Here is a 71,940-nt window from a genome sequence, read left to right on the forward strand (position 1 = left end):
CACTGAAAATTATATTCAAATCTTTCTTGGGAATTCCCATACATATGGGACTTATAAACCAAATCACAAAGTCCCAAAAAACCAGAATATAAGAGGAATAAATTATTGCAAAAAAAATTCTAAAGTCAAGTGAATAACAGATTAAGTGTTACTGTTGGTTCTTATGGAAGATTTTAAACTCATGGACGTATTCAGAGGGTTTTGGTTTTGTTTCGATCAGCATCTCTCCAATTTGGACAAAAATCTTCAATATAAATTATTTACTTACTTCTCTGACCATACAGATCAGCTGTGATCAATGGTCTTTCTAAGTTTACGCCTAAAATTAACTATATCATAAGGTGGCCTACCATGTGCTACACTGTCTTTATCAACAGCCTCTTTCCAAGAATTCATTGATCAGTTTAGCTTTTAAGTATTATTCAACTCCAATTCTTAATTCTACAAAAATTAGAAAGTGCAAATCTAATTCACTTACCTAATTCTATAAATTTGGCACATGACGTTTTATTTTTAATACAGACCTGCCTTTAAAAACGTAAATTTAGACAACAAGAAAACAAATCATTTGGCTATTTATCAATCAGGGTTTTATATTATTTACTGCTTCATACTTTATTTACAGCACGAGTCAAGAAGAAGAGTCAATTATTGAGATCAGTATGTTATGTTCGTGGATAAAACATTTATATTAATCAACATGTTTACAACAAAAAATAATTATTTTTATCCAGAAATTTCTCCGAAGAACCTCCCAAGCTCCAATAATAAAATATGGTTTAAGTTTCAGATAGTTTTAGGAAGAATCGAGTTGGAGCGCATTTTATGAGCTCTTTAGAGGCTGTTCCTTTATTAAGCAAATTTCAACCAAATCAGTGATTGGAGTTGGTTTAAGGTGATATTGGTATATTGGTGATATTAAAGTACCAATTGGCTGCCATTAATAATTTGCCGATCGAGATGGAGTTGCGAATTTCGAAGCAAGGATCCTTGAAGACCAAGGGTCACAATTGATCTGTAATGGCAGCAGAATAAGTAAGCAAGAGCCATCTAGTAAGTAAGACTATTCTGTTTAGTGATATTGAGATACCATAAAAGTCTGTTCTGCTCATCGTATGTTACGGTTTATTGCTTAACCAAAGCTCAAAATTGACTCAAATCTAATCAAATTTTGTATCAATTTCTCAAAATTAGTCATATAATGTGTTATAACACTTGATTTTGAGAAAATATCCTAAAAGACACTTGACAAGACAATAATTTCGCCAAAAAAGTAAATATTGCAAAATACATCAGCAGTTGACTGCACTCATAAAGACAAATCAATAACAATAAACATTTTCCATCTAAAAACCTCTAATAAAAGAAACTTAAGTATTCTCACATGACATTTTTCCTCAAAAAGATCTCAATTATTATGATATGAATCCATCTATCCATTCATTATTTTATTGTTTTGTGTTTCTCTCAATTAAAAGCAATTGAGTTTAATAAATTGTTCACAAACAGCTCACGTCACTCTCTTTCTCTTTTTCCAATCATCAAAAAGCAATAAGAAGAAAATGAAAAATTTAGATGCAGCAAAACAATGAAAAGTTCATGGAAAATTCTTGAATATAATTTAAAAAAAAGTAATTTTCAAGGAATAATGAGGAAATGCGTACAAATCAATAAGCCATCGACCCTTAAAACAATCAAACATTTGTTGTTGTAGTCATTAATTAATCAGTACGTAACAGTTTAGTTTCCTTACTGTGCTGTATTCATTCACAAATATTGATCGAAAGAACTAGAACTGGAATCAATCAGATTATATTAAACGACAAGTGCTCAAAGGTTTCCAGCAACCGAATCATCAAATTGACTATCACTGCTGCTTTTCAATTAACATCCATTATAAGCTAAATAGGAGCACTAAATTAATTGTCTTTAATTGATTCAGTGTGTTTGCCACGTGATCTGTCTTATCACGCGACAATGGATAGAACTGTCTAAGCCAGTGGTGTGCAACATATGTGTCGCGTCACACTAGTGTGTCGTCGACATTTTTTTTAGAAATTACATGAATCGTATGCCATTTGCGGGTTTGGTTAGAGGCAGTCAGTGTGCTTTTTCATAAATAGGGTTACCCATCACTGCTCTAAGCTGAGACAAGAGAGCAAAAAATATTCGCACGACAATTATCCATATTTTTTGCGCGATATCGATACGTCATGTTTAATTTGTAATCATTTGTCATTGTTGCTCTTATCTAATAATTACATATATCATACAGACATACAAACAGGTGTAGCTTAATAGAATTTTCTCTCGTGCTTTTGTTTCTCAATGAATCTGATCTATTCAGCTTTTGAATGTATGTACAATTATCTAATGACAATGCTCATAATTCTTTAATAATAAAGTAAAGGAACTAATGAATGTGGAGAAAATGTGAACAAGCGCACGTAATTGTGCGTTTTGTAGTCAGAATTACTCATTTCAGAGAAATTTTGTTTTGACTTCTTTTAGCGATAAGCGTAAATATTGTTCTCCTTTTCTTGGCATTGAGTGTTGGGAAGTCATTTAGATAAAAATACTATGTATTTAAATCTGACATTTACCTGCCTGAATGGGCTGTTTTTGACTAGTTGAATGGCTTCTTTTAATAACGACTAATGTCTACGTGAGGTGAAGACAATGGCATTGTTGATGTTGAAGTCCTCGTCCTTAGACTAGAGCAATGTTGTCTAAACCGTGTGCCGCTTGCTTTCATGATGCAGAACTACCACTACGGTACCTAAATACGGCAACTTTGCCTATTAGAGAATCAGGATCACTGAATTAAAAGATAAAATTCCTCTTAAAATAACCTTATATAAATCAAAATATTATTCATGATTCAGCAACAAGCAGATCAACAATTCTTATTCTGTTCCATTGTATTTTGTTCTATTTATAACACTGCAAATTATTCGAATAAATATGTACAACTATTTATGTTTACACTATTTTTCCGCGTCAATGAATATAAACTTGAGATAAACACCTTATGCTTCTGGAAATTGGCGGAATGATCTCTATAATCTTAGAAGTGAGAGCCTTGCTGCAACCCTCAAAAGAGGAAGTCTTATAAGGACAGTTTCAATCACGTACAACTTTAATTTGAACAATGTAGTCAATTCTGATTCATTCATTAAAATGTTATTTACTTACTTCACTGGATGTACGGATCAATTGTTATCCATGACCTCTCTTAGTTGCAGTCTGAAGCTGTATCTATCGTTGGTTACCTCCTGCTAATTATAAATACCAAGATCCTTGTTTCTTATCAAACATTAAAGCACACTACACACGGTGTGAAAAATGTCGTAAAATAGTGTCCCCAAGCCGGTGTGACTCTAGTTTCAAATCAGATTCGGCAAGATCAATTCTCACGCTAGAAGCACACAGGCCTTGGAAAACTGAAAGGGGATTCATGTAGTGAGTTAATCCGATGTAAAGCTTAATTATATGTATGGTCAAACTACCCTCGATAGAATATGATTCCGAATATCGTAGGAAGTGTGTTCGAGTCTCATTCGAGATCCGTCATTCGTCCCATGTGATTTTTGTGTTAGATCAAAAGGCTCTGCTCACTTCTTCATGCCCTGTAGCTTTCAGGTTAAGGATTTTCAGTTCAATCAACCTACTACCCTCAAAACAACATGAAACATAATGACAATACAAATTAGAAGTCAACATTCTTCAAGTCGTGCCTTCAAAATAACATATCTTGTGATAACCACTTGAAACTGTCGAAAACGTGGATTTATTTTTCATCGAATGTCGTCAAACGGGGTGTTTAGTTAATAAATTTATTTATTTTCACATGGTAAGTTGATAGCAACAGCAGGCCCAATGCTTTTGATGTGCAAAAAGAAAAAATAATTTTCTGTCATAGTTTCGTGAACTGATATTTTACTATCAATATTTGCAATAATGTTTTTCCAGTACGTATTGAGTACAAAGATAAATTGACGTAAAAATCAATGTGATAAATACAGCATCAATTGTTATGGTATATCAAGTGAACAAAATATTGATACAAATTGTTCTCACATCAAGAGAAATGCTACAGATTTATAAATAGCTTTTTATGTAAATAGCCTACATGAACAGCTGTATCTAAAGTACTACATCGAAAAGATTAAGAGGCTTAGTGGATTATAAATCATGTAAGTTGTGATTCAGTCCATCAGTTGCTGTATCATTAAGACTCTTAGCAAAATTAAGATTTTTGCATGAATCCACAAAAGCTTTCGAAAGCTCACAATTTAAAATTCAAATAATTTTCAACCGTTAAATCTAAAAAGCTTCTCAAAAGCTCCAATTTCATGCTCCTTTTGCCTCATATGAAAAATGGATAACGTTAATAACATGAAACAGGAAATTGCTAATTTAAAAGTCAAATGGATATCAACTTGTTGCAATAACTATTTTATTTTTGAAAATTGTTGGTTATTGTTTTGAATAATACAGCATTCTTGAACTTAGTTTTGTGATAAATTATTGCAGTACAAGTAAACTATCAAGGTGATTGTTTTAAAATGAATGATTTTCATGCATTAATACAACTGTGGGGTATAATTTTGTTTTAAAATCGTTTAATTGTTATGAGATTATTTGAGGTGGTTTTGTGTTTTGATTTTTGAGGTTAGTGAATGAATAAAAGGAGGAAATAAATTAGTATTGATCGTATAGATGACAATATAATTGTATAAGGGTCGTTAGCCTATCACGTCAATTAAATATCGAGTCCCCTCCTCAAATGTAGCACGACATACGTGAATGACCTGAAAAAATGTGAATTTATAGATTTTTATTCCATTTAATCAAGGACAGTACCGAAATAGCCATCGGGTAAGGTCATTTTCTTGAACTTTAAATGATCTTGTTGGTACTGGACCTCCTTAACGTCCCATAATATCCAAACAATCCCAAATTAGTTTCGTTATTTAGTTATGATTCACATTAAATTATCCATAATTGAGCTATTAATATTCTAAAAGTTATAAGATCAATTTAAAGCTATTATGAAATCTGCCGACGTAATCAATATTCAATCTCAGTCTCCTCCATCCATCCGTAACGGAAATGTGAAAATTTGATTTTGTGCCAGCCTAATTTTCAAGACGCGTCGCATGCTTGTACGTAACTACATTAAGGACACAAATAATATTGTTAAAGTTAAATAGCCATTACGGCGTCCGTCTGGTGCATCACAACTTACACATACTGCTTAAAATTTATTCCATAATATATCATTAAGGTGATTTTAATTCATTTCCCTTTCGTTATTTTTTTGACACAAATACTATCTTTATTACCTTTGTAGTACCTACCTTATAGTATAGAAATGCTCACAATAATGCAACAACACTATTTTTCATTTTAATCATGAATGTGAGCAATGTGTATGACAACAACAATAAGAAATGGTAATATTGACATTGCGCAATGAAGCGCATTTTTTTTTGTGTGCATGAAATGCAGGAATGCACTGGAATTATGTAAATACTGTTCCCTATTATGTGAAGAGCATGCATTTGAGAGATTGCACTGATGTAATATATGGACCAGTCGAGCATGCTTACTCTCTTCCTGTTTTGTCCTTGACATCTTGTTCCTTTACATGCTATCGATTTCAATAAATGCATTTACTCGGTACATATCATGTTATAGTGCCTGGTAATCACTATGAGGCCATCAGAGTCACTCTTACTTATCCGGAATGTATAGTCTTTTACAAGATTACTAGACGGTGATCGAGTACTTCTCTGATTGTTCTTACTTACTTCGCTGGTCGTACAGATCAAGTGTGATCCATGGCTTCCCTGTGTCGGCTCCTAAAGCTGGCTACCGCTTGCCAATTACCAATTCCATGATCTCGGGTTTTAGCTACCAATTATGTACCACCAGAAGAGTCCAAGGGTTGATGTTGAGTTTCTTACTTTTTTTTCGACCATTTTTCATGTGATTTTATCTCACATCTCAGCATAGCTCGAGTGAGACTCGAACCCACGTCCTACGATATTTGGTAGCATGCACCTACCACTGAGCTATCAGGTGTTGTTACGAAGCGTGGCACAAAGCATACTTAAACCTCTTTTCTACATATATCCAGTTCTTATTGCACAGTTCTTATCGTTGTGTTTGATCACAGCACAAATCCAGCACGGGGGACGGAAATTTATTGATCTGTCCCACTTTGTACAACGTAATAAGTGTATAGCTCCCATAAAAGTTCCAGAAAATTCCAAATTGCCATTAAAATTCATTTCTAATTAAAAAAATTTATCAAATTTTCCGCCTGATCACCCAGTCAAGCCTACATCATAAATTTTAACAGCTCATTGTTCACATAAAAAGTGCACTAAGAAATATATATTTTCAGTACGTATAATAAACGTACAGAGCATGGAAAATCAACTCGCTAGGTTTTTCCATTCAATTGTTTCTCTGCTTCGTTCTCAGTTTTGAGTGAATCGTGCAATCAGACGGACTCATTTCCATTCTAAACAAAAATATTTTTTTGTGTGTGCATTAATTGCTTAGTGAGCTTTCATTTATTTTAGTATACAACTTTAAAGGATATTTGTTAAGAAGAGCTACTTATTGAGGTAAATTTTGGAAATCCTTGAAAAATTAACAAAATTTTTGAAGATGTTCCTTAAGTATTTGATAATATTAAAATTATATATGTGAAAATTTTAAATATTCATACTACGTGATCATACTAATTGGGACACAAAAGTGTTTTATGTGAGTTATGCCTCAAATCGTACAACGGCACGCAATGTCTCATTTGTTGATGTTAAAAATTTTTTTCAAACATTCTTCTTGCCTAGTTCTTTTCCTCTTCGCCCCTTTTATAACGTGACAAATTCTTTCTGTTTTAGTTATGGCAAAATTTCAGTACCTAGCACTGACCGGTTATCAACATCATTCTTGTGCTCATTGTTGTACTTTTTGGCTCTGAATTAATTAATGTTAATGAGACCAACCTAAAAAAGTATAAATTTTCTTCTCACCTGAAAGTGATTGAAATGCCTCTTTTTTTCAAGTTGCGTGTCCTTGCGAGCCAAAAAAATCCAGTGGGAACAAAAACTTTCAGTACTGTTTTATTGATTTTTTTCTTGCTAGTTCTCCAAAAATTATACGATGTGATTCAAGGTCTGTGCAGAGATAATAGAAATGATTTCGTAAAAGGGTTGGACGAATTGCTGCATAACTACCTGTGTGCTCATGTTGTAATCAAATAACTCATATCCTAATCTAACATCAGAGTAGAATAAGAAGATCCAATTAAAATCCATAATTGCCTCGATTGCCAGAGGATAAATCCTCTTCTAGCATCTCACTGCATTGCAGATAAAAAATCTTTTTTTTGTGACATAAGACATCGATTTTTTATTATTTATTTCAATGCTTCCTCAATTTAAAATTCTTGTCATTCAAATCTGAAATCACAATCTGAATGTCTTATGATCCCACATTTCATACTTGATTCGCTCAATTAAGCTTTAGAAACAAAAAGCCAAATAAATCTTTAAAGATCCCATTAAAAAACGGAAATGGGAAACAATTGCATCAATATCGTACCCAAAAAAAATTATAATTTATGAGATTAAAGACGAAGAATTGATTCATTTAGCGGTTGACTGAACTTGACTTGATATGCATGAAGTACATATTCTTAAGATTCTAAATGAATTTTTTAAATCAGAATCGATCAAATAGTCGTAATTTATTTTTTGTTAATAATATTTAGCATTGAATATGATTTTGTGTTATGCTGTATAATGCGAGGTGAAAATTGTTGTTCGTTTCTTCGATTTTTCACGCATTTTATCGAAAATGAAAATCATCTAGAATGTCAAATCGATCTGGGTAATTCCTTAGATAGACTTCTTGTTTGATGGATGTTTCTAGAAGTTTTTGATTAGATTTTGGAACTATTGGAACTTTTTGGGACTGTACCTTTGAGTTATCAACTAGCTTCTCTTAATTGCACGATGTATTGACTAGTATTGGCATTCTTAGTTTGAAGATTTGATCAACCATGATCATTTACATCCATTAAACGGGTTACTTCATATCATACTCGAATAGCACATCGTGTTCGCTAAGGAAACAATATGTCGCAGTATTAACGACAAGACCCAAAGTTTCCCTGAAGGCATCTTGATGGCTTATTTCCATATTAACGGTTCGTTGCATTGTGGTGACCGGACTAAGTTTATTTGAGGGTTTGCTCCAGTTTACTCAAGAATACAATCGGAATTTCAATCAAAATTGAAGTGAATAAGACTAAAGATCAGATTGGCCTTTTAGTTTGATAACAGAAAATCACTTTCCCAACAACTTGTTCTGAACAGGGATCGAACCCTTATCCTACGTTTTCCGATCGTATGCTCTTACCACTAAACTATCAAGGTAGTTTGAATTACTTGGCAGAATACCAACCCGAACTATTATTCTGATTTTAAGGTTTCTAGACTGTGTAGATCTTGGAAACTTGGAAATTCCAACACATACAAACTAATATTAGACATTAGACTAACCTAAATTAGCTTAGAATTATTTTGATAATTGCATGAATCTTATTACCTTACACGTTTACAGTTTGGACCCTTTTTTGACGATAACAAACCTTACACACAATTCAATCACTTACAAGATGAACCATCATTTTTGGTCGGACAATTCTACCTTCCACTCACCAAGTGAGTGTATTACGGGTATTTAATGTTTAACTTTAGCAATTTAAGTAGTTAATAGTCATAGGAGGCACAACCTATTAGACAATCAAGGAACAAAATCCAGCATGTTCTGTAAATACAAAAAAAGCTTACATTATTTTATTATTTTTTGGAAATTGGACTTTCTTTACTGGATCTTTACTGGATCTTCTAAATTGCATTCTAAATTGACATTCGAACTTATGTATTTGCTTAGTAAAGCTTATTGGCTTGATTGGAAGATGCTTAGTTGCCCTAAAACTACTTAATGCTAGCCTTTATTCAAAAATATGACATTTTTATAGCACTTTCATAGGTAGATTCTTCCATAAAACAGGACAAACTTGATATTGAATCAAAAAACTATCCTAAAAACTTGCCCATGGACACATACGCACATGTGAATGTGTGAATGAATATAAATACATCAAGAAACATAAATAAATTACAAAATAAATCCTTTTCATCAATCATTCATTATCTCCTTCACTCAACAACCAAGACAGCGAATTATAAGTTAAAAGGAACTATTAAGAACTGTAATAGAAAGCACAAAGTAGCATGACGGCAAAAAATGTGGGTCACTGTTAAATTAAGGGATAATCAACCCCGAAAAAAAAGCCTGTATATCGAGCAATTATAATCAACATATACACGTCAAAATTCATCGGAACTGTGCTAATCAAACAATGATTTTTTTTTTTTCGTTCTACAATAAATTAATATGGATAGATAAGGCATATGCGTAGGAATATATTCAAATGTAGACCTCCAAATCAATATAATACAAATTAATAATTTCTATATGGACTTATTTTACCCAAAAATATATCGAAAAATATTCACTTACTTTTTGTGTCACTGATTGCTGTGAAGGAGATTCATAATTTATTAGGAAAAATTTACAAAGCACATGTCAATGTATGATTCAATAGCCTAACAAGGACGGAAAATCAATAAGGCAAGATCTTACCTTCTTGCGTGTAATAAAGTGAAGTACTTCAATCAATTTTATATTTAAACAGCACTAAGGAGTACACGCTAAAAAGGATTAAACATCAACAATGGAAAAACGTTTTGGAAGAATTAAATCAGTTTTTATTTTTATGAAGCATATAATTAAGAAATGGAGAATTAGAATTAAGAGACCATTGACACCCTTTGCGATTGTATAAACATGAATTTAATTACAATAATTTTTCTTTTATTTTAATTGTAGACAAAATGCGACCAGTAAGTGCAATGTCTAGGAATGAAAGTGAAATGATGAATAAAAGCAAGAGAGTCTTGGCATCGGGAAATGTTGGCGATTCTGTTGAAAAGCTGAGACATTTATGTTTAGCTAGAGGTGTGTTTAAATAGTTTATTGAATTGTCATAACATGCAGGAAAGAGACTTGATGGTTCGGTATCTGAATATTGTCATTAATCATGACGGATCTTGGCTTAGAGACTCGATAAGATGTTAGCAATGGAATTCAAACTGGTAACCCTATTTTGATGGATTTAGCAAATCAAGTGTTCGGAATTTTGCTATTCCCAATAGGAAAGCCCGTAGTGGGACTCGAACCCACGTTCTACGACTTTCAGTTGAATGCTTCTACCACTGAGCTACCGAGGGTTCTTAGGGAGCTTGACATAAAGCTCGCCTTAACCTTCTTACTCTATCCAGTTCGCATTTCACAACTCTTATCGGTATTTTGGACCACAGCACAAACCCAACATCAAAGTCAAAGTCATCAAAGTACAAATTAGAATCGTGCATGCTTACATAGACATGCCATCTAAACATTTCCGAATTTAATTCCATACGCAAATTTCGCTCGCAACTCTAAAGGCCAAGAAGTTGTCAAATTTGCAAATTAGACCGTTAGCCAACCCATCGCACATTTAGATCCCATCAAGTTCACAACAAAAATTAAGCCTTCAACCTCGCTCTAATGTCTTTTTTATTTAAAACTACTTTTAGGTGCGACTGGCATTATGGGATTGGGCAGATGTTTCCGTAGAATTGATGATAATGGCGATAAGACCTTGAGTTTGGAAGAATTTACTAAAGGCTTGAGCGACACTGGCTTACAAGTGACAAATGAAGAAGCAGAAGAAGTTTTTAACAAGTTCGATACTGATGGTTCGGGTAATATTAACATGACGGAGTTTTTGATTGGAATTAGAGTAAGACATGAATAATTTACTAAAAGCCTTCAATTAATTGATTGATTTCGAACGATATTTTAGCCTCATATGTCGGAATCGCGCAAACGTATTGTTAAAGAGGCATTTAAAAAATTGGATAAAACTGGCGATGGGGTCATCACAAATGATGATTTAAAGTAATTGCGGTGTAATTAACTTCCAATATGGATATACTATAGTTTAATGTTTTTAGGAACGTATACTCGGTAAAGTCTCATCCAAAATACATCAGTGGGGAAGAGACAGAAGAAACAATTTTACAAAAGTTCCTTGCTAATTTTGAAGAGGGTGGTGAAGTTGATGGTAATTATGCCTTAATTATACCTGAATGTGGCTGTCTCAAAAACGACCGTTTCAAAAAAAATATTCAAATTTTTTTTAACGTTACTTTTACATTTCTTTTTAACGTAAATCTTTATTTTAAAAATTGATTTCGAATTTTTCGACAATCTAATGTCGAATTTGAGATGGTCACACTCTGAATTATACTAAGTTGACTCTAATTATAACCATACTTTCAGGTGTCGTAACTGAAGAGGAATTTGAAAATTATTATTCAGCAGTTTCAGCTTCTGTTGATAATGATGCATATTTCGATCTGATGATACGACAAGCATACAAACTTTAAACGTCTTTCTTAAATAACTTTTTAAAATATTACTTTTATCTTGTCTGTGCCATCATGCGTGTTAAAATATGTTTGTGCCATCATGCATGCATGTGAGGATATTATGTGGAGCCGAAAAAAATTAAACGCAAAAATATTAACAGTTTTAATTCTTTGATGTCTAAATTGTTGTCGGTTCATAAAAGGATTAAATAAAAATTTGAATTTTAAAAGTTATGTTTAACGGTTTTTTAAAATTTGAAATGTTCAGCAGAAATCTGTTAAAAGTCCGATTTGAATTAGGGTGCGACTTCACGTGGTAGCAGTTTTGGTTTCCAACAGATTCTTTGATTATTAGCATTTTACAGATCCTTTGATTAACACAATCTAGAGCTTGATATAGTATAACGGTTGTTCATATTTTGAATTCAGTATTTACCAGCTTTTGATGCAAAAATTCAGTCAAAAATGGGTAAAATGATGCAAACTATTCAAATTCAAAGTGACAGTTATATTTTAAACTTGAATTTTTTATATCTTAATTCACTTTAAATCATTTATTTCCTCAAAAACAACAGTTAAAATAAATTCAATTAATGCTACCATTGACAGACAGATGGCGCATAAATCAATTCAGTAAAAAAATCGCAATTGTTTTATTTATTTTGCAATTCCATCTTAAATAATTAAATAAAGCAATAAAATCAGCTTAAATATACAAGAAAACGATTCTAAAGTGTCATAAAACTAATAGTGTAAGTAACAAATATGAAATATAACAGTGAAAATGCTATTTAAAGCGAAAAATGTTAAAAAGAAAATTTTTAATGAAAAAATTTAACTAAATATAGAATAAAAAAGATTTTGATTAATAAATTATGCAAAAAAGTATTGAACGTGGATAGAATGCTATTGACAGTGACTGTATTGAACACAAAACAAAAAACGACCACGCCAAATTCTTAGAAAAAGATCCAGTGAACATCTGTCGTTATGCAAATTGGACATTCCTATAAGATTAGATTCCAAAGAAACACTTTAAAAATGTTTTAGTTTTTCAATGTTCAAGGTCGTCGCACATATGTGAATACTTTAAAAAGAAAACTCTCGCACTGACTATTGGTCATGTTTCTAAAAATAATTTCTTCATTATTGGATGCTTGAAAAACTCATTTTCTGTCTTTCGTAAGGTCAATTGATGATTCGTAAGGAATAATGATTGATTATTAAGTTTTCACATTTTTTATGATGTTTTAATTAAGTTCAGTAAAATTAAATTGATTACTTTTGTTTATTAAACTGGACGTAATCTGTAAAAAGTTTACAAAATAAGCTTATTGAAGGCAGATCATAGAGATCAAGTGGTAGGCATAAAGCCATGAAATATACGAGTTTGGAATTTTACGAAATCTCAAACAAACAATGATGAGTTTTACTAGTTGAAGTGCTCATTGGAACTAAGTTGATGGTGAAATGTCTAAGGATTGATTTAATCTAATCCAAAGTTTTAATCCTTGGATTTAATAAAATCTCAAAGCTTCCTCTAATCAGCAAAGTCATTGATCCAAAAATTGACATGATAGTCATTAAACTCGTCACAGCAAACAGATGCATCAAACTATATTTAATTCAATTTAGTGTCTCTGACGTCACGCATACATATACGTCACATGTTTATGTGATACATTAGTTCAAAAATTTTCTTTTAAACATTCTTATGAGTCATCAGCATGCATGCCACTGTACATATTAATATGACCGGCAAGAAAAACTTTCATTTGTTATTTTATCGTTCAACCTTTAGGATATACATCAAAACAATCTCGTCCAAATAAATTTTTAATATATTTCATAACAATATGAGCAAGCAAGATCCACCATCTTATGGTAAGCTGATTTATTAATTGAATTAAAATAAACAAGTTATTGTCACGTTTTGATTTCAGGTTTCGTTCCACCACCACAAGCTCCACCAAGCTATTTTCAAGCAGTTAATGGAGTAAATGCAGCAGCACCACTTACACCACAACAGCCTATTTTAACAGCACAACATATTGTGACGACAATCGTCCCATTAGGTAATTTCTCAATTAAGCCACTTGTTGAAATTAAATATTAATACTTTTTATAAATTTTGTAGGTCCACATTCTACTCATACGGTATGTCCATCATGCGGATCTGAAATTAATACAAAAACGACAACGCAGCCGGGATTAATGGCTTATATTTCTGGATTTATAATTGCTTTGTGTGGGTGAGTAATGCTGTGGTATATGTCATGTCATGAACTATGGCGTGTCATGTGAATCTAGTTATGGAAACAAAAGTGATTTTCGTGCCACAACTGTTCATACCATAAATGAATCAGACATAATCAAATTTCAATTTCATAATAATTTCATCTCATTTCAGATGCTGGTTAGGTTGCTGTCTAATTCCATGTTGTATTGACGAATGCATGGATGTTCATCACAAGTGTCCTGCATGTGGAACATATCTCGGTCGTCATAGACGTTAAATGCAAAGAATCTCAGTTTTTCGATGTCTTTTGATAATAAAATGCAGATTTTCTGTATGTCTGATGTCTAAATTTACCCCAGCTAATGTCCACTTTTTTTTAAAAAAAATTACAATTTTGTCTTTTTTGACTTGAATCTAATTATTTACACAACTGACGAAATGAAATACAGTGCGCATAATTTGTTACTTTTTTTATAATAACCGCATTTGATAAACAAAAGAATTCAGAATGTGCCTATTACTTGATCAAAAATATTAACTTTTTCCTCGAATGATATTATTTTTTTTCTACATGAATGTAATGTACATAATCACAATATTGTTCGAAATAATAATTAAGTTATATTAATAAAGTATCGATAATCAAATTAAATTGATTTTTTAGTGTTTTAAGCATTTGTTTCAGAATGGACGTCAGCATGTTGAAAATAACGGCATTTTGAACGATTAATCTGTAACGGAATTCTAAATTTTGAATTTTCGCATCACTTTGGAATTTTAAATAAGGTAAGTCCGTTATGGAAATAAAAATATTTTAATGTTTTTAATAGGCGTGGAAAGATTGAACACAGGAACTGATGTTAAACTAGTAAAACATGATACTACCTTGACTATACACTTTAGATTTCTCTCAGTAGGCCTTGAAATTAAACTCACCACATAACGGTCAAAAGTATTTCAAACTTTTTCGTACAAAAATTGTAAACATTGGAAATTCAAAACAGCAAAGTCAGCTTAAAGCCTCAATTTTAATTGATTTATCAGCTAAAATAAGTTAGCTATCAGGATATAAGTAGTGTCAAAATTTAATTTATAAGATACAAAAGTCAGTTGTGCAATTATTTGAATAAGTACGAAAGATGAGCAGCACAAAACAGTGCCCGAAGAGCTATTTACATTTCATATAAGAACGATTTTTTTATCCTTAATATTTTTAAGAAATAAAATAGGAAATAGTAGTGTTAAAGGACTCAAAAGTGGTGCTTTCAAAAGATAAAGTGACAGTGAATAAGGAACATATGAATGTAATAGTGAAAATTAAAGAAAATAATATTAAATATTGCATTTAAGTAAGTTCCATGACTACAACAACAACAATAAGAAATTTTTTTCGCAAATAAATTACAAAAATATCTTAAAATAAACTTATTTAGACATTTGTGTATCGATTAGTGTAAATAAATCAAGAGTTTAAATTAGATTACAATGAGTTACACAGCATAAGTCAGTGCCTCGAATGAAAATTAATTGACATTAAGTAAACTTCCCCAAAAAAATATAATAAAAATTTTTATTTCATGTCTTGACATTCCCATACACAAAAAAAATGTTATAACATTATCTAAATTCCTTTTTCATCAATGATATGATAAGGTCAAAGATATTAGTTCCCCCAGCACAATGGTGCACTGATTAAATTTCTGTATTTTTCTATTTATAAAAGGAGTTTCGTTACATGGCTCAATAAATTCTTTCAATTTACTTTATTGCTTCCTTTCGTTCTAATTTCTCACCTTCTTTACATCCAATTCTTACACAGTACAACATATCGAGCATAGAATCCATCCTTAAGGTCTTTATTTTGTGCATTATACTTAAGCATTAATTTAACATACATGACTACAAGACAGACACATTTGGGGTTGACTTTCTATTAGTTAACAACTTAATGGGTCATCGACTTACGTAGTGTAAAAAATATAGTGCATATATACACATTTATGGTCGATTGATGAAGAAACTATTTCTTTTTGCATGCCATCAACAAAAAAAATGTAATGTATACAACTCATTTATACATTACTGAGTAAGTACTTAAAGTACAACCAGTAAAAATCAAGGCACCGCAATTATAGACGTGCGAGACTCATGTTACTACTTTTGCCTTTTTCATTAATATTAGTGAAGGTTGAGTAGCTTCTGAAAATTATTACAATAAAAGAAAGAAAAGAATCAAGTGCTAACTTCTTAGATAAACGACTTATATGTTTAATTATCAAAGCAAACAATGTGTATTAGTGCGTTGACTATTTGTTGAGGAGTAACAGAGAATTTTGGGTCGCACGACTAACTTTATATTGTGTTATAGTTCTTGAACTTGAATGATAAAATGAATAAATAAGAAGAAAAAGACGGAAAAGATTTAAACAATGAAGAAGCTAGTGAAATAATTGACGTTACTCAAAGTAATACATGAGACTGTGGCGCTTTTTTTGTGATAGTTCATTGAGTTGTGTTCCTAATATGCTCAATTTTTCGAATATTATATATGAGCCTTTTTATCTGTGATTTATGAACTCTTTTAGCCTGATAATCGCATAGTTAATGATGTTGATTTATGACTACTGAACGGTTTCTGTATGAAGATTGTTATGGAAGTACTTCAATTATGCATTATTGGCAGTTTGAGCTGTTTGTTTAATCTCAAGTATATTGGTATACTCTATCTTATTTATACTTTGATTCTAAGTGCTCTTGTTCTATATGTGCATTGATTTGGGGTCACTTGAGGATTATACTAGGATTATAGGTCAATCGTCCTCTTCTGACATTGAATATTCTTGAGAGGAATTTTAAAAGGGTCACAGAACATTATGAGATATTTTTGCGACAAAGAAACGCAAGGAGATGATAAGATGTCAAATTAGCACCAAAGATTGTAAAGTATATTTTGCACAATCTTCAAAAAATCACTGAAAATCCTCTACAAAATCGGAAATTCCAATTCATCAAAAAGTTCACACGACCATTAAGTCAATAAGTCAAAGCAAATACAGCCGCACCTTCATATTTCAAAAAACAGCGCTAAGAATTCTCTTTTGAATGAATCTGAAAGTAACACAATACACAACAAAAAACAATAAAATAATCTCCAAAATATTCCGACAAATGTCATTATTGTATTAAAATGCCGTAATACTCATAGCAAATAAACAACCACAGATATACACAATATCTTTTCGTGTAGATGAAATAGATAAAGAATCTTATCAGTCGTACTTACAATTTCATACCATAAACGTGCATTTTTTGTGTTTTCTCGACTAATTAGAATTACGACGCGAGCATTAGTCATCAAAAAAAAAAAATTGTGTTGTGGAACTGATTGCATTTTATTAATTATTCATACGAACTATCAAAGTAAAATAGGACTGGTTATTAATAGAAAGGAAAGTCCCAGTTATTTCGTATCCTATTCACGAACAAGAAAACAGTTTATGTATATTTAATAGCTTACCATTCATGCTGTTAATAGGCCATAAGAAAAAAGCCTTTTTTTTGCTATCTAAAAAGGAATCAGATTCCTTCTTTTTTTTTGTGCACAAGAAGCCATCAATTTTGTATTTGGAGCAATAAATTTAAAAGAAAAAAATTGTTTATTGATTTTTTTTTCGCATTGATGGGACTAAATTGATGTTGAAGGGCTCTCAATAATTTTATGTCTATATTCACTTCCAGTTCAGGGATGTAATTAGGAAAAATATTGCCTGAATAGCACAATTCGGTTAATTGATCCGAAATCTGGCACTAAGTTGATAAAGTGCCGGGTTTAGACCAAATCGACCATCCGAGCCGACTTCGAGCTTCAAGTCAGAGTCACACAATCCTGAGATCGGATTTTAGATCAATTAACAGATTTGTGCTATTCTAGCTGAGCATGCATTCAATAATTTTTAATCCTTTTCCGCAATCTCATCATTTGTAAGTCCATTAATGACAGCTACACTGTGCGATTTATTTTAAAAACAAATTTAATTACGGCTAAGTCTCTCACGTTTTCAAGGGTTTAAGAAATTTAAACTTGATCGTTTTTAAACGATGTTCTTTGTTGGAAAACATGCATGAGAACCGATGAGGAAGAAGAATTTTCGCAAATAGAGGTTTTCAACATTTTAATCCATCATAATTGAGAAAAAATTTTCCTCCATTTATTGTGCAGATTGACAGTTTCTTTTAATTCTTCCTGAATGAGAATCATTTTGATGGATGTAAAGGGATTGATTTTGAAGGCCAAAGATTCAAGTACTTGGAAAAACAAGATTCCAAATTGTACAATAAAGTCTTCTGGGAATCAGATGATTGATTTTTAACTCAAGAAGGCTCAGTGCTTCGCAACAATGTTTCGTGAAACATTACTGTGTCGTGAAACTAAATCGGATGTGTTGTGACATGAACTCATTTGTGACGTGACACGAACTCGGGTGTATCGTGACACGAACTCAAATGTATCGTGACATGAAGTGATATGTTTCGTGACACGAACTCAGATGTGCCGTGACATGAACTTAGATGTGTTGTTGCACGAACTCAAATGTGTCGTGACACGAACTCGGATGTGTCGTCACATTGAAGATACAACTTTCAAATGCTTGCTCAACTTTGTCCCAATAAGACAGAAATTTTAATACATTTTAATGATTCCATTTAATCCAATTGGATTCAAGTTTAGGATCAATCATTAATCCATCAAAATTGCCTTCAAATCCATAACATTGACTATATTTCAATGAAATATTTTGTCAGACATAATCTGATAATTTCATATAATTAGCGAGCATTACTAAATCTTCATTATCGCCTCACAAAATTTCCATATAAATTGTAATGACATCAGAATTATTATCGTCATCACAGTTAGCTATCCTAGGATTATCTCGAAAAAATAAATAAACATAGCAAAACGGTAGCAGATAATGATTACACATTTCAAACAAAATAGGTCATGCAACAAAAAACTCGTGAATTTTTATATTCACCTCATTTAAATTTCAATCTTTATTCCTTTGTTACTCGCAAAAAAAATTTACTTAAGCTTCTTTGTCTTCTTGATGATGTATCAAATGATGTTTTCACGTCTCCATGAGACACAAAACAGTTCAAAAGTGATTAAAATCCAATATGTGTGAATAAATCAAATGAATCTAGCACGAGCCAAAAAAAATTTCAATTTTAGAAAATGACATTATCAGTAATTTCCATTTCAATTTTATGAAATGCTGTCAAAAACATCGAATTATGTTCATTTCATTTTAATCAATGATGATAAGGACTGTAAACACAGCATTTTGCGATATTGGAAAAAAATTGAGAACATTAAAGCTCCTGCAATTTATTTTCATGTCTTGTTGTGTATGCGGATAAAGAAGAAAAGTATCATGCTTCGTATTGATGCTGTATATATATTTTTCCGTTTTATATCTTTGCCGGGGTAAATGCAAGGAAAAATCCTGTATAAAAAATGAGCTTTATTCATGCAGACATTAAATTGAAGACTTGCTATTACGCAAAAATGCTTATCATAAAAATGTTTGTTGAATAAATATTTTTGAGGATTTATTACATTTTAATTGCATGGTTTCACGTACTGAAGTGGCTGTTTATTAGGAGGGATGAGAAAGTTTAAGAATTGAGGAATTAAAATTTGTTTAAATCCTAGGATTTAATTTTTAATCTCAGGATTTAAATGCAAGCATCCTTAATATCCTTGAACTCCTAGGTTTCTCAGATAAAAAGCTAATGTCTTTTAAATTGAAACCATAAATCACTTCATAACTTGTGCATCTCCACCATGCCTAACGAGTTAATCTACCAGTAAAATACACATTTTATCCACTAAAGTAATTTACACGTCGTCCTTCTCTCTTTACAGATCAAGAAAACACCAAAAAAAAAACCGAAAGAATAGGAAGGAAATCTTCAACAAATATCATTAAGGACTTTATGGAATCTACGATGAATATTATTTTCTCTTATTAAAGCACTTTTCCGATTCAGCAACATTGATAGAAAGCTTCAACAAAATTCCATCACTCGGAAATTACTTAACAATATATACAATTTAGCACGTGTCGATTTTGTGCTGTTTCACTCTATTCTATTTTTACAATCATCAGGTTTCTTTCTCTATCATCCCTTAAAAAGTATAATAAGTAAAACATTAGATTAGTCGACGAAGTATCGGAAAGAAAAGGAAAATATTGAAGGAAAGCTTTTGGAAATTTTATGACACGAGAAGGAAGAATAAGGAGATAACGTTATGTGGAAGTAAAAAATTTATCGACCGCAAACCCTACACACAAAAACGAAGTGCTTTTTGTTGATCTGAAATAGGTCTGAAGGGATATACAACGAATGAAAAAAAAAGAAACAAGGAGAATTCAATATGTTGCTGTAATTTGAACACCTGTAAAGCATAAAGATTATAGATTTAAAGATATCGACAGAAGAAGTATTTGGAGAAAAGGCTGAGAAAATAAAAATAAAAATATTTTGAATGGCTTTAAAAATGGCACCACATAAACAAAAAGTTATGAGAAAATGGGAAATATTTCCCGGTCGCAATAAGTTCTATTGTGATGGATATTTAATGACTGCACCAAACACGAGTATTTTCTATTTGACTGTTGTACTCATTACCGCGACGAGTACGCTATTCTTTGTATTTGACTGTCCATTTCTTGCGGAGAGAATAACAATTGGAATACCAGTTATCGGCGGTGTTCTCTACGTCTTTACAATGTGCTCTCTTCTACGAACTACGTTCAGTGATCCTGGAATTTTGCCACGAGCTTCACAAGACGAAGCGGCTTACATCGAAAAACAAATAGAAGTTCCAAATTCATTAAATAGTCCAACTTATAGGTAAGTTCTTATTTATTGATTATTTACTGAAAGGTATTGAACTTTATTGTTGATTCATTTCGTGCATAAGTCAGTTAACTCAAAATTTATTGTAATTAGTTTATAATTTTACATGACATGGATTGATTGCTTGCTAGTTTTTCAGAACTGTAAATAGACTAATCGATCTATATAAGGAAGAAGCAGATGGAATTTATATTAGTTCTTCAAATCAATAAGAAGTAGTTGGTGTATTTTTGGGTATTCGTTATTAATGCATACCTAAGTCAGAATTGAGAATTTCCTGTTAAGTCCGGATTTAAAATTTAATCCTCGGATTTAAAAAATTAATTTATTTATTTATCCATGAATTTCCTTAAATAATGAGATTCCAATTTAAATTCCATTTTCCTTCATTTGCCTGATTTTTCTCAACAACTGCAACAATCGTGCATTTTCCATACAACAATTTCCCTACTTCAATTCAATCAATACACAACAATTGTTTAGAAATATCAAGGATAAATCAATTAAAATAAAATGTGAACGCAAATGTCTCCAGAGAATTTAAATTCATTTATAATAAATCACCTGACCTAAAACGGAACGGAATATAGCATAAAAGCTCTTTACCTTGAAAGTTTCGATCGATTCCTTATTCAGATATATTCAAAATTGACCCAATTATTAAAAAAATTCTTTTATTGACATTTTTAGACCACCGCCACGTACGAAAGAAGTCTTCGTGAGAGGACAAGCTGTTAAACTCAAATACTGTTTTACCTGCAAAATATTTCGACCGCCAAGAGCATCTCATTGTTCATTATGTGATAATTGTGTTGATCGGTATGTATTCTACTAAAAATATTCCAAATGACCTCCTATAATTCGTCCATTTCATTCTTATTTTTTGCTTACTGAAACAATTTACACAGCTTTGATCATCATTGGTGAGTAAACAGCATTATAAAAATGATTGATTATTGTCGTAAATGAATACATTTCGGTTCTCTTCTCATTCTCTATTTCAGTCCTTGGGTTGGAAATTGTGTAGGACGAAGGAATTATCGCTTCTTTTATATGTTTATTGTTTCGTTAGCATTTTTGGCGGTATTCATATTTGCATGTGCATTAACTCATCTCGTATTGTTACAAACAGAAACAAAAGATTTCTTAGATGTTATAAGGAGATCACCATTTAGTGTTGTAGTATCAGCTATTTGCTTCTTGTCCGTATGGTCAGTGATTGGACTTGCAGGTTTTCATACGTACTTAACGTCAAGTGATCAGACGACCAATGAAGACATTAAAGGATCATTTTCTAATAAAGGTGGTGAGTATTGTCCATTTTTTATTGGTGTATTGCCAAATTAGGGTTTATTATTTAATGGAACTGATTAACGACCTTTAAATTGGGTCATTTTTGAGTGGCGTCACATAAAACGTGAATTGTGTCATTAAATGTCTCAATATTTATTGGACGTCATTTACAAACAATCACCTGGTCATTAAATTATTTATCCAGACCACTTAAAATCAATTCCATTAAATATTGATTCTAATAAAAAAGAGCAAACAAACATAGACGACCTTGACAAACAATTGATTCCAAATATTGATTTAATGTCCATTTTTTATAGGTTCACAAAATCCTTATTCAAGAGGGAATATTTGTCTGAACTGCTTTTATATTTTATGTGGTCCACTCCAACCATCATTAATTGACAGGTAAGCATCAAATCTTTATTATTGCCCATACCGTTCATAATAAAATTGTAACATTAATTTTAAAAAGACGCGGTATCATGACAGAAGAGTATAGACTGCAAATGCAATCAGCAGATAAGAATGTAATAACATCACAGCCTCCCATAGTTGTTCAACATATTGGAACAACTGTTGATCCAACAAAAGCATATAATCATGTTGATGTAAGTTGATTTGCTGACTAATTATAATTTTGCATATTAATGACTATATTCTCATTCAAATTATTGATTAGTTGGAGGCATCAACAAATATGAATAATTCTCATATGCAAGGTGTATATAGACAACGAAGCTATGATAATCTACAAAACGGTAAGTCCCCGTTTCATCGTAGTTCAATAAAAAGCCTTCATTTGCCACCGAGCTACTCGAGCAATCAGATTGCATTAAACAAAAGATTTAGTTTGAGCGTACAGAAATTCAATAATAACGTAAATAATAATAATAACATAACTAACCCATCAATTAATCGTTCGTATTCGGCATCAACGCCACAACATCAACAACAAGCAATACCGACTAATTTTAAATTCGTGTCGCCGCAATCAAAATATGAAATGAGCGATAATCATTATGATTCAAATTCATTGCCACGTTATCCGTATCATAAAAATCGCGCCATACATAGTATCCATCAACGATATGATGGAACATGTGTGGAATATTATCGAAATATACCAATTCGACATCCAACAACACCACCACCTGCTCCGCCTATTAAATTATCACCTCAATCAGACGAGCAGGTCTTATTACCCACACCAAGTTCTTCGACATCATCCGGCGATAATTGTAATGAATGGGATCCAATGATTGCAAGTGGATCTAAAATACGTAATGGTATCGATCATATGTCACATTATCGTGCATGTAAGAAACAATTACAGCAAGCGACTCAACTACTTCATCCAAATCCACAGCAACAGATGTATATTGACAATTATTTTCTCCAATTAAGTCATCAGAGTCCGTACCGAAAATATATGAATACAGCCCAAACACATCAATTACAATTATCGCCACAAAATGTACATCAAGTTTATCATAATCCAGCAAAACGACATTCGAACGTTTACGAATATCATTACAGTAATTTCGATTTGAACTCGATACATGAAGAAATGAGGAATGACTCATAGCATATACTTCACTTTTAAAGATATAACTTAAATGATAAAGAGTGACAAATTATTTTTATTAATATACATATACTTACGATATATAGAGAATGTAGATGAAAATATTTTGAAATACATGCAAATGATAATACCAAAATATTATGAATAATATCAATGAATTAAGGCATAGGAATTAGATGTTAAGGACATTTTTTTATTTCCTCAAGTTTTACCTAAAAATGAAATGAAAATCAACGATTTATTAGAATCAAAATGATATTTTTTAAATAATATGAGTGCTGCCTTTATTATAGACACGAGATACAAAGAAGTATTATGTTGTGCAATTTAATTAGAATTTACCGTTATGTGATAAAAAAGTTTTTTACTTTCTGATGCGATTTTTAATGTTTTGTCTAAAATAGGAGATTCATCTTTTGAAATTTGAATACAAGTCAGCATGCTGCGATTTATAGACTGAAATTTGTTTTTGTAAGACGAGATGAATCTCGTCGAAATTTGAGTCAGGAAATATGAATCTTATTTTTAATTGCCTGATTTCTAAAGTTTCACTGATGATAATTTGCATAAACTTTCACTAAATTTGTTTATTAGGCTTACTTTGCGCCATTGCTGCATACTTTAATGATGGATTTATGGAAGTTTAAATTGCTCAAGTTCCAGTTAGTTTTAAAATTATCTTTAATACAAAATTCATCTCATTAAAATGATTTGAGGCTTAATATACTCAAGTCTAGCTAGACGTCTAAATTAGCAATCTTGCAACTTTTTAATCTTAGGATTTATTTTAATCTAATCTTAATCTAAGGATTTAAATTAATTTTTAAAATTTGTTTATAATTCAAATTCAATGACTGGACAGTTTTCAAACTTTTGGCAATGAAAATTAATTAAAAATATGAATAGAAATCGCAGCATTTTGTCAACCTTACTGCAAAAGCTACAAAAATTCCCTGAAATAATTAATTTAATTTAGTTTTCTTTGTGATCATTTAGAGCCTTGTTAGTTGTTTAAACATGTAAATGAATTATACTATCGGTGACAACACCAAACAAAATAGTTGTAACTAAAGGAAATTATCATTGGATATAACATAGGGATCACAACAACAACAAAAAAATATATAAAAATTTGTCATTGCTTCATATATGTTTAAGATAACAAGTTATACTTATGAAAAATGAAGGTTATTAGACTAGCCATAAATACACATAAAACATCAATGCTTAATCGTTTAAGAGTTAAAGAAACTTTAAAAATCCTCCCTTCAACTTAAAGTTCCTTTTTTAAAAAATTATTAATTTTTTTTCATTAATTTTCTTATTTATTTGTGCTTTCAATCAAAAACAAATATCGTTTTACCTCCTTTTATCGAGTAATCGATTGATTGAGATACACATGGGATATTTCCATAAAAGTTTTAATTATGTTTGTGGTGAGTTCTGTAGGCGAGATAACAAAAAAAAGTTATTTTTATACAATTTAGATACAAAAATAAGTTATGAGAGTTATTGCGAATGCGTTCAGTATTAGACTTATTGATTCTAATCACATCTCTTATTATTTGATAACATTAATAGTCAAGGGTTGGACATTTGTTGGATCTATTAATTCATTTTGATCAAATCTTAAGCCAGTAATTTTAATCCTAGGATTTAACTTAATCCTACAATTTTTAATCCAAGAATTTGATTCAGCGCTTGAAGTCGACTCGGACTCAAGTCGACCTGACTTCATATAAAGCTTGAGTAGACTTTAAGCTCTGATTTGATTTAATATCAAGATTTAATTTCAAATCGTTAACTTTTACGACACAATGGCCATCAAAACACAAATATCTCCACCTTGACTAGTCCAAATGTTAAGTCATTCTTATTCTTTTTATCTTTTGTTTACCTCATTCCATTTCATTTCAACTCTCATATTCGTTTATTTTATTTTGCACGAAAAAAAAAAAATGCTTTTTAAGCTGAATGCAAATTTTTGCTTGTATTTTATCCAAAACAGGATGTTAGAGCTAAATGTTGAATAGACATGAATTTGACAAATAAAATTTTTATTCTTTACTGTAATAGACATAAGCAACAAAAAAAAGTATTATTCTAAGCAAAACAAACATTTTTGTTAATTTTTCGTTATAATTTCTATTGTATAAATATATTGCATACTTGTTGAATTTTTCGATAGCATGAAATGAGCCAATCATTGAATTAGAGACTAAAATGATTGAATTGAGAAATGCTTCGATTGACATGAAAATTAAATTCAATCAATTTTAGAATCAATAACAAATTTTATTGCTTGACTTGACATACATTTTTGCTAAATTATATTTATTTCTTTAAGGATATTAAGGCACACGATCTAAAATTTATTTCAATTTTTCTTCTGTCTCTTTTAGATAAATCAACATCGTCAGTAGCACATTTAGTCGAAAATGAACTTCCACTTGCATCCGTACTAATACCATCGTCATCAACGATAGACAAACGCATGCGATTATCGCAAAACAATATAACATCATCAACAAATGACATGCAAGATGTGAATGAAATTGTTTCTGAAAATAGCATAACAAATGTTAATGTTTCTATGGAGAAGAAACACATGACTGCAGGAAATTCATATAATAATCTTCCCTATCGTGAAATAACGACCGAGAATGGTGATGAGAAGAAAGCCAATACTAACAATAATAATTCAAATACGACTAATAATAACAATAATAGTACAGATACAACTCAAAATGTTTATAGTAATATACCACCTACATCTCCAAATGTTCCAAACATATTAAAAAATGCTGCATCAGATCATGTCTATAGTAATATTGATGAGACTGTAAATGGTGGAAATGGATATATTAGTACATTAGACTTGGATCTTGATGATCCACTGTTAACGTCTTCATTCATTAAAAAGAAAGAAATACCAAATAATAATAATCCACAATCTGTTTACAATATATCAACTACATCATCTTCTGTTCCAATTGAGACAAATAAAATTATTTTGCCATCAATTTCATCATCATCTTCCACAACAGGAACACAAATAACGTCCATTGAACTTAAAAATGTATTAAATGCAGTCGCACTGCAAAAATCAAATCAATTACCAGAAGTGTTACCTGTTTTTGGTCCGGCGCTGCGTAATGAGACCATGATTGATACAGCACTCGACTTAGACTCACTCGACTCACAAGTTGGACTTATGAATATGAATAAAACAATTGTATGATAGCTAGCTTGACGTTAGGATGTTGAATGTTTATTAGAGTGTGCGGTTTTGGTTTCTAATTCGAGGAACAATCAAGGCATACAATTTTAATATACTTGACTATAGCTTATTTATAGTTTCAAATATCATCACATAATGAAAGCTTATCAAAAAGTAACAAAAAATAAAGTTAATTCCAAAAGTTGAGACATAATCCTAGGATTAAGCATTTAAATCCATCACATCCTGGACTAGTAATCAGAACCAATCACTCTAGTGAAAGTAATAAATGTTACATAAATGAAACAAAAGGATGCTTAAAGTGGACATGATTAACTTATGCGTTCGTCTTCCGTTAAAAATACGCATAAAGAATTAACATTTTTGCTTTAGATTCTCTTATTTTAAATTGTGTATATAGCCGAAATCACGTTAATAAAAATTGTTAGGAAAAAGAGTATTTTTTGTATTTTGTAAAAGAATCAGGAATTAGAGATGAAAGTAATTTCCATTCAGATTTAAAACATACACACAAAAAATTAAAGGCTTTTTCATGTTGACATAAAAAAGAAATTAAATCATGTTGCAATTTATATTAAAAAAATGAAAACTTTTGAATGAATAATAAAAAATTATTGTAAAAATATTAAAACTACATATTTTGTATTAGGTATTATGCTTGCATTTAATTATTTATTTATGTTTCGTGATAAAATTACAATCTACATCATGTATTTTTTGGTCAATTTAGATTCGAATGTGAAAATGAACAAGTGCTGTCAATTAAGTTAGTTTCTTGTAAGTGTCACAGCAATTACTTAGCGATCGTCAAATAATTTAAGTTGGTCTGATGTCCAATCCAGTTCTAGACACTAGACCAGTTTGCTGACATAGGTGAACTAAGTACAAAGCACATTTTATTATGCTGAATGGTGAATTAACTTATGGCAACTTTTCTCCTATTTAAGAATGGCATTCAGACTAACAGTTAATAGCTTAACATCAATGAAATGTTTAGGAATCAAAAATTAAGTTATATTAAATTCAAAATATCTAAAGCTGAGTAAAATAATTAATAATACGATTATGGAAAGAGATTAATGACATCACAATTAAGAGACAATATTACTGAATTCGAGAATTTCAATATTATTTTCCAGTTCCGTTTCTAAACACATTTTATTTAACCAGCATTGAATGACTGGAGATGTTGTAGTTCCAATAAAATTTTCAGCTAAATGCATGGTTCTTGTTGAGACTTCCTCAATTGGTGATTCGCCTTCAACAAAACCAATTTCGGATTTTCTTGACTTCTCAACTTTTATAATAGCTGGATATCCATCTTCGACCTCATCCATTAATGATGAAGCACTTGTATCATTAGAAACTGAATTTATTGAGTATGTTCCATCATTCTTGGCAATATCATTCTTTGGTGACATGCAAACTGCTGTTATTGGATCTGGATATGTAGTACAATTAACACTTTGCTGGACTATCGTTTTCTTTAGTGCCTCATTTTCTGATATTAATTTTTCATAGAAATCACACTGTGGATAAAAGATCTCACAATTTTTCGTATCCTTACAGATACGTGCCTCATTTTCAGCTTCCGTTTTACATGTGTTTATAGTTAGATTGGATATATTCTTTAATATAATATTTCCTGATCCGCAACTGTTCAACGTCAAGTTGCTTATGTTCTTCAATACTTTTTTCTTCGATGAAGTAGTTCCGCCGTTATTTCTCTTTAGCTTTGGTTCGCTCTCTTTGACCTTCACATCCTTTTGTTTGATCGATTTAATATCCTTAACTTCTTTGTGATTATTAGTTTTATCGATATCACTTTGTTTTGTTGTTGGAAGTATAATTTTCAATTTTTGTTGGACTTGTGAGACTAAATCATCCGTTTTTAACTTTAAGTCACTGGATTTTGTAATGAGATCTTGAGATTCCCTAACTGTTAGATTTATTATTGATTCGGATAGCAATTTGTTGTCTAACATCAGATCAGTTGTAATGCATTTGACATCCTTACAATTTTCGTCATCTTCATCGTCATTTTCCAAAAATGGCAAGAAGCTTTCAATATTTTGATATGATCCATAATCACGGAGTAATGTCAATACAGCCTCTTCGTTGGGTACCAAAAAATTCACTTCTGATAAGTCTGTCTTTTGTGAAAATTTCATAAATGCATCCAGTTGTCTCAAAAGCAGCTTCTCGCGAAGATCAATAGCATTTTTCAATTTTGTAAAGGAGTTACGAACTTGTGACTTAATCTAGAAATATTAAAATTGTAATTTAATAAAGATTTAAGTTAGAATAATTAATTTTCTTCTGACCTGTTCTTCCATTTTTTCCAGCTGAAAAACTCCTATACCCTACAAATGTTTGTTTAGATTTGAGGTGTTTTGAGCGCCTTGAGCTGGATATCTTGAAATATAGTCTATACACTTTGTCTTCATTATTATTATTGTAATATTAATACTGTATGTTTCATACATTGTTGCTTGTTGCTGTGGTGTTGTTTATTTATGTTTGCAAGTGACATTTCAAATTTTATAATTTTTGAAATTATTTTGACCGTTGATGAGGAATAGATTGGATTTGGTAATTTTTTCATGGAAATAATTTAAAAGTTCAAAAAAATAACGGTCACATTTTGTTTACGAATCGGAAAAAATAAATGTGCTCTTACAAAAATTGAGAAATTTAATTAAAATAACTAAGTGCGTTTTGTGCAAAAGTGTTATTTAAGATATTTCAATCTAGTTGTATCCATACATTCACTCCCCGCAGCAAAAAACCGTAGATTTTACTGAATAACGAACCCCTCATAAAAAAATTCTTAGAATTTGCATTTGTGAGTAAGAAAAATTTAGTATATTTTGACATTTAGCAAGTGAATTAGTTATAAAACAAGTGTATACAGAATATAAGGTATGTACATTGTATAAAATAGTGAAGTGCTATAAAAATTGTCAAAAATAATCGAAAAATCGGCAATAATTTGCAAAGCCTTTTTTTCCTTATCATCTTAGTCGTCGAGCAAACTTTTTGGGCGATATTTCAACAGAAACGGAAAGAAAAAGTTTTTTTTTGCAGCAAATATACATACAGCAGTTAAGAGAAACAGAAAATGCTAATTGCTGTATGTTTGTTTGTGTCGTGCATGCATATTCTCTGAAAATCTAGCATTTAATTGATTTTAAATCAATAATTAATTCCTGTGCTGTATTATATTCTAAGTAAATTGAGTATCTTGCCTAAAAAATCGTTCAAATACAAAAATAGATATTCCCATACAGTACATTTCACAAAGATCCAGGTAAAAACTAAGGCACAGTTTTATGATACTCTCTGCAAACTTTTTTTTATGAAGGAGCGGAACAGCCCACAATGATAATAATAATAATTTTTTTCTCTTTTTACCGATAAAAGGTAATATTATAAGCACATTTTAGAGATAAGGAGCTCGTTTTTCTCTCTAAACTGAAAGTTTTGCTTCTTTTTCTTCCCCAAGCGACTTCACTTTCCATAAAAAAAATTTTATCAACTTTTTCCCCAAAAAAAAGCAGGAAAAAGAAGTAGAATAGATTAGCAGGGAACAGAAAGAAAAAAAATTATAAAGAAATGAAAAATAGTAATAAATATTTCATGTGATGTGAAGTAAAAGAGTAAACGCGGCCCAATCGAAACGAAATTTCCTTTGCGCAGTGAATGTAAGAATTATTATGTGTACATGTTCATGTACATTCAATTTTCCTCTCATTCCATTCTACATATAGGCTTTGATGAGGAAAAAAGCATTTGCTGGGACTGAAAAAAAGGAAGAAAAAAGTTCCTTTTTTTTGTGTGTATGTTTGTATGTGATTGAATGTGTGTAAATAATATCAATTGAATGAAAATTAAGATATTAGAAAATTTAATTTATTAAATTGACATTCTTGTAATTAATTTCAGTGATTGAATTTGACACAAAAAGCAGGAAGAATAATAGTTTTGTGAAAAAAAGATAATAAAAAGTGAAATTAAAGATGGCATTGTGGAATAAATTGCTGCAATCGCGACCCGAAGTAATGGAACAAATACGTGTTTCCTATGGTAACCATTTCCCTATGGAAGTCCGCCATTATTTGTGTGATTGGCTTGAGACAAGATTGCTGTAAGTAAAAATAAAATGTCCTATGCTACATGCTTCTATTTTTTTATCACTTGTTGCACATTTCGTCAACCGTCTATATAAAAAATCCCACCCAATTCTTATTGGTATTATGAAACTGAATTATTAAATGAGGCATTTAATTACAGTGCTGGACCGATGATTATGGATCATGATCCCCAACTTGAAATTGAATCTGCACGTTTTTTGAATGAATTACTCGTCGAATTAGAACGTAAAGCAACTGAAATGACGTCCGATGACTTAATTACAGCTAAATTGCGCCTAATAGAATCATCGAAAAATTTTCGACAATTATTCTCACATAATCCAAGTCAATTATACTCTCATCTTCGTAATTGTTTAATGTTTGAAAAGAATATGCTGTGTTATCCTGAAGAATGTGGTGTGACACAAAACAGCGAGTTTACACAAATCTTCCAAGCATTGGAGGAATTGATCTCACGTGTACGTGCAAATGAAATTGAGAATCGTAATTTGAAGAAAAAGTATGAGATTTTCTGTTGCGAAGTACATGAAGTGACAAAAAGTAACGCCCAATATGACATAATTGATAATCAAAATCCAGAACATCGTGACCGAACAGCACAAATGAGACGTGAACAGCAGGAGAGATTACAACTCTCATTGAATCAATTGACTGGCATGAGATTGAATTTAGTTGACAAATTCAAGGCCACCATAGAGTTGACAGAAACTGTCCAACAGAAAGTTATTGACAAGTACTTAAATCAGTGGCGTATGAATCAAGGATTAGCCGGTAATGGAGGTATTTATTGCATTATTATTGTTAATTCTTCAGAATTTTCATGTAAATAATTATTTCTCTCTGTTTTATCCAAACTCTTGTTGATCATTCATAATTTAGCACCTCCATCGAATGCCAACAATTTGGACATAATACAAGGCTGGTGTGAACATTTAGCAGACGTCTTATGGAATACTCGTGAACAAATCAAAATGGTGTCAAAATATCGTAAACAGTTGAATGTCGACGAGCAAAATTTGCCAGACTTTTTACCCGAACTATTCTCAAAAGTAACTGGATTACTTGAACATTTAATAACTCGCTCGTTCATTATCGAGAAGCAACCACCACAAGTCATGAAAACTAACACCAGGTATGTTATTCTTTATTTGTTATTTTTAAGTTTTAATCGGATAACATCCCTAAAAGCATTAAAGCATAAGGTGTAGGAATATCTGGTGCTATTTTAATCTCAATTTTAAAATTACGTCACAAGCTAAATAAATAATTTTCGAGTTTTAGAAAATTTCTCTTTTAAATTCAATTAATTTCAATATTATTTTAATTAAATAATGAATTCTAAAGTTGGCTGCTTTCCTAGAATTCATTTAATCTTTCTGTATTTATTGATGTGTAACTGTAATTTTAAGTATGAGGAAAACATAATTAACACTTCTATTGATTAATAAAGCACTAATTAAAATATTCCAATGAATTTTAAACGACAGATTTGCATCAACAGTACGTTTATTAATCGGAAATACATTGAACATAAAAATGAACAGTCCATTAGTGAAGGTAACAATTGTATCAGAACAGCAAGCTCAAAATACACAGCAGACAAATAAATGCTCAGAACATACGTGCGGTGAAATTCTTAATAGCACTGGAAATATGGAATATAATGAAACAACAAAGCAATTGTCAGTCAGTTTTCGTAACATGCAATTGAAAAAGATTAAGCGTGCTGAAAAGAAAGGAACCGAAAGTGTGATGGATGAAAAGTTTGCATTACTATTTCAATCGAGCTTTGCTATTGGACATGGAGATTTAGTCTTTTCTGTCTGGGCTTTATCATTGCCTGTTGTTGTAATTGTTCACGGAAATCAAGAGCCACAATCATGGGCAACAATCACTTGGGATAATGCATTTGCTGAGATTAATCGTCAGCCATTTGCAGTACCTGATAAAGTACCATGGAATCGTTTGGCAGAAGCATTAAATATGAAATTCCGTGCATCAACTGGACGTTGTTTGACACCAGAAAATTTACACTTTTTATGTGAGAAAGGATTTAAGTTGCAAGTTCCAATGCCGCCAACAGACGATTATCAAATTACATGGTCTCAATTCTGTAAAGAACCTTTACCTGATCGCACATTCACATTCTGGGAATGGTTCTATGCTGCAATGAAATTGACACGTGAGCATTTACGCGGTCCATGGAATGACGGATCAATTGTTGGATTTATTCATAAGAGAACAGCAGAAGATCATTTACTCAAATGTCAACGCGGTACATTTTTGTTGAGATTCTCTGACAGTGAACTCGGTAAGTTATCACTTCAATTAAAAATTTCCTAGAAATTAAAATTGTACCACGTAAAGTGTCACAAGATTAAATATAGCTCACATGAATAATGATTAAATGTTATCTCTTTCATTCATTTATTTATTCATTATAAATAAATATAGGAGGAATTACGATTGCTTGGGTAAATGAGGGCAACGATGGTAATCCATGTGTACTTCATATTCAGCCATTTACAGCAAAAGATTTTGCAACACGTTCATTATCGGATCGTATACGTGACTTTGACGATTTAACAATTCTATTTCCCAACAAGGCTAAAAATGAAGCATTTGACAAATACACAACACCATCAGGGCAGCCTAAAAATAAGGACTATATACCATCTGAAATTCGCGCAATTTTATCACCATCAAATGCAAACAATATTGGATATGCCAATACACCGGCATCACAATTTATGCAGTCGCCGGATCCATCAAGAGACACGCCTTCCGTTCAAAGCGGGTGAGTATTTTAATTTCATTTATTGCTTTTTTTTCGTTTCATTTCTTCTCCTTCCTTTATCTTCATTTTTCCTTTTCTTTATGATACTTTAAACTGTCAATTTCATGATACTTTTTTTTTGTTCTATAATTTTTTTTATTAAATTTATTTAGAATCAACTAATCTATTAACATATTACGCCATTTATTTAAATTTATTAACTAATATAATTCATTTATTTATTTTCATTTGTAAATATATTTTTTTTATAAAAATATATTATAATTGGCACTAATCACTTGCTAAATACACGCTACTACCTTCATTCGGCGCTAATACTTCGATAAAATAACTAATTTCTAGTACTAACTAATTTAGATTAAGTTTCATGTAAATACTAAAATCATAATTATTGGTTAAAGGATCTATTCACAAGCGAACTAACTATTTTCTATGCTTAAACAAATAAATGTGTGATGGAGATGTGGATAACAACATATAAGATGATCGTCCACAATGTTTTATTTACGTCATATTCATATATATGAGTATAATACTCTGGTGTAGATTTTCTCGCTTGTAGACATGACGTTTTGGAACGAACAAAAAAAAACGAAAGTAAAAATTATTTAAAGTTTTATTGTGCAAAGAGAAATAATATTTGGAATGTTTGCCTTACTGATTTTTATTGCCAAAAATGTTTTCTCAAAAAGGTTAGAATAGCAATATAAATTTTAGGGATTTTTAAGAAGATTTATTTGAGTAGTATTTCTCAAACTATGTGCCTTGGGCCACTTGTGTGATATGAAATTTTCTAAAATATGCCTTAATTGTATATCGTGCCGTGAGCTAAATTATAAGAATAAGTTTGAGAAGTACTGCATAATATAGAGTTACCATCATTATAGTTCAGGTGTTCTAAGGATAAACATTGTTATGCAATTCGAAACAGTACAATACTTTGTGCCTTAAATTAAATTATTCATGAAATTTTCTGTTAAATTTTGCATATCATCACAAGCATTAGAAATGAGACAAAAAAGCTTATCTCTAAAACTAGTTTCAAAACACTCGAAAATGAGAAAGAAAACGAAGAAATTAATTTGAAATGCGAAATGATAAGCAAAGACAGAAACGAAAATGACGAAGAAAAATTACAGCAATATCATTCAAGAATTGTTCATGCTAAATGTCAATCATTCTTAATAATGTTTCTCATTCTTTAAAGTAACTTAAGAAGAATATATAACTTCAGGTTGGTTCTGTCGCAGTGAATTAAAGTAAATGTGATTTGATATAACGAATATATTTTTTTTTTATTATATCTTTTAAATGTATATGTTCCGTACGTAAAACAAAATCTTATTATTACATTATTTATAATTTCATTATCGTACTTTCATGTGATATTTTTGTTATATTTACCAAAAAAAAAAAGTGAGTCCCTTTGTACATAAAACTTTGTTATTACAGCTATCAGAATAGCACCATAATGCATCTATAAGATTATGATAACCCAAATGGATATGCTTCATATCCATATGCAATGGAATAAACGGATTAATAAAGATAAATCCTTAAAAAAATATATTGGGAGCTGTACATTGCATCCATCTATTCGCACTAGTAAATTTGCAAAACTTATACAACGACAAATTTTTTTTAAAAACTCATTTATGAAAAAATTGAGATAACAAATAAGAAACAATTAACGAAAAAAAAGACATGTTTTATTAGTTATTCATGCATTAAAATATAAGCAAGAAACGATATAAAAGAAGGAAAAATAAAGTGTTGGATTTTTTATTTAAAAAAATAAATGTGATAAATGGAGAATTCTGTGAAGATTCAACTATGTACATAAAATATTTATTGTGATGAATGGAAGCTCTTTAGGATAAATAAGAAAAAAAGTTGTACGATTGAAGTAAAATGCACACAAAAGATGTTTCATTGGTCTTTTTAGGGTCAGTTTTGTTAAGGTGGTTGGTTTTCATTGGCTTGATTGAATGGTTTATTTTTGGGCTTTGAATGACTTTCTGGAACAAAAATTACGTAAAATTATAAAATAAATTTAGAATTTTAAAAATTAATCCTGCGGATTATAAAAATAATTTTAAACTCATCCTACGGATTAAGACGAATCTAAAGAAATTAAGCGTAAATTTTGTACAAAATATTTTTAATTCCAAAACAAACTAAATGTGATTTCAAGCCTAAAGTTCATCCACTTGAATAAATCTGTCCAAATAATTTATCTATTTTTAGCATGAAATAATTAAAATATGTGATCAAGATAAGATAGGAATTGTCTAGTCAAATCTTGCATTAATATTAAATATCTAGCTGGTTAATTAATAATAATTTTCATGAGTGAAACTATCGATGATAATAAGTAAAACTTAAAATGATTGAAATACAGGAAATATTTACCTAATGACGTTCAAAAAGTTATTTAAGAAAATTAAAAGTAAAAAATGTCACTTGTGAGATATTCAAAGATGCTCAAAAAAAATAGTATATTGCTTTAAACAAATTTTTTTAATTGTTGTCACTTTTGACAGTGAAAAGACGATTATGTGAAAATGAGAAAGAAACTGAAAAAAAAACTTAGTAAAAATCTACACTTGTTGTGTCTATTGAATTGATAGTCTAAAATTTAAATTATAAACTGTTGATTATAGTAACCGATGAAACAAAAAAAAAAGAAAAAGACTCCTTTTTGCCAAACATAGATGAAAAATTTAATAGGAACAAAATGGATTGCATCACAAAAATCAATATATTATTGCTCAATTTCATATATACCTAAGAAACGTTTACATTGAAGTTTGATTAAGGATTTGAAGACATTCAGATATTTCATATGAAATTGTTACATGATCAAAGAGATGTTTGTAATATTTTTACGCTTCAGGAACTATAAATTTATCCATATTGGCTATTTGTATGTCAGTTTTGTGATAGGTGCTGACTAGATTTGAAACATCAGTTGAAAATGTGATCAGAAATTTAATTCTACAATATTTTCAAACAGAATTAAATGAAAAATGGTACAAAAGAATATGAAATCAAAGAGATACAACTGTATTGATAGAGAATATACGTGTCTGTATGCTTCTGATAGATGAAAGCTTGCTTGTTGAAAAAGGCTTCAATCACGAATCAATCAGATTTTGAATTCTGTTTTACAATGTTTTATTAGTGTTATTAGGAACAGGCATGAAGCATGCGTATGCTCAGGAATTATATTGATTGAGTATACTCATGATTGCCTGTTAGGAATGCTCTTAATAAAGAACAATATGAAATGCTCTCAATTTAAACAGGCTTGACAGAATTTTCCCAAAAAATGCTAAATTTAATAAGGAAGATTTCAAAAAATTTAATTTACTTCCGACTTTAATATTGTATAAAACTGATAAAGAACTTTTCAATTAGACTCAAGTCAAAATTTTTTAATAAAAATTCTTCATTAAAAGCTTGTAACATCAAATGAAAAAGCTTACATGGTACGGAAATATATAAAAATGAAATTTCATATTTCATGCTGAAAGCAAATATTTCAATCATGACTTTACTGACTATATTAAAGAAAGAATTTGTAGTTGTAAACTTCTTACTTTGTCGGTCTGTTCCTACAATTTGTTAGGACGTGATTGCCCTAAAACTTTGCAGCAAACTCGCCTTCATTTGATGAGGATGAAGAAACTTTCTTACAAGTCATTGAAGTCTGTAATTGAATTCATTTTCGAAAATTTTAAAAGTAAAACACTGCAAGCTGTAAAAATATTTATGGAAGGCACAGACATTTCTCTTTTATTTTTATTTATTGTTTCAAACTCCCAAACAAAGGGCGAATCCTTCAAATTTGAAAGGTACCTACTTAATTAAATTTATCTTGTAAAATTTAATTTAAAAAATTTGATTTGTAATGCTTCTTATGAAGAACTTAATATCATGCTCAAAAAAAGCCTGCTGGGGTGGAAAATTTTTAAAGGAGGAAATTCTCATCATCTCGTGTCTCGCATGATTAAATTCGTTGAATTTTTTACCTTATTCTCTTCAGTGAATAAGTGATTCTTGGAAATTGTGAACAAAAAAAGGAAAACAGTAGGAAGTTTATTAGGTTTGAAAGCAACAGCTAATGAAAATTTGACGTCTTATTTTGTATTATTTAGAGTCATTAAACATTGATGACGGCGGAGGCTTAAGGCTGTGTTTGTGACTTTTCGTAACATCAGAGCTGGAAATTGACTCAATGTTAAATTTAAAAGTCGACTCAAATTTGAGTGGAAAATTCGAGTCAAGTCAACTAGACTACATGCAAATTCTAAGTCGACTTCGAGCTATGCTTAATATATTTCAATAATAAATATCTGAATTATCTTCAAATCCTTAAAAGTAAAACAAAACAAAATTAAAGCACCTAAAAATTGAAGAAAAAAAATGTCTGTTGAATATAAGAAATGAAATCTGTCCATTGATGTCGATTTTAAAGGATAAATTAATGAATACAACAAAAAAATAGTAACAAAAAAAAAAAATTATATGTGGATCAATGTTTTTGCTAATCAGTAAGAATAAATGAAAGCACTTCTTTCGCACACATCACTTTTATGAGTAAATGCTAAGAAATTTTTCTGCACATTTAAATACTTTGTTGATTGTAGGACATTCGATTGACGTAAATGAGACCCAAAATTGTTGTTGATATGAATGTTTTGTGGTATTTGGACACTTAGTTAGTTGCATGTTTTTACAAAATTCTCTCTCACACACACAATTAGATCGTAGTTTACTAATATTATGCAGCAAATTTTTTCTAATTCCAATCCTTTATTGCATTTATTTTTTCATTATATATCAATAATTAAGGAATTTTATTTGTGTTTATATTTTTTATCATTTTGATTGTGTGTTTCTCTTTCTCTTCCCACTATCTTTATTCTTTTATTCTCTCAATCAGCTACGGAATCGACGATGGACAAATGAATCACATGAATCAAATACCAGGAATGGATAATTTCGATCTTTCGCTTGAGAACATTGATATGTACACGTCATCATTCAATTAAACAATTTTATTTTTTTTTTTTTTAATTATTGTTTCTTGTGTTTAGTAGTAGATACAAAAGCAGCAGCTAAGAATACTTCCAATTTTTTTTTGTGTCTCTTTACAAAGAATGAATATATTGTATTATTTTTATAAGCAAAGCATGAATAGAAGAGAAAAAAAAAGTTTATGACCAAAAGAGCATTTTTATAAGGACCACAAGTTTTTTTTTTATTTCAAGATATTTTTTTCGTGTTATGTTATAGATTTATTTGATATTGAGATGATCCAGTATAGACATATGAGATTTATTTGGCGAATGACTACTTAATATGTGTGCTAAAACAGAATACAACGAAATAATATTGATATAGATGATTATTTTTTTGGAAGAGATTAATGAAGATTCCGTCAAGTTTGAAAGCTTTACTTAAATATTTTTGTATGAAAAACAATTTGTTAGACATTGCATGAATATAGGCAATTTAGGTAGAAAATTAATTGAACTTGGTACGAGGTAGAATAAAATCCACGAGATTTAAAATTAGGGCAGTATTGAAACTTGGTTAATCCAACGAGAAAATTTAAATCGAAGGATTAATCAAAATTATTTCAATTTTTTTTAAAGCTTTCCGAGTCTAAACTCATTTGAATGATGACTTAGTAGTAAATAGTCTTTAATTCTACGAGATTGAAGTTATTTTATTTGAGATGAAAATTTTGTGTCATAAATTCAAGTCGCTAATATCGAAAGAAAACCTCATATGCTTATATTGATTAAATCAAGAAACAAAAAATTATTTTTCATTGATGAAAGGAGTTGGAACTATTTTTAATCAAAACATTAATTAATTTTTACATTGCAATATTATTATTTTGTTAATTTTATTAAAAAAAATCCTTTGATATAATCAAAAGTTTTCAACAAAAAAAAAGTATATTTTAGATGTTCTTAATTGATTTTTCTTATATGTCAAACTGTATTTTTATTTTCTTTATTCAATTCAAGTTTTTACTTACTGTATTGTCTTCTTAAAAACAATCATTGAATTATTTTTATTTTTGATATCAACTCAAATTGATATATTTTATTTTTCTTTTACTGTAAGTAGATTTGTAAGTTGCATTTTGAATATGTTTCTATTTTTCCTTCCTACGCACACAAGAAATTTGATATCTTATATTTTTTATTACATTATAATATGATAAAATTACATCCATATACATTCTGTCATCTCTAATAATTATTACCATCATTTTTATGTTTCGTTATAACTCATAATCAATAATTATTACTTAATGTAGTCACAAAAAGTTGATTATTTGTGAATCTTCTTTATTTTCTGTATCATGTTGATGTATGTCTCAACTGATGTGTGCGTAGTTGTGTATAAATACCAATTTTTCAATAATCTATTGAGCTAAACTTTAAGTGCAAATATATACTTACAGTCATTTTGAAGGCTGTTCTCACACACAAATTATTTTTCTCAAAAATTTATCTATTGATGTAGACGATGGAAAGAGAATTTATAAAAAAAAAAATTAATATTTGCGTTATTGCAAATCATTATCGAAAAAAAAGCTTTTGAAACAAATAATAAAAAAAAAAATATTTTTCTCGTTTTTTGGAAGAAAATTAATAAAAAAAGAAGAAATTACCTAAGAAAAAAATAATAATCGTTTGCACGAATTTATATGTTGTACAAATGAGCAAAGAAACAATATCTACATATTATATTATCAATGTTAAAAAAGTGAACAACTCAGAAGTTGTAATTTTAAATTGATACAATGATTTAAGATTAAAAAAATCCTCTGTATCTTTGATTCTTTATTATCAAATATGAAAGAATTTTCATGCTTTCTGTGGAAGTCGTCTGAGAATAGAGTGGACTGATTTTATTAAGTAGGTCATCTCGATATGACGTATGCGAATTGATTGAGGACATTCTTGAGATTCGTGGAAATAGAAAACTTCAACTACTTTATTTCCAGAACCCGAAGTCGACCCGAGTTTCGTATGAAGATGAGACGGCACAAGTCGACTTTTGCATATTGATTCCGAGTCGACTTCAAAAAATAAAATTAAAATATTAAATCAAAACCTCAACAACTAAAAACTATGGATTGTCAGATAATCCGTCAATGAATCAGACGTTAGCAATGACCTTATGGCCATCGACCTTAGTTTAATCAGTCCACAAATTAAAATTGATTCAAGAAACCATCAGGAATATTTTTCGAGCTTAGCATTAGATTAACCCTTCGTGACAAAACAAAAATATGTTTCTTTATCTAAAAAGGAAGAAATAAAAAGAAAATATCCCACATGCGGTTTATCACACACAAAATGAAATCAGGAATTTATTCATGGAGTGCCTCAGTAAGTGAGAAATTAGATGAAAAATTACACAACTTATTAAAATTTATTTAAGGCTCAAAAAAGTATAATTTTAGCCTAAATCTTGAGATTTAAACTAAACTGTTGGAAATTTTTGAAAAATAAAATTGTGTCTTTAAATTGAGTGCCATATCACATGCTGATCAATATTTCCATCCTCATCATTTATATACTCATTCTTGATGCATAATACGAATATGAGATGAATAAAAATTATTCATATGGGCTAAAGAAAACAAACGATTTAATGCACTGCACTTAAAAAAAAATATGTAAAACTGATGAATTATTTCGAGAAACGAGATAAATGATGTAAATGTATTCGATTGAGAATATTTGAGAATAATAAAAAAGTAATAATTAAATTGTATCAATGAAATGAAAAAAAATTACAAAAACGTGTGGTAATATAAATGTAGCATAGAATATAAGAGAAATTTGCAACTTATTTTCACTCATCAAATTTTCAAACAAAAAAATATATATGTATACAAAATAGATACAAAAAAAAGCTGGCCTAAGGAACCATTTAACTTACTTATTTCTTTTTGATACCTTCCATTTAAGATACTAATTATCTAATTACACTCAATATATACAATTTTCCAACAAATGGAATTACTTTTATATTTTTTTCTTGAAGATTTTTTATTTCCTTTTTAAAACTCATTCTTACAATCAATATACACTATTAGAATTCACTGTTTAAATGGTCTAACTAATAAAATGAAAAATCTTCATGATTTAAACAGTTACAAAGAGTTGGAAAATCCAAAAAATCGTTCAATAAATAAATGGTAATTGTTAAATGTTAAAAAGCTACAAAAAAAATTGTTTTAATTTCTTTGTTTTTCAGCTTAGATTAGGGGTAATTTCCTAATGACGTCCAACGTTTTTTGTAGGGTTCAGCCAAGATCTACAGGCCTGTGTTTTGAATACGCAGACCTGAATTTCCAGCGTTTTGGATGGTTTGATTGTGTACGGAAGGCACAGAAAAGTTTTGAGATGGCTTAAGTGTGTAGAGTAGGCACAGAAAAGTTTTTGCTGTTTATCATATAGCACACAGCAGTTCGCACAAATAAAATTTTAATTCACAAAAATTTTATGATCACTTGTTAATTGAATGAATCATTTTTTTCACAAAATTTTCGGAATGTGGACGTGTGAATCATGTCTATGCTTTATTATTTCATCATACTTCCGTATTGCGTGACACATGCATCACATATTGATAAAATTTTGTTTTTGGACAATGAACATGAATTCCTCAGCAATTGAAATTTTTGATTTTTTTCAGCTGATATCATCATTTTTATGCTAACAAAAAATTGATATGATGTTGCTGAGTTTTTAGCATATAAAGCCATGAAACCGCCAAAAAGATACATATGGTAACAATAATTTTGTTTCTATCTCAACTGTATGATATGCGATGAATAAGAATTTATGATAAGGATGGCATTCATTCACATAACAATGTTGATATTCCAAGAAGGTAAAAATGGCATGCAAACAATATTACATTATACATAAGACTTCGGGAATCATTTTTCAAGATTTTTTTAAAAATACATTACCCTGGATTTAAAGAATTTAGTGATACCCAGATTGATAAACATGATTTTTTTAAGAAATCGATAGGCTTCAAATGATGAAAATTTCTTCAGAGAATTTCTAATTTTATGTGGATTTAGACATGACAGAAATGAGTTGAATATTTTTTGCGACATTTTAGACAAAATATAACATTTTCAGCATCTTACGAAATCACATTGGACCATAATATTCTCAAAAACAAGAATTAATGCTGCAATCTTAAAAACTCAACATCATAGAAAACATTGAACAACATCAAACATTCGACAAAAGCGCCCTCTGATTGTGAGAGAAAAGCTCTCTCTCATAATTTTCTCTCTGAGCGAGCTTTTTTCATTCAGCTAATTTATAAATAAATTTTTTCTCAACAGTTGTTTCGTGAATTCCATCGGAAGCGGTTCCATTAAGTTTTTGATCGCAAATTATCATTAGTATCTACTTGTTAATTATCAATTGCTCGAATTTACCAGAATATAGTGCTGTCTAGTGAGAAAATATTAAAATATTCTAAGTTTAAGAGAATAAAGTTAATAAAAATATTTGCGGTTAAGTCAGTTGATTATTATGCTGCATCTTCCTTCGATTTATGCTGCACTTTAATGTTGTGTGAGAGAAAAATAATCAAGAAATATGAATCAGTGCGAAAGTGAAAATAATAAATAAAAGAGAAGTGCAAAAGATAAGAAAATATTTACAAAAGTGCAGCAATAACATCCAGTGAGTCAATAATAGTGAAAATACAGCAATTGCACAAGGATTTATTCGTTAAAAATGTAAGTCATTGTGTTATGAGAATTTTTATTCATTTCTTAACTCATTTTACGTTTTTGTTTCTACCTGTTTCAAATGTCTGTACAAGTGAATTTTTTTCATTTTGTTTCTTATCCTTCTCATATTTATTAATGAAATTCACTGCTGTTTTGTTCATGTTCTCAAGTGAATCAATAAAAAAAAATATGAAAAACACATACAGAAGTAAATATAATTTAAAATGAGCTAGCTAGTTCGTCTCGAATAAAAATAACGAGAATAATAGTATTAATAAAGTAACCGTAGACATTGCGTGACGACTCGAGGGCACTTTTAATAAACTTTGGTATTTCTAGAACATGAATTCCTTCCTCCTTTTTTGTTCTCCTTGTGTAATACCCTAACTTTCTTCCATAAAATCAATAGTACTTAAAGAATATGATTCTTTACTACCTTCCGCGAAGGAAGCTGTAATTTATAGATAGATATCACTACTGTAAATGATCTGTAATTTTGGGATTGCTTGCCATGATTTTTATTATAATTACCTAATGGATTTTATTGACGAGCCGTCTTTTCTACTTTAGGGATAATTTTATTATAATGTGATTCGTGGATGTCAGAGATCAGATGAGCAGTTTAAGATACCTCAGGTTAATTGCGAATATTTAAATAAGCTGCATCTTCTTTAGAATGTCAGGGTTGCTATGGTAAAAAGGAGACTATTAAGCAAATCTGATCCCTAAGACTTAAACTGTAGGATGAACTTAAAAAACGAATAAGTACACAAATTATTGTGCTTATTTCAAGTTTGTCCTTTAAAGACATCCAATTAATGGAGAAGATGTAAACAGTGACAACAAAATTTCATGCATGGATTACTAAAATTAATTAGGTTGATGTAAATGAGTGTAAAAGCACTTGTTTTGTTCGTGTAAAAGATACTTGAGTTAGCGTATAAATAGAATGTAATTACGCAAATTTATTAATTGGATATTTAGTAAAACATCATGTAAATCCCCACATCATGTAAAATGTATTCAGGATTTTCCAAAAAGACCTTAAAGTTTTGAGACTGTTCGGAGAAAAAAAAATTATTTAATTATTATTCATTGGAATTCTTTCTAAGCTAGCTTTGCATCAATTTTCTCACGAATCTCTCATTCGGTATACTTGAGAATCACACGTGTAGTACAAAAACAATTATTTAGTCAGCTTTATTGCGACTTAATGAAAAAAGTGTTTTTCATGCTCAATCAATATTTGAGTTGTGGTCAAAAAATTGATTTTCATACACTCCAAAATAATTATTTTTCCTCTTTGCCCTGATTAATATTCATATTATTTTGTGTCAAAATAAATTTGAATTGGTCTTGAATAAATCACGTGTCGAAATTATTCTGCACTGACTACTTCAAAAACGATAAAAAAATATTTCTCGGTATTTTTCAAGAGTCGATTCGGTTCAACAATCGTCAGTGATGAGTTCTTATTTCCTCAGTTGACTGACTTTTCTTTACATTTTTCAAATGTTTCGTGTCTTTTCTGCGTATTTTTTTTTTCCAACCCTCCAATATGCCTTTCTGATTTTTCCACACATATGAATTCCTCTGCATAAAATTCTCTGAAGCATATCATCATTATTGTATTAACAACGTGGTTTCTAGTTTTCAAGAACCTTTCTCACATTGAATAGACATTTTTACATGTACATAAATTCTGGTTTTTTATTAGCCCTTGAACTTTTGCTTCTTTTTGTGGTTTTACCTTACTGCACATTAAATATTGTAATAAAAATGGAAATGGGGAATTGATTTCTCGTAAAACTCAGGAACTATTTTGGTTTAGAAACTTTAGTAAATCTTAGGATTAAAATAAATCCGTTGGATTAAAAGTTGCATTTAAAGCTGATTTCATCAACTTTATCAAAATATTAGGACACACAATTGTTTAATAGCTGCCAATTTCCAGCACTAAATAAAACTCCCCGACATACCAGTGTGAAACAATAGAAAATATTTGCAGATAATAAATCATTGCATAAATCTGGTTTTGTCAAGCAAATAAATATTTATTACTCTTATTTGTTTCATTGCAGATAAATCAATATCAATAGACGACCGACCTCAATGTGAATGAAAGTATTATTAACTATTTTCAGCAAATCCTATGAATGTGACATAACACTTGTCATGTGAGGTTCACATAATAAATAAAAAAATACAAAGTCAAGATTAACGATTGACGGAAGAGTCGGATGATTAGAATCAAAAGCGGAAAGAATCATCGCATAAACAAAAATTTACGTGAGAAAATTAAAACAAGTGAAAATTATGAGAGGAAAAACTGATGATGATGAAATCTTAACTTAGTTGATTAATGTTTAAAGTAACAACAACAGAATCAGTAACATCATCTTGTGTTTTTATAAAAATTTAAGCAATAACGTGGAAGTATATCAGGCTTGCTTGTTCATAGTGTCAAGTGAACATTTTCTATGTTATTTCATGGAAAGTGAATATAATTCAAATGAAAAAAAGATCAACGAACCGGCCTGAAGATGTTTATTAAAAATAAGTAATAAGTTTTGTGGAAGTAATTGAGTGTAAAAATAAAATAATTCATTGTTATTCATGTTCAATTAAGCAAGTTGAACGATGATTATAAAAATTGCGTAAACTGAAATTGACAAGTGAATTTGAAAGATTTATTTAGTGAAAAGATTACCACATCAAACCAGCAACGCAAAGCATTTGACGCCAAAATGGGACAGAGAAAGAATCGTGAATCGAAACCTTCGGTAAGCTCTTCCTAAAACTTGTATAATTAATTAACTAATATGTTGTCAATCCTCTTCGTTGATAATTAAATGACAATATTCTACACTATAGATAGCACGTGTCGTGCATAAAGTGGTTTTGGAGATAAATTAAATGATTGTTGTTGCATAATGATTTTCAGATGTAGTCTCAACTATTTTTATTATTTATCAATTCTCCATTTGTTTTCGTTTAAAGCATCAATCGGCAATCAATTATTCTCATCTCTAAACGAGTCTTGGCAATGTGCTTCAATTTGCCAATGCTTTAAATGGAAAGAAAATCAATTCGTGTCTAAAATATAAAAATTCAATTGAAACAAATTTCCCTTTCAATAAAGAAAAAAATGTTCACAGATTGTTTTCCAACACGCAATTTGATTAGATTTAATTAATACATACAATGAATTTGCATGCGTTTGAATTTATTATTATAGCTTGCTATTTTGATACCATCAATTTATGCAAATTTCCTTTTCCGATGTGTTCAACAAACAATGAGAAATGCAATTTTGTACATTCACATGTAAAGTTGAAGGTCCCCTTGTCATAATCCATCTTTACCTTAATTCCTTTTTATAATCCATTCTAACTTAATTAAATTTAATTTCACATTTATCGGGTTTAAAAGCTTTCGTACTTTTCACATGACCTGATTAACTCAATTCATTTCCATCTTTTTAATACTTCTATCTTATTCCAATTACTCAATTCAATAATGCATTTTAAATTGCGTTCCTTCACTTTCTCTCAATCGTGCAAAAACATAAAATAAAATAAAAAGAATTGTAAAAGAAATTTTCACTAAAGTCACATCTTTATGACACGAATGAAACCTGTTAAGACAAGGTCGAAATGAGAAGATTTGCATAAATTATGACGTACATTAAATGTGTGACTTGAGGCTGTCCACAAAACTCGAGTTTTTTATTTGGTGCAAATGAGTTTGTTGTATGAAATTTGATCTATTAATTGCTGATTAATTTGTATTAAGTTACCGGATATTCCATTATATTCTTATTGATCATGAAGTTCCCCTTGTTAGTTCCTTAATTTCAAGTATCACATGTGTTCCTTTATGTAGATTAATACATGTCAGCTGAAACGTGAAAGAAAGTAAAATGAAAAGGAAGTAGAAATAACACAGAAAACCAGTTCGATATGTGCTATCAAACAGAATAATGACTGCTGATATCGATGAGGTTGAAAAGTGAGAGATGTTAAAATAATAAGTAGAATTAAGACCTGAAATGAACTAGTTTTCGTCTTGCTTCACTTTCTCACCGATTTTCAATCTCCATTATTCTAGTTCCTCATTGTAGCTGCAATTCTATTATTTCTGTTAGCCAGATTAAGCAATGGAATAAAGTTGGATGTGTCAACTTTGACTAGCTTAATAGATTGCAATTAAGTATTCACCTGCCTCAACAAAGTTATTCAACTAAAAAAGTAAATAATAAGAAAAGTTTATAAAAACTGTTAATTAAAAACTTTAGTGAACCAAATCATTTGGACTCAACTATGTGCTTTAAAACTTCACGCAATTCCTATGCAGCAACTGTTGTTGCTTAAAATTTAAAACTTTTTTCTTTCAAAACATTTAAGGCGAATTTATTCAGAATTCTGAAAAAATCTTTGACGTAAAAGCATTGCGTAGGATTCTCATTCTATTTTCTAGACTCAAAGGTCTACGTGCGTAGCACGATTGAAAAACAGATTTTTATTTTCCTTTTTCTAAATTCGAGAAATTGAAGGTCACGAACGATAAACGAGAATGTTCTCATTGAACTGAATACAAAAAATCATTTTCGAGGTTGTCGCATCCATTTTTTATGAGTTCCTTTGCATTCCCCAAGTTCATGTTCTTTTATTGAAGCCGAATGTACTGACATGGTTGTAAAAAAAAATCGATAAAATTAAGTAAATAATTTGGCAAATAAAGTGGGTTACTATGCTTATAATGACAGCAACCATTACTTTAATTAACCTGATAACTTCAATGGCATAGCTTCATTCATGTCTTGAAAGTTTTTGTTGTTGTTATGATATCTTCAACTTATTCAATAGAATTACTGTGTGTGGTATGAGTAAACTTTTAAGCACTTATCGTACGACAACATTGGAAGTCAATGTCAGAATAAAAATATCTATCGCGAAAGCGAAGGTCGGGAAACTTTTTATGAATGAGAAATTAAATGTTCGAATAATTCTATTAGGAATAAGAAAGAGTTCTTTATACTTTTCATCGGTAGCCATCTGTAGATGATGCTTACATTGCACAGTCCATAAGCATCACGTTTTTGGTTGGTGTAGGTCTTTGAACTAGATGACGTGAGTAATGCACAGTTGAATGGTCGATGAAGTAGTAAGGAAAAAGCCACAAAAGTTAACAATTACTTTGGTTTACCAACGTATAGACATGGAGAGAATCAGCGAAGAATATCAAATGATTAAAGATAATAAAAAGTTGGCAACGTTGTTTGATTTTTATCAAGTGTTAAATGATTCAATGCAATGTCAATCACAATTTGAGTTCAATATATAGACATGACTTCTCATTAATCTCAACATAAGCCTCTTTGATACTGTGTCATTAATTTAAATACAGTTACACCTTACCCATGACGTTGTGACCTCAGATTGTTGACTTAATTGTATGTTGATATGTGTTTGAACAATTGTTTCCAGTAACTGCTTAATTGTTGTTCGAAGCAGTTGTCATGCATAAATGAGTCTCCTTTATTTTCGTCCATAACTGTTCTTCCTTTATTTATATTGAATTATTTACCGCGAAACTTTGCTGAGATCTTTAAGAGTAACACTTTTTAAGCTTCATGTGATGTGATGTGATAAATAAGTCATACAAATAATAAAGTTTCGTGTTTAAATATTTGTTCATGTGGAGATGAAAGATAGACGAGGATACATATGAAATGAATAAGCAAATGTAGCTTCTGAATATTAACGCGAAAGTATTAAATGCAATGTTGTTGATGAGTAATATAAACTCGAGACATTCAATGCTGTTGATGTTGTGGTTTATTTTCATAAACTTTTAGGAAATCCTTCACTGTTTCGTTCTATGGAAATTTGTCGTGTGAAGTCTCTGTATGGAATTTTATCTTATCAAAAATAAACAAAAAATGGCATCAAGTAATAAGAACATTTAAGCAAATAAATCATGCTTACTGTGTAGAAACAAAGAAATGAGAATCACATGCAGTTCCTTGCCATTGTTCTTAAAAGTTTTCAATTTTTCATTTGTGCGACATCACGAAAGTTGTGTTTGGAAGCAATAAATAATAAAATGGAAGCATTGTAAACTTGAAAAATCTCAGTAAGAAGCTATTAATGACTGTATTCGAGACATTCCAAAATGCTTGTAATGCGCTCAAATATGTCACTTGAATATTTTATCGCTTCTGAATTTCCGTCCAACCTTAAAGAATTTTTATTATTTTGTTTTATTTTTATCGTCATTCGAGAATGCTTTTAGCATTTGTTGAAATATTCTCGGAATTTTGATAATCCTATTAAGAATTTTTCTACTTAATTCTATCAAAAAACATTCTAGATGATTAATGAAATTATTTTTATTTTCCCTTACAGATTACTAGTGTAACATCAATGTCCTTTCTAACACAACAAAATCTCACATTTCATCGATTTTCGGACGGAACAATATCAAACGATGGAAAGAAGAATCCTCTCAATAATCCTGAATTATTGCCAGACACTCAAACACAATCAATATGGACAACAAATGCCTCACTAGACTATAATGCAACAAATAATCATCCACAAATGAATGAGAGTGCCACATCAACAACGAAAATTCTTCCATCAACAATTGATGAGTCAATTGACAAGAATGATGGAGTCAAACGATATTCTGCGTATTCTATTGGCAATAATTCAACATATAGCAGTACTGTAGGTAACAATACAACGCATACTGGATCAACAATGAAACTTATTCAAGTAAAGAAAGATGAGGCTGACAGTTCGAGTAAACAGGTGAGTTGCACGTGCTAATTTTTCCTACCTTGAAAACTTCTTTTTGAGCTAAGATTTACGCAACAATAACAAAATACTTAAATTAAGCAAATTTGCAAAATAATTTATGGCAATAAGAAATCCTCAGAATGTTATTCACATAATTTTAATTAGCAGTAAATCCTATTAGACAGATTATACCCTAAAGAATTATACTGTACATGAGTGTTGATGTAGAACGTATTAGGTATTAGTTAATTAGTCCGTGTAGACATTTATTAAAGGTTTAAAGACAAAATTCCTTTATGAAGCAAGCAAAAGTTATTAAAATTACATTAAAATTTTACTTACACTCAATTAGTTAAATTGTTTTACAATGAATGTGCTACTGGAATCGAAAATTGGATACAATTATGTCACAACGATCCATTCAAACATGAATGGCAATGAATTTAAGGCAATTATAATCAAATTTTAAGTGATAATTATTTAATTCATTAAAATTTGTCACGAGGATGCTTTTCATTTTGTGTCATCAAACAATGCTGTATAATTTCATTAATTATATTTAATTGAAAAGTGTCAGGCACAAAATCAAGGCAATTGTTAGCGTATGAAGAGAATCTCGTCTATAATTTCATGCAGAGTAGCAATTTTGTGCTCAATTGATTACCAATTCGAATTTTTTAATGAGATTTTCAACGTGTGTGTGCTGTTATGTTCATGATGGTGCCTTAATTGCTTTCAAATTAGCAACGTAGATCTTATCGCCCCTATAAATCAGAATTTTTCATTTTTCATAGCACGATTTATGACAGGAAATTCGATTTTCGCATTTATCGACAGGAAGAATTTTCAGAAATTGGATTTTTGTGCGAAATCATCAAATACCTTTGAAATATTTCCTGTATTGATTCCTCATCAATCAATTTTAATGTTGTGTTAATTTATTATAATTTAAGAACATGTTGAATTGCTTACAACCTGACTCATCTTTATGATTCCACTTAAAAGATTACATTTATTTATTTTGCGATTGATGATGTGACCATCGGAGAATTCCATTCGATGTTTAATTCCTGTTAAATTCATTTAGCATCATTACCCGTTGAAAACATTTAAATAATAATCGGTTGTTCGGCAACAGCAATAACTGCTGAAAAATTATCAACAACAGCACAATACACACAAAATTTACTGCCTCACGTTTTATATTTCTTCTCAATTAATATTCGTGTATAGAACATTCTGACTTGTAATTTTTATTATCTGATTGCAAAATTATCATGAAAAAGTCAGTAATTACATTTTTATGGACAAAATGGAAAATTTTCATGCGGAAATAACTGAAATTAACCTTTAATTGTTATTTCTTTCCGTCTATTTACCATTCAAAGTGACTTTCAATACGTCAAAATCCAACTTTGTACTATCTTAAAGGCTGAATATTAATTTTGGATACGAGGATAAATAACATTGACGATATTCACGTTGGGAATTTCAATTTACAACCTGTTTCTATCGTCTGCAAAAAAGTAAATATCCAAGTCATCAGCAAAAAAATTCCTACATGCTTAACGTATTCAATTACGTCATTATTTAGCGGAATATATTCATATTCATAGCCGTTGCTGCTCTCTCATTTTCCAGCTCATCGCGCTCGTTTTACTTCACGTTGAGTTTTCGATTGAATTGTAAGCTCTGTTTGATGTCATAACTACAAAAAAATAACAACTTGCTAATCGCTTTTTAGTTGTGACTCTCAAAAAAATGAAACGAGATGTTTTCTAAACAAGATTCACTGTTGATGCCACTCCAATTTTCCTCTGCATGTGATTTATTTGATGATGAGTGCTCTATTAGAAATCAAATGAAATGAACGGAACTTGTCTCAATTGTAAATAATGGTAAAGCAAAAATTGTATTCATTTCATTTATTTGACATCAATTTTTTCGGTCATACACATGAATACAGTGCTCATGCATGAATAGTCAATAAATTTTAATATTAAACTTTTTCAATATATTTCCACTTACACAAAGAAAACTTGCACAAACTAGACAAATTGTAACTTTATTTTTGGTACAAAATGCTCATGTAGAACTGAATGTAATCCTTTTCTAAGGACAGTACCCTAACTCTTTTATTCTCGAGGTTGCATGGATTGCAAATTTATTTTTGTTGTTCTTTCTGCTCGAAAATTTTCCGGTTTTCTTTGTTTGATCAATAGAACATACATTGCAGTATGAAAAGAGACATTAAAGTTTATTAAAGTTCCATTTCCAATCGTTCATGTTCCCTTGAAAATTCTGACGAACGGAAAAATCATTAAATTCACCCTTTTTGAATCGTTTGAGGAAAATTTTGTATGAAAAATTGGTAATGTGAGAAAGATGAAGAGCACTCAATATAATGAATTTGTCTGTGTTATTACCTTCGATGGAAATGAAATTTGAGTTAGGAAATTTCCATGACATCAAAATGAGATTTAAGCCTTATTTTCATTCTACTGCTAATTTTGTCTTTATTTTATTTATTAGAGTATGAACAAACAAAGTATAGCAATTGACTTGCCAGGAAATAAGAAAACTTTTGAGACGGTTCGAAGGGAATAAAAACTAACATGAGAAGTGAATTTGAAAAGTTTGAGGAATATGAAGAAGTGCGAGATTGTGGAAATGATATAGAAAATAATGAAATGATTGTTATGTATGAATAGATCATCTGTTACTCTATAATTGAGAGTGTTGGCTACTTATTTCTGACCAATTTTACTTACCTGTGCTGCTAACAGTAATTGTAACGTTCTATTCGTTATTCATTTACCTAACACAGCACATTCCCAATTCATTATCGCACATAATGATGCCAAAATCAAAAATTAGAATAATTGACTTGATATCCAACATACAACAAATACTCATGCATTCAATCACTTCAATTTACGGCTCGAGAAACTTTACGTGCTTCATCATGATTTGATTTTTCATTTTAACTTGCTTGCGGTTTCCTCAATTTTAACATTTCTGAGTGTATGGATGAATTGAATTGGAAATTTTAAACTTGAGAATTCTTATCAAATTACAGAACAGCATTTTTCCTCAATATGAACTCGACTCTAATTTTGTGTACTTTGTGTAAAGTTCTCGAATAAAAATTTAACGCATTTCTGTCGAGGAAAATCAATTTCACGCGCGTTTCAGACTTAAAACAACGAAAATATCCAAACATGAAGAGCAAAAAATTCAATTGTTTGTGCTCACAAACGTGCTTCATACAAAACTTGTGATTATTTTCAATACAAATTGTCACACATTAACTCAATTTTACTGTATCTGTATAGAAAATGAATAAATAATATTAAATTCTGACATTGACAATGAAATTGTCTGTCCAAGGTTGATAAGAGGAATTAAATATTCAATTCCGAATGTAAATCTCATTTAATTAGTCTCAACACTTGCTACATTAATCAACTTGAGTCAGCACTTCATTTATTATGTTGCAAGATTTTCATTATTAATATCCCATCACTCAATTCAATATCCCCTTAAGTACCTTTGTCAGACATCCACAAACCTCGAGTTCAATGCTCGTCCAATTCATCCATCCAACTTTGTCTAACATCAGAAATTTGAATTTTTTATGAAAATTCTCACAATTCAGTTCCATTGTACTTATTGCACCATATTTTAATGTGCTTGTACAGGCCATAAAAATGAAATGGAGCAAAAATTGTGTCAAATTCGGTTCATGATTGTTTTCAGTAATTGTTCCACATTTTGTTCCAACAATTGACAGCTTGCATTAATTAAATGCAAAATAAGATGTTGATTTTTGTTTTAGACAAAAAAAAGTTTTGAGGAGAAGCTCTGTGAAGGATGGCAGTAATTTGCTGATTCACATCTTGTGGGATTTTGTGCTGATTTGAATTGAACATCCAAGCCCATAAAATTAAAAAAGTATGTGTGTGTGCATTACTGAACCTTGGGAACCTTAAAAGACAATTGAAGACAATATTTTTAGCAGCTATTATGTCATCTGAAACACCTTTAGAAATGCATGCTCAAGCATCTATTTAAACACCCATTGTCTACGCTTCTGAGCATTTTTTTCTAACGCAATTGTACTGAGTATGGCAAATACTGTTCAGAATGAATAAATTGAATAGAAGTAGAATTTAAAATTAATGACGATGATTTAGCTAAAAATAGAGAATCAAATGTGATCAAAGTTTAACAGATGCAAATTAAAACAACGTTCGCAAGGTACAATAAGTCACAATAATCCTCATCATTATGATTATCAGTGTCGGTATTTCTTTTTGTAGTTCTTTCTTGCTCAAGACTCGTGTGTCAATTGTTATGGATATTCTATTGTGGTTGCTAACGAAACGAGCATAGCATTAGTTAATGTTGATGATCTTGATGGTTTTAAGGCACGAATTAAACTTTTATTAGCAAAACGAAACACAGCGCTGTGGCTAAGTTTTGATGACAGAAGCAATAAAACGAAGCAAGTTGGTCACCAAAACAAAAGCGGAAATTGAAATGTTTGTCACATGAGTAAACTTTACATGATATTATTATTTAATATTTGCAAAAAGCTTGAATATCAATAACAGCACTGGATGGTGATTGAGTAAGCGGAAAAAAATGTTAATTTGTCGCTTTAGTGCGAGACGCATAAAAATTATGTGTGAATATTTAAAAAAGTTAAGCATTTTATCATCTCGTTTGCTGTGACTTGATATGCTTTGCGAAAGACTGAATTATCATCATATCTTTTGAAATCAAATCATATGCTATTGATGCAATTCCTCTCACTGTATCTTACGTGAAAATTAGTTTATCTATCAATTACGTCACAATTCGACGTTAATGTGTAAATAAAAGATTATACCTAATTGAAGTTATTTGTGAATGATGAAGTCGGAACATGCAAGAAAATGTAAAGTCGACAATGAACGCCTCAAATGTAAAGTAACAGAAACATTTGTGAGGTTTTCGAGCACAAAATACTGACTTACTCAATATTTCTCATTTTTATAAAGTCTCAGAAGTCAGAGAAGCGAATGTGAATAAATTTTCAAGTGACTGAACTTATTAAGAACTTTAATTAACATTTCTTCCTACTCATGCCAAATAATATTACACAATGTTCTTAGCTTCATGCATCTATGACTCGTGTTTACCATAAAATGCAGCATATGTTCTTACAATTTAAGAACCAAATATGGGTCTCGGCATAATAAGCAGAACAAAGGCAGATCTTCCTGTATTATCTTCAATTATCACTAAAAGTGTGAAATTTCGGTAAAATGTTAAAGAGACGAGATGATGCAATGAGTTGTAAAGCTCAGATATGATGTTTGGTATGAAATCTGCATAATAAATATTCATAAAACACGCTTGAATAGCTGACGAATTTGACACAATGACATTTGCTTGTTGCTTCATGTTAACGAATTTTTCTCATACATGATTTCAATCCACCTGACTTGAGGCTTCATCATGAATTACGAAATGAATGCGTTTGAATCTTTATTTTTTATTGCTGCGTTCTTCCTTTTTCTCCTTGTTTACTTAAATTTCATTTAAAATTTTGTGTACGTGAGTGTGTGCTGAATGTTTTCAGTCGTGGGATGAATTTTTCAAATGAATTCTCATGTGAAATGCTGAAAGGAAGCAATGATGAGCATCAATCAACAACTCATATGGCATTTCTTTTGGTATAGCATTTTCTACCTGCTTCATTTTGCTTCCACACATCAATTGAATCTCATTTTGAAAGTGAAATCTTTTTGGATATGCCAAAAATTATTGACAAGTAAATTATCGGATTGCATCACAATCTGTGGTGCTTCTTCCGGTACAATCTTGTGTTTTTCACTTAATGAAGGTCATTGTTGCAACTGCTGACTTTGATTTCGACAAAAAGTGATCATTAAGCTGCTGCAGAATATCACATTTCAAAATAAACAACAGAACATCCTCAATATGCCGCAAGGTTTCCTTCATTCTCTCCATAAAAACCGCACACATGGAAATAATTTAAAAGTTTCAGTGAGTTTCTCTCATTCTGCATTTCTGTTGTCTTTACTTCTCTCATTCTTCTTCACTGTTTACTTTATGCTCACAACATTTTCAGTCTTGACTAGTTGCTTCAATGGACGAGATCGCTTTGTAAGACTGAAGTCAAATTCATAGTTTTCGGATATTCGGTGTGGCTTTTGCATAAATTTTCGCGGGTTCATGTTAAAAGTGATAAGAAAATGTTGGAAGTGACTGAAAATGAGAAATACTAGACTGAACTGTCTTTGATGGTATTTAAAGTGAATTGATTTGCTATGCAAATTGCTTATGACCAATATTTTAGTGAAGAAATAATGAAAATTGATGTCATTTTGATAGTTCCAATTGTGATTTACTGTTAGTCATTCAAAATTGGTCACTCATATGTTGAATGCATTTGAATAGCCACACATAGCTATAATATTAAGCTTCAAATGATTCCATTTATAGAAATTCTTCCGACTTAATTTGAAGTGGATTGAAGGAAAACAAAGAAGAAAGTTTTGTGGATGTAGAAAAAAATGTCAAATCATAAATTTTGATTCTTCATGCTATGTTATGTCTAATTTAAGATTCATTCTTACCAACACAAATTTAACGGATTTTAAATGACCATCATCAGCATAAAACTTGGATTTCCATCATAAGTCACACTTTGTGCCTGTTTGTTTTGTTCATTACCTCGTCAGACTTCTTCATCGTCAACGATTATTGCTTATTAAATGAAAATTGACAGCAAATATTTGTATCGTGTGCTGTTTTTATGAAAATTGAGCTTGCAAACTTTTCAATTTTTGCTGCTGTCGTTGAGCATGTCTGAAAAGTTTTCATTTTCCTCCTTCAAGTGCTAAATGTAATCGAACGAATTTTCGTCACTGCTTTATAAATATCAAATTTATTTTTACAATGTGTTCAAATTCATCAAAATAAAATTGTTATGCTTGCAATCATTACAATTGACAATTGTGCTTCTGTCAACAACTTTGTGATTACTTCCATTTGGATTTATTAAATTGAGTTGAACATGACAAGTTTTAATGATGAAACTTTTCACTTTATTTCACTAAAAATTGAAGAAAATTCCCAGAAAAAGTGAAAAACTGCATGCCTAAGACCTAATCATTCATATACACGGCATGCATCAACGCATTTCATCATTAAAGAATTGAACATAAAAACCTTGAACATCTAATTATTGAAGATGAAGCTGAAGATGCAATAGAGATTAATGAACAAATTTTCACAGAACTTCCATTGAGTTGTGAGAAGTGAGAAGAGCTGCGAATGCATTCGGACATGATTTTCATGCTTTCTTCACATAATTCAATATGTTTGCATAAAATCAATTGACTAAGCAACAAGCATATACATGATTATTTATTGTTTATGTTTATTGGAATTCAATAAAATGTTTATGCTTGATAGAATGAATTTCCCATGTTGCACTTAATGCTGTTCTGTTGTGGATACATATGAATTAATATTGTGAGAATAAAAGTGATAAGAAAAAATGAAAAGAAATAAAATATTTTGAGTGAGAGCAAACTCATGGACTAAGAATGACTATAATGAACTACCATAAAAATAATCAACGGAATGCGCCGAGAATAAATTCAATCTTGGAGCCAACGACAGCTAAATATTTATTGGATTTCCTCTACTACACACGTGAAGATGAACAATTCAAATTTTATAAGAAAGTAAGTCATCTTTGTGTTTATTGCTTAATATCAGCAAGTGTCATTCTGATGTGACTGAACATTAAATTTAATGTGAATTATTTCAATGTCAACATACAGTCATTAAGTCAGTGCTTATTATAATCATAGACCGGCGAAACATTAATATGAAATAGATAATGTGTAATGATGGAAGTTTCTCATCATTTATGATGCTGTGCAAAGAGATTCTCATCATCAAATTTCAGCGATATGAGATGAGAAATAAGATACAAAGTATTTAATGCTATCGAATGCCTAAAAGAAATTGTAAAGAAATGCCTGAGGTAGATAATGAGACATAAGACATGAGAATCTAAGAATCTCAAAAGAAAGAACTTTAGTTCCGCCCATTTTGGAATCATCATCACGCTACGTTCAAGACGAAAATATTCTTAATGACTAGTCGCACTCACGAGCATCATTCATTGCCCAAGCACAAGACATGCAAATTAAAGAGCGCTGTGGAGAGTCCAGGCATCATTTTATTAATTTTTAACGCTCATCGCATTTGTCATGTCTAATTTTATGTTGTTTTATGCTTACTCTCATAAATATTCATAACAATTATCACAATTATTTGTCAAAACAAAGCAGTGGCAATTTATGGATGTAAGGCAGCTGAACAGTCAATTTTAAATGTTAAAATGGTTTAACCTTGACTGCAATTTCTTCTCTTCTTGCTCTTCCTGCATTCCAAAATTTCTGCTTGATTGCTTGTAAAAAGAACAATCCGCAATAAAAGCAGCTGAAAATAAATTAAATCATCGATTCAATTGCCATTCATCATAACTTGCAATTGCCAATTACTCAATTTCTGTACTTCATTCTATTGCTTCAAAATTCATTGAGCTTAGCGTTCCGATGTGCAATTGAGTTTTTACAATGTGAAGCAAAGAATCGCAGCAATAAATTCCATAAATTCTCAATTTCACTTATGTACTTCAAATTCGCGCTGCTGCTTCCATCATTCAAGGTTTTTCTTGCAATTTATGAAACTTTTTTACAACTTTATGTGCGCATTGAATCAAGTAAACTTGAAAGAGGTGTGACTTACGTGAATTGCAAACGATAAACGACCTCGTTCAATTCAGTAATTGATTTAAAGCCTAAATGAAGTGCTTACTGTCCACCTACAAAAATAAAACAAATCAACTTTTTGATGATGCGGAATTAAAACGGCGATAATTGTTTGGTCAAAAATGGAATAAGCAAGTTTTTTGCTTCCATGTTGTCTGTCCGGTGTCGATAACATTTGACTTTTATTGATGTATTCAGCTTCAGTCTCAAGTAGCTGTAAGAAGTTCCAAAAATTATTTTTAAATCTTTTTGTCATCATCGAAATAGAACGGTCATCAACATCATTTATTCCTCATTTTATTTACATTACTCATACTAGTCAGGAACACAATAGTCAACAGCAGCAACAATTGAATTAAAATTTTCGTTATCTCAAGTCTAATAGATGAGATCTTGGACAAAAGAAGAACAATAACGAGATGAGGAGAAGAAAAAGAACTTTTTTATGAGTGGAAGAGATGAATAGAAACGGATTATGATCATATGCAGCATACTCAATACTTATTTACCTTAAGAATTCAATTTGATTCAAATGCCACATCCATAAACTCAACATCTCAATTTCATTTTCTTTTTTCATGCTCATCTCCTTTATTTCTTTGTCCACATAGGGCATGCTGCGATTCTTAATCTACAAAGACATCTCAACTGCTCATTTACTTTCCATTCTTTCAATTCTTCACTTAATGATCAAAATCAAGGGACGATAATTTGTTGATTATTGATGGAACTGATTGTGATTTGAGGAAATGTTGGGATATTCATGTGAGAATTAGTTAGGCTGAATTGTATCATTTAACAAAATTTGTCATAACTTAAATCAAAGTCCGAAAGCTATTAGTGCTTGACTGAAAACAAAAGGGAATCACAATATTCCATAAAGTCTTTGCTGCTGCTCGCTTGATTATGTGATAATAAAATGGAAAGCGCAATGAAAAAGAAAAGAAATAATTTCAATTCTTAAAGAGGCACAGAACAGAAGAGAAGAAGCTTTGTGTCCATAGAAATGTGAGAAATATCGTTCAGAAAGGTAGAATGAAGCAGTAAGTTTATGTCTCATGAAATTCAATAATGTTTAGTGAATTCCTTTCTCTTGTGAGTCTTTATTAAAGAAGCAGAACAATTTGAGTATTCTCATGACATAATTTAGAGAATAAGAAGTCTCGTACCGCTCACTCATTGCCAGTTCTTGCTGTGTGTAGACCTGTTAAGATTAGATTCTTTAACTGTATTTGACTCTTTGCTATTTGCAGTCATCAATATTATTAGAATCGTTCCTTTCTATTCCGTAAATGCGATTTGCTCTGTTCCATTAGACAACACAGAAGAAGATGTAAATGGCACCGAATGCAATTCTTGCAGACATTCTATATTTATTGGATTAAACAACGCACAGTTTAGAACTGTATTTTTATTATCACTTCCGTGCTTCTTTGAAGATAATTTTGAAGACTTAAAATAACAAGCCATTCTGTGCTGTTAATAGGACGTGGCATTTTGAGTGTAATTGAAATTTGATTCTTAACCGCTGAGATTGAATTTCAAATTGTTGCTCGCATAAATGAACAAAAAGTTATGTAAATCATAGAAATAATATTACGCAGCATAAAAGGTATTGAAATCCAGAATGTGCCTTTAATGAATATAAATAGAAAGAGAAACTTGATGCCTTAAAGTACAAGAATCATTAAATAATAATCATGAATCTTTGCATGTAAAAATCCCTTCCAGACTTGAACGATCATCATCCATTCTAGTTTTTTATTGCCATAATTATAAATTTTTGCTAATCTTTTTTTGTTCATCTTTGAATTGCAATTTGCAATTGAGTCAGACAGAAGATCTGTGAGGGAAGCAAAAGTTGCGTGCTCAAAAGTTGCCTTTTCTGAACCTAAGAATAGCTTTTAATTCCATTTCTTCTTCTATTTACAGTCACGATGCTCAATCTTTCGAGGAACAATCTTGTGCTTGTGTATGAATCTGACCTACGCTAATATTGTACGATTTCCACGCGAATTGGAGCGACACGGTGTTGCATTTTTAGTGCCATATTTAATCATAATGTTCATCATCGGTGTGCCAATCGTTTTACTTGAGATGGCTTTAGGCCAATTTCTAGGACAAGGAGCTTCTCATAGCTGGAAATCATCGCCATTTCTTAAAGGAGCTTCTATTGTTGGACGAATAGGTGCTTGGATTGGATGCATTTGGATCTCAATGCACATGTCATTATCGCTCCTGTATATTGGTCAAATTGCATTCTCAGGTGTGCCATTCCGTCAGTGTCCCTCAACAGTTGAAGTAAGTTCTTTCATAAATCCTTTCAATTGGCATTTGTTATTAATATTTCTGATCTTTAGATGTCAGGTTCACATTACACAGAAAGAGGAATTATCGGACAGCTGTGCTTACAGAAGACATTCCTTCGATCAATTAGAGAATCATCCTTGAATTTTGGACTACTTGCTATTGGATTAGTCTTTTTGTGGGTCATTATTATGATGTGGTAAGTTGTCATTTACTTTTAATCGTATCAGTTCTTATTTAACATATAATTCTTAATCATGTACAGCACACACAGCGGTAGAGTGAATCGTCGATCGATAATAATGTTTGGAATAGGAGCAATGGGACTTTTATTATTCCAGCTTGGATGGCAAATTAAGAATACGATTGAGGAAGATAAATTGGAACCAGAATTTTGGCCAATTAATTACAGCATACTTGCACAAAGTTCAACATGGTTTTATGCTTTAATTCAAGTCATTTTATCAACACAAATTGGTATTGGAGCAATTCCAGTGATGACAGGAAAGTTTTTGTACAAAGGAGATGCAATTCGAATGTGCACAGTCTATATGTGCTTCAATTTTCTTACAACGATTCTTGCAACTGCATACTACATGACACCATATAATCAGAACAATAAAATCGACGATATTCCACCGTATCCAGATCTCACAGCAATTACATCAATCTATGATCGTACATTTAATGAACCACACAGCACATACTTAAGAAAACTCATTCCTAGTCTTGCTTATTTGATGATTATTTTTAGTGGAATTATTTCCATTTCTATTGCAATATACACATCATCAAGACTAATGAAACGTCATCCAAACTATATTATGTGCCTTGCTGCATTATGTCTTGCAGTTGGATTCCTTCTTTGTCCTAATTTTATACCTAGCAGATATCTTGATATGAGATGGACTGGATTAGTTATTGTTTGTGCATTGGTATTTGATATTATTTCAATTACATGGATTTATGGCATTAAGGACTTATCAATAGACTTGGAATTTTCAATTGGACGTCCAATAATGAAATTATGGTTGATTTTATGGTCAACAATTCCAATATTACTTGTAGCTATCGTAACATGCTTTATTGTATTTCCAACAAAAGTTCAAATGATAGAACCAATTGTTGATTTAATTCCAAAATGGATTCCAATTGCTATTTGTCTCAGCATAATATTACTTTTTGCAATATATGAAGTGACAAAACAAGTTGATTACAATACATTCAGCATGATCCATGAATCAACAAAAGCAGCAAAAGATTGGGGTCCTGCAGATCCACTTGTAAGACATGCATGGAAGCAATGGAAAACTGTTTGTGACGATACAGGTCAACGAGACTTTACATTGAAACGACGTGGCACAAAAGACTGGACAAGCTCAATTAAAAAGGGACAATATTCACATGCCAAAAGAAACGCAAATTGCATTTCAACACTTAATAATCACAACAAATATGTTGTAAATGGCAAGACACTTCATGCTTCGACAGCATCAATGTCAGGTGGATCAAATTCTCCAAATTATAGTGGCTCAGTCTTTGGTGATTCAGCTATTGAAGAGGATATAAGTTGTGGTGATAAATACTCATCTAATGAACGTGATGGAACTTCAAGGAAATCATCGCAAAGTAATCGAGTCAATAGAAATCAATCTGATGGAAGTCATCATCGACATTATAATCATCATCAAAGAACAATAGCAAATGATGATGATCAAATGATTGGAAATTACCAAAAAGTTCCAATAAGAATCTCAGCAGTCAGCGACCATCCAAAAATCAAGAGAAATTCTTACTTTCAAGCTCAAGAAAATGACGAAATAATCATGACTGATGATTTCAAATCATGTATTGAGATAGTTCCATCAGACTTTTCTGATCTCGCTTTTCCACCACCACCTGCTCAATTTCAAGCACAATCAACGTTCATGAAAAATCCACTATGTCAATTAAGTCACCATAATGAAATCTTTTATGAACCTGAAGATGACGTCGATGAATCTGATGAAATTAATGAAACTCACAACAGATACGAGCAGCAGCAGCAACAACGACAAAGAAATGGACACTTAATTAGCAATATTCACATTAATGGCAGCAATACATTTAGTGACGGAACCATGAGTACTAAAACAACAAAAACATTGTCATCAACTGCCACACACATTCCAAATGACTCATACACCAATAATTGGAGAAAGCTTTCTCGCAATGGTGATGAATTCTCTACAGAATTGTGATTCCCGAATTGTTTTAATAATGAAAAATTGTTTATTATGAACCAATGAAAAGTAAAAGACTTCAAATGATTCAATTGAGATGATTTTGACCACAAAAATAATAAGTATAGTCATAAATGAAAGAAAACAAATACTGAAAAGACTTAACACAAGTCAATTAATGTACTTAATTAATTTCTCCAATCCATTTTGTAAATAAATAAAAGAATAAGTTGAATATTGTTGATTCCAAATATGAAAATAAATTCAGGTAACTTCACGAACAGAAGATTATATAATGCATGTACATAAAATTTAAAATAATAATAAAGAAAAAATTGTTGATCGATCTACAATAATTGTTAATGTATTTCACTTATCTTTACGAATTTTTCAGCATCAATCATTTCATTACAGGAAGTAGAGCTGAAAATTTGAAAACTAATAAAAAACAATCAATTTTATTGTTCAGACTTTAATTTTTATTTATTTTTTACATGCAAAATAACAAATCTAATAACAAAAAGATTTTTTTTTCTTTGTATGGCGGTAAGTACATTCTTAAGTAGTGGAAATGTATCATCATATCACATGAACTGATTTGAAAAATGGACAAAATAAGTACAAAAATATTTTTCAAACAATTTATATTTTAATGAGATATTGCTGATTATTTTAATTAACTAAACTAGTCAGATAAAAATTGTGTAGCTCATCCAGCTATCAGCTATAGCTTCTCTGATAAAAATAACGTTTCTTTGGATGAATTTTTAATTTAATCTTAAGATTAAAAATTAATCCTGAGATTTAAAAATCCTGATTTATTCTCGATCTGCTAAAATAATTTTCATCTGTCTAGTTAAGTCAATTAAGTATGTCCTTAAAATTAATTTTTATTGGAACGTTTCCTTATAAGTCGTGAAACAATCAAGTACTTGAATGAAACTTGTGGAAAAAATTCCAGTTTTCTCCCTGAAGAACTTAAATCTGTAAAGAAAAGGAATCAAAATTTATGTTCTCATCACGTAAAGTGAAAGTTTTGTACCTACAATCATGACTGTGTGCATTTTCATAGAAAACACTTTTTGCTGTCGATTCCTTAACTACAATTCTGTAGAGAATTCATCACCATTGCGAGAAAGCTTTCTCCAATTATTGGTGTATGAGTCATTTGGAATGTGTGTGGCAGTTGATGACAATGTTTTTGTTGTTTTAGTACTCATGGTTCCGTCACTAAATGTATTGCTGCCATTAATGTGAATATTGCTAATTAAGTGTCCATTCCTTTGTCGTTGTTGTTGCTGCTGCTGCTCGTATCTGTGTTGAGTTTCATTAATTTCATCAGCTTCATCGACGTCATCTTCAGGTTCATAAAAGATTTCATTATGGTGACTTAATTGACATAGTGGATTTTTCATGAATGTTGATTGTGCTTGAAATTGAGCAGGTGGTGGTGGAAAAGCAAGATCAGAAAAGTCTGATGGAACTATCTCAATACATGACTTGAAATCATCAGTCATGATTATTTCATCATTTTCTTGAGCTTGGAAGTAAGAATTTCTCTTGATTTTTGGATGGTCACTGACTGCTGAAATTCTTATTGGAACTTTTTGGTAATTTCCAATCATTTGATCATCATCATTTGCTATTGTTCTTTGATGATGATTATAATGTCGATGATGACTTCCATCAGATTGATTTCTATTGACTCGATTACTTTGCGATGATTTCCTTGAAGTTCCATCACGTTCATTAGATGAGTATTTATCACCACAACTTATATCCTCTTCAATAGCTGAATCACCAAAGACTGAGCCACTATAATTTGGAGAATTTGATCCACCTGACATTGATGCTGTCGAAGCATGAAGTGTCTTGCCATTTACAACATATTTGTTGTGATTATTAAGTGTTGAAATGCAATTTGCGTTTCTTTTGGCATGTGAATATTGTCCCTTTTTAATTGAGCTTGTCCAGTCTTTTGTGCCACGTCGTTTCAATGTAAAGTCTCGTTGACCTGTATCGTCACAAACAGTTTTCCATTGCTTCCATGCATGTCTTACAAGTGGATCTGCAGGACCCCAATCTTTTGCTGCTTTTGTTGATTCATGGATCATGCTGAATGTATTGTAATCAACTTGTTTTGTCACTTCATAAATTGCAAAAAGTAAGATTATGCTGAGACAAATGGCAATTGGAATCCATTTTGGAATTAAATCAACAATTGGTTCTATCATTTGAACTTTTGTTGGAAATACAATAAAGCATGTTACAATTGCTACAAGAAGTAATGGAATTGTTGACCATAAAATCAACCATAATTTCATTATTGGACGTCCAATTGAAAATTCCAAGTCTATTGATAAGTCCTTAATGCCATAAATCCATGTAATTGAAATAATATCAAATACCAATGCACAAACAATAACTAATCCAGTCCATCTCATATCAAGATATCTGCTAGGTATAAAATTAGGACAAAGAAGGAATCCAACTGCAAGACATAATGCAGCAAGGCACATAATATAGTTTGGATGACGTTTCATTAGTCTTGATGATGTGTATATTGCAATAGAAATGGAAATAATTCCACTAAAAATAATCATCAAATAAGCAAGACTAGGAATGAGTTTTCTTAAGTATGTGCTGTGTGGTTCATTAAATGTACGATCATAGATTGATGTAATTGCTGTGAGATCTGGATACGGTGGAATATCGTCGATTTTATTGTTCTGATTATATGGTGTCATGTAGTATGCAGTTGCAAGAATCGTTGTAAGAAAATTGAAGCACATATAGACTGTGCACATTCGAATTGCATCTCCTTTGTACAAAAACTTTCCTGTCATCACTGGAATTGCTCCAATACCAATTTGTGTTGATAAAATGACTTGAATTAAAGCATAAAACCATGTTGAACTTTGTGCTAGTATGCTGTAATTAATTGGCCAAAATTCTGGTTCCAATTTCTCTTCCTCAATCGTATTCTTAATTTGCCATCCAAGCTGGAATAATAAAAGTCCCATTGCTCCTATTCCAAACATTATTATCGATCGACGATTCACTCGGCCGCTGTGTGTGCTAGACATGATAAATAATTATATGTTAAATAAAGACTGACACAATTAAAAAATAAATGACAACTTACCACATCATAATAATGACCCATAAAAAGACTAATCCAATAGCAAGTAGACCAAAATTCAAGGAAGATTCTCTAATTGATCGAAGGAATGTTTTCTGTAAGCACAGCTGTCCGATAATTCCTCTTTCTGTGTAATGTGAACCTGACATCTAAAGATCAGAAATATATTAATAAAAGGTCAGAAAAAAGGATTTATGAAGGAACTTACTTCAACTGTTGAGGGACATTGACGGAATGGCACACCTGAGAATGCAATCTGACCAATATACAGGAGCGATAATGACATGTGCATTGAGATCCAAATGCATCCAATCCAAGCACCTATTCGTCCAACAATAGAAGCTCCTTTAAGAAATGGCGATGATTTCCAGCTATGAGAAGCTCCTTGTCCTAGAAATTGGCCTAAAGCCATCTCAAGTAAAACGATTGGCACACCGATGATGAACATTATGATTAAATATGGCACTAAAAATGCAACACCGTGTCGCTCCAATTCGCGTGGAAATCGTACAATATTAGCGTAGGTCAGATTCATACACAAGCACAAGATTGTTCCTCGAAAGATTGAGCATCGTGACTGTAAATAGAAGAAGAAATGGAATTAAAAGCTATTCTTAGGTTCAGAAAAGGCAACTTTTGAGCACGCAACTTTTGCTTCCCTCACAGATCTTCTGTCTGACTCAATTGCAAATTGCAATTCAAAGATGAACAAAAAAAGATTAGCAAAAATTTATAATTATGGCAATAAAAAACTAGAATGGATGATGATCGTTTAAGCCTGGAAGGGATTTTTTCATGCAAAGATTCATGATTATTATTTAATGATTCTTGTACTTTAAGGCATCAAGTTTCTCTCTCTATTTATATTCATTAAAGGCACATTCTGGATTTCAATACCTTTAATGCTGCGTAATATTATTTCTATGATTTACATAACTTTTTGTTCATTTATGCGAGCAACAATTTGAAATTCAATCTCAGCGGTTAAGAATCAAATTTCAATTACACTCAAAATGCCACGTCCTATTAACAGCACAGAATGGCTTGTTATTTTAAGTCTTCAAAATTATCTTCAAAGAAGCACGGAAGTGATAATAAAAATACAGTTCTAAACTGTGCGTTCTTTAATCCAATAAATATAGAATGTCTGCAAGACTTGCATTCGGTGCCATTTACATCTTCTTCTGTGTTGTCTAATGGAACCGAACAAATCGCATTTACGGAATAGAAAGGAACGATTCTAATAATATTGATGACTGCAAATAGCAAAGAGTCAAATACAGTTAAAGAATCTAATCTTAACAGGTCTACACACAGCAAGAACTGGCAATGAGTGAGCGGTACGAGACTTCTTATTCTCTAAATTATGTCATGAGAATACTCAAATTGTTCTGCTTCTTTAATAAAGACTCACAAGAGAAAGGAATTCACTAAACATTATTGAATTTCATGAGACATAAACTTACTGCTTCATTCTACCTTTCTGAACGATATTTCTCACATTTCTATGGACACAAAGCTTCTCTTCTGTTCTGTGCCTCTTTAAGAATTGAAATTATTTCTTTTCTTTTTCATTGCGCTTTCCATTTTATTATCACATAATCAAGCGAGCAGCAGCAAAGACTTTATGGAATATTGTGATTCCCTTTTGTTTTCAGTCAAGTGCTAACAGCTTTTGGACTTTGATTTAAGTTATGACAAATTTTGGTATAAGACACAATCAAGCATAACCAGTTATCATACCCACATCCATAAATCACCTCAAAACACAATCAGTTCCATCAATAATCAACAAAAAATCGTCCCTTGATTTTGATCATTAAGTGAAGAATTGAAAGAATGGAAAGTAAATGAGCAGTTGAGATGTCTTTGTAGATTAAGAATCGCAGCATGCCCTATGTGGACAAAGAAATTGAATGAAATAAAGGAGATGAGCATGAAAAAAGAAAATGAAATTGAGATGTTGAGTTTATGGATGTGGCATTTGAATTAAATTGAATTCTTAAGGTAAATAAGTATTGAGTATGCTGCATATGATCATAATCCGTTTCTATTCATCTCTTCCACTCATAAAAAAGTTCTTTTTCTTCTCCTCATCTCGTTATTGTTCTTCTTTTGTCCAAGATCTCATCTATTAGACTTGAGATAACGAAAATTTTAATTCAATTGTTGCTGCTGTTGACTATTGTGTTCCTGACTAGTATGAGTAATGTAAATAAAATGAGGAATAAATGATGTTGATGACCGTTCTATTTCGATGATGACAAAAAGATTTAAAAATAAATTTTGGAACTTCTTAAAATAACAGCTACTTGAGACTGAAGCTGAATACATTAATAAAAGTCAAATGTTATCGACACCGGACAGAAAACATGGAAGCAAAACTTGCTTATTCCATTTTTGACCAAACAATTATCGCCGTTTTTATTCCGCATCATCAAAAATTGATTTGTTTTATTTTTGTAGGTGGACAGTAAGCACTTCATTTAGGCTTTAAATCAATTACTGAATTGAACGAGGTCGTTTATCGTTTGCAATTCACGTAAGTCACACCTCTTTCAAGTTTATTTGATTCAATGCGCACTTAAAGTTGTAAAAAAAAGTTTCATAAATTGCAAGAAAAACCTTGAATGATGGAAGCAGCAGCGCAAGTTTGAAGTACATAAGTGAAATTGAGAATTTATGGAATTTGTTGCTGCGATTCTTTGCTTCACATTGTAAAAACTCAATTGCACATCTAAAAAGCTAAGCTCAATGAATTTTGAAGCAATAGAATGAAGTACAGAAATTGAGTAATTGGCAATTGCAAGTTATGATGAATGGCAGTCGAATCAATGATTTAATTTTTATTCAGCTGCTGTTATTGCGGATTGTTCTTTTCATAAGCAATCAAGCAGAAATTTTGGAATGCAGAAAGAGCAAGAAGAGAAGAAATTGCAGCCAAGGTTAAACCGTTTTAATATCCAAAATTGCTTTTAAACTGTTCAGCTGCCATACATCCATAAACTGCCGCTGCTTTGTTTTGACAAATAATTGTGATAATTGTTATGAATATTTATGAGAGTAAGCATAAAACAACATAAAATTAGACATGACAAATGCGATGAGCGTTAAAAATTAATAAAATGATGCCTGGACTCTCCACAGCGCTCTTTAATTTGCATGTCTTGTGCTTGGGCAATGAATGATGCTCGTGAGTGCGACTAGTCATTAAGAATATTTTCGTCTTGAACGTAGCGTGATGATGATTCCAAAATGGGCGGAACTAAAGTTCTTTCTTTTGAGATTCTTAGATTCTCATGTCTTATGTCTCATTATCTACCTCAGGCATTTCTTTACAATTTCTTTTAGGCATTCGATAGCATTAAATACTTTGTATCTTATATTCTCATCTCATATCGCTGAAATTTGATGATGAGAATCTCTTTGCACAGCATCATAAATTATGAGAAACTTCCATCATTACACATTATCTATTTCATATTAATGTTTCGCCGGTCTATGATTATAATAAGCACCGACATAATGACTGTATGTTGACATTGAAATAATTCACATTAAATTTAATGTTCAGTCACATCAGAATGACAATTGCTGATATAAAGCAATAAACACAAAGATGACTTACTTTCTTATAAAATTTGAACTGCTCATCTTCACGTGTGTAGTAGAGGAAATCCAATAAATATTTAGCTGTTGTTGGCTCCAAGATTGAATTTATTCTCGGCGCATTCCGTTGATTATTTTTATGGTAGTTCATTATAGTCATTCTTAGTCCATGAGTTTGTCTCACTCAAAATATTTTATTTCTTTCATTTTTCTTATCATTTTTATTCTCACAATATAAATTCATATATATCCACAACAGAACAGCATTAAGTGCAATATGGGAAATTCATTCTATCAAGCATAAACATTTTATTGAATTCCAATAAACATAAACAATAAATAATCATGTATATGCTTGTTGCTTAGTCAATTGATTTTATGCAAACATATTGAATTATGTGAAGAAAGCATGAAAATCATGTCCGAATGCATTCGCAGCTCTTCTCACTTCTCACAACTCAATGGAAGTTCTGTGAAAATTTGTTCATTAATCTTTATTACATCTTCAGCTTCATCTTCAATAATTAGATGTTCAAGGTTTTTATTTTCAATTCTTTAATGATGAAATGCGTGGATGCATGCCGTGTATATGAATGATTAGGTCTTAAGCATGCAGTTTTTCACTTTTTTTGTGAATTTTCTTTGACTTTTAGTGAAATAAAGTGAAAAGTTTCATCATTAAAACTTGTCATGTTCAACTCAAATAAATAAATCCAAATGGAAGTAGTTACAAAGTTGTTGACAGAAGCACAATTGTCAATTGTAATGATTCCCTAACAGGCAATGAGCACTTTATTCTGATGATGAATTGTTCTTTGATATTTGATAGTGATTATGATCACTGATCATGAATTATTGCGTCTGATTAACTTGTGAAACTTGCATGCAATTTTTTCATCATTACTGAAACGCTTCAGTGATTCATGTTCAACTCAATCATTAATATTAATTAAGTTAACCAATTTTTTCCAAATGTGAAGTATTAATTTATTTTTCTGAAAATTTTAAACAAAGTTGTTGACAGTCAAGCACTTTCGAGATCTCACGTTTTTTGTCATCTGTAAATATATAATAATAAAAATATTGATGTAAGCATAACAATTTTATTTTGATGAATTTGAACACATTGAAATAAATGAAAAAATTTGATACATTTAAAACTTATGATGCAGTGATTCCTTAAAACGAAAATTCGTTAACCTAATTTGAGAAAAAAGATGCAAAACCTTACATTTTATAAGGAGAAAATTAAGGCAGAAAATCAATTTTTGAATGGTTTTCTTGAAACTAGGAAAATGATATCAAAAAGTATTTTCAATCGTTTTTCATCCTAATGAAAATCTTGCGAAAATCTTTGCAAAAACTTAGTTCAGACATGCTCA

General features: G+C 30.7%; 7 protein-coding genes across 12 annotated transcripts in view; 5 read left to right on the forward strand and 2 right to left on the reverse strand.

The window, feature by feature from the left end:
• Positions 1-6,476: 6,476 nt before the first annotated feature.
• Positions 6,477-11,801, forward strand: LOC139100744 (calcyphosin-like protein). Of its 3 annotated transcripts, none has more exons than XM_070653455.1 (7): positions 6,477-6,641; positions 8,647-8,762; positions 9,982-10,110; positions 10,731-10,936; positions 11,000-11,094; positions 11,151-11,260; positions 11,479-11,801. In XM_070653455.1, exons 2-7 carry the CDS (start codon positions 8,702-8,704, stop codon positions 11,583-11,585), a joined length of 708 nt encoding a protein of 235 aa, XP_070509556.1. In that variant the 5' UTR covers positions 6,477-6,641; positions 8,647-8,701; the 3' UTR covers positions 11,586-11,801. The 3 variants fall into 3 exon arrangements, with proteins under 3 accessions (XP_070509556.1, XP_070509557.1, XP_070509558.1); XM_070653456.1 differs by having other exon boundaries at positions 6,478-6,641; positions 8,647-8,747; XM_070653457.1 differs by lacking the exon at positions 8,647-8,762 and having other exon boundaries at positions 6,478-6,641.
• A 379-nt stretch (positions 11,802-12,180) lies between these two features.
• LOC139100765 (LITAF domain-containing protein) lies at positions 12,181-14,462 on the forward strand. The gene is made up of 5 exons (XM_070653482.1): positions 12,181-12,319; positions 13,369-13,451; positions 13,511-13,642; positions 13,705-13,819; positions 13,978-14,462. The coding sequence occupies exons 2-5, from the start codon at positions 13,424-13,426 to the stop codon at positions 14,081-14,083; spliced, it is 381 nt and encodes a 126-aa protein (XP_070509583.1). The 5' UTR covers positions 12,181-12,319; positions 13,369-13,423; the 3' UTR covers positions 14,084-14,462.
• Positions 14,463-14,972: 510 nt separating this feature from the next.
• app (Palmitoyltransferase app) lies at positions 14,973-27,416 on the forward strand. Its single transcript, XM_070653410.1, has 9 exons — positions 14,973-15,155; positions 19,736-20,727; positions 21,424-21,552; positions 21,642-21,656; positions 21,738-22,039; positions 22,347-22,434; positions 22,502-22,637; positions 22,709-22,787; positions 26,017-27,416. Exons 2-9 carry the CDS (start codon positions 20,360-20,362, stop codon positions 26,853-26,855), a joined length of 1,956 nt encoding a protein of 651 aa, XP_070509511.1. The 5' UTR covers positions 14,973-15,155; positions 19,736-20,359; the 3' UTR covers positions 26,856-27,416.
• An 83-nt stretch (positions 27,417-27,499) lies between these two features.
• LOC139100857 (uncharacterized) lies at positions 27,500-29,301 on the reverse strand. The gene is made up of 2 exons (XM_070653614.1): positions 29,180-29,301; positions 27,500-29,116 (listed from the first exon to the last, which is right to left on the reverse strand). Exons 1-2 carry the CDS (start codon positions 29,189-29,191, stop codon positions 27,947-27,949), a joined length of 1,182 nt encoding a protein of 393 aa, XP_070509715.1. The 5' UTR covers positions 29,192-29,301; the 3' UTR covers positions 27,500-27,946.
• A 311-nt stretch (positions 29,302-29,612) lies between these two features.
• On the forward strand, positions 29,613-39,711 carry LOC139100856 (signal transducer and activator of transcription 5A-like). Of its 2 annotated transcripts, none has more exons than XM_070653613.1 (7): positions 29,613-29,777; positions 30,801-31,002; positions 31,149-31,789; positions 31,889-32,141; positions 32,497-33,320; positions 33,464-33,806; positions 35,259-38,735. In XM_070653613.1, the coding sequence occupies exons 2-7, from the start codon at positions 30,875-30,877 to the stop codon at positions 35,287-35,289; spliced, it is 2,220 nt and encodes a 739-aa protein (XP_070509714.1). In that variant the 5' UTR covers positions 29,613-29,777; positions 30,801-30,874; the 3' UTR covers positions 35,290-38,735. The 2 variants fall into 2 exon arrangements, with proteins under 2 accessions (XP_070509714.1, XP_070509713.1); XM_070653612.1 differs by lacking the exon at positions 35,259-38,735 and adding an exon at positions 38,755-39,711 and having other exon boundaries at positions 29,619-29,777.
• Positions 39,712-43,226: 3,515 nt separating this feature from the next.
• Positions 43,227-64,163, forward strand: LOC139100802 (sodium-dependent nutrient amino acid transporter 1-like). Its single transcript, XM_070653547.1, has 6 exons — positions 43,227-43,614; positions 45,690-46,391; positions 50,019-50,426; positions 61,211-61,579; positions 61,639-61,784; positions 61,851-64,163. Exons 2-6 carry the CDS (start codon positions 46,356-46,358, stop codon positions 63,823-63,825), a joined length of 2,934 nt encoding a protein of 977 aa, XP_070509648.1. The 5' UTR covers positions 43,227-43,614; positions 45,690-46,355; the 3' UTR covers positions 63,826-64,163.
• Positions 64,164-64,263: 100 nt separating this feature from the next.
• LOC139100815 (sodium-dependent nutrient amino acid transporter 1-like) overlaps positions 64,264-71,940 on the reverse strand; it is a 9,049-nt gene continuing 1,372 nt past the window's right edge. Inside the window, exons 2-6 of one of the 3 annotated variants that reach the window (XM_070653560.1) lie at positions 70,578-70,849; positions 67,158-67,526; positions 66,953-67,098; positions 64,854-66,885; positions 64,264-64,791 (exon numbers count right to left, since the gene is read on the reverse strand). In XM_070653560.1, the coding sequence (XP_070509661.1) occupies positions 64,908-66,885; positions 66,953-67,098; positions 67,158-67,526; positions 70,578-70,718 (2,634 nt within the window). In that variant the 5' untranslated portion in view covers positions 70,719-70,849 and the 3' untranslated portion in view covers positions 64,264-64,791; positions 64,854-64,907. Of the gene's footprint in view, positions 64,792-64,849; positions 66,886-66,952; positions 67,099-67,157; positions 67,527-70,577; positions 70,857-71,940 lie in introns of those variants that run through there. The other 2 variants (XM_070653562.1, XM_070653561.1) reach the window with 2 other exon arrangements.

This window comes from Chironomus tepperi, unplaced genomic scaffold, assembly GCF_022539635.2.
Source record: "Chironomus tepperi strain 1889 unplaced genomic scaffold, CSIRO-AGI_Ctep_v1 contig_68, whole genome shotgun sequence".
Taxonomy (NCBI): domain Eukaryota; kingdom Metazoa; phylum Arthropoda; class Insecta; order Diptera; family Chironomidae; genus Chironomus; species Chironomus tepperi.

What these genes read in the sequence shown, in the direction of transcription:
- LOC139100744 (XM_070653455.1), top strand. Translation starts at nt 8,702, where the DNA reads ATGAACCATCATTTTTGGTCGGACAATTCTACCTTCCACTCACCAAGT. An exon ending in ATCACAAATGATGATTTAAA is followed by an intron (nt 11,095 to 11,150) that starts GTAATTGCGGTG and finishes TAATGTTTTTAG; the next exon opens with GAACGTATACTCGGTAAAGT. An exon ending in AGAGGGTGGTGAAGTTGATG is followed by an intron (nt 11,261 to 11,478) that starts GTAATTATGCCT and finishes CCATACTTTCAG; the next exon opens with GTGTCGTAACTGAAGAGGAA.
- LOC139100765 (XM_070653482.1), top strand. Translation starts at nt 13,424, where the DNA reads ATGAGCAAGCAAGATCCACCATCTTATG. An exon ending in GCAAGATCCACCATCTTATG is followed by an intron (nt 13,452 to 13,510) that starts GTAAGCTGATTT and finishes TTTTGATTTCAG; the next exon opens with GTTTCGTTCCACCACCACAA. An exon ending in TTTATAATTGCTTTGTGTGG is followed by an intron (nt 13,820 to 13,977) that starts GTGAGTAATGCT and finishes ATCTCATTTCAG; the next exon opens with ATGCTGGTTAGGTTGCTGTC.
- app (XM_070653410.1), top strand. Translation starts at nt 20,360, where the DNA reads ATGGCTTTAAAAATGGCACCACATAAACAAAAAGTTATGAGAAAATGG. An exon ending in ATCATTTTCTAATAAAGGTG is followed by an intron (nt 22,040 to 22,346) that starts GTGAGTATTGTC and finishes CATTTTTTATAG; the next exon opens with GTTCACAAAATCCTTATTCA. An exon ending in CAACCATCATTAATTGACAG is followed by an intron (nt 22,435 to 22,501) that starts GTAAGCATCAAA and finishes AATTTTAAAAAG; the next exon opens with ACGCGGTATCATGACAGAAG.
- LOC139100856 (XM_070653612.1), top strand. Translation starts at nt 30,875, where the DNA reads ATGGCATTGTGGAATAAATTGCTGCAATCGCGACCCGAAGTAATGGAA. An exon ending in TGGCTTGAGACAAGATTGCT is followed by an intron (nt 31,003 to 31,148) that starts GTAAGTAAAAAT and finishes ATTTAATTACAG; the next exon opens with TGCTGGACCGATGATTATGG. An exon ending in AGGATTAGCCGGTAATGGAG is followed by an intron (nt 31,790 to 31,888) that starts GTATTTATTGCA and finishes TTCATAATTTAG; the next exon opens with CACCTCCATCGAATGCCAAC.
- LOC139100802 (XM_070653547.1), top strand. Translation starts at nt 46,356, where the DNA reads ATGGGACAGAGAAAGAATCGTGAATCGAAACCTTCG. An exon ending in CTGACAGTTCGAGTAAACAG is followed by an intron (nt 50,427 to 61,210) that starts GTGAGTTGCACG and finishes TTCTATTTACAG; the next exon opens with TCACGATGCTCAATCTTTCG. An exon ending in TGGGTCATTATTATGATGTG is followed by an intron (nt 61,785 to 61,850) that starts GTAAGTTGTCAT and finishes AATCATGTACAG; the next exon opens with CACACACAGCGGTAGAGTGA.